Raw genomic sequence first — 64,002 nt, forward strand, 5'->3', positions numbered from 1 at the left:
AGATTCACTCTAATAATATCAGCAATGTCCATGAGCACGTGCGAGCCGCCATACCACGGTCTGGTACACACCTTCTGATGCCATACATGTCATGATAGTTTCGACGATAATGACACCCAAGCCACTCTCGATCGACGAAGTGTGGATACAGTCCGTTTGACTGAGAACGATGCGCGTTTGACATACAATGCCAATTGCGATTGTGTACTTTACACATTAATGAGAATATAGGCAACATGTAGGATTCAATACAATTTCAACACTTAAAATTTACAAATGCAAGCCAGTCGAAATGAATGCTATAAATGGTGTTTTGATCGTTTGACCGTAACACTACGCTGTCATCTAATCTGACAGACCATGTACACAAAAACAGAAATCAGGTAGTTGAAGAGGAAGACATTTTGGACTTGTCATGACAAGGGCATCCTCTGTATATTAACCGATAGTTACTGGTATTTTCATTACACTATAGACCCAGATAACACACATTTTCCCATAGAAATAACATGAGTGTAATATTTGTGTTGAACAAGCCACAATGCAGACATACACTGATTAAAGCCTATACCAAGTTGTAACATCTGCACTATTATAGGGATCGACTTGTCCATAACTCCATTGTGGAAACATATCAGCTTCAAAGATATCAATAAACAAATCGAATTTCTTCTTTGGTGTTGCATTCCACATCATATATAAACCCTGAGAGTGATCAGTGAGTAGACGACAAAATCAGAACGAGAATGATATTACAATGTCAACATGTCTGCACGTAAATAACTTTTGCGCAAATGCGGATACTGAAGTGGTAATATCTGATAGTTCTATAGTAAGGGAAATGTAATGCTGTGTATATGTTTGACGTAACAGTCAGTGTTTCTGCATTCGAGTACTGGGAAATGAGAAGACTGCCCATTTATCTAACCATTTTCTGGATGAGTCTGGTCCTTGGTAGATGCCAAGCGAGGAATCATTTTAAGGTTTGCCCTTACGCGCTATTTGTTGTTGATAGAACGTTTCGGATGAAACATAAGCATAACGAATTGTCATCTGATTTGGGCATCTGTGAACTCGAGGTACATATTGCCGAGATATGACAATGATTACTGGCTCTTGCAGACATTTTTTATAACCATAGAAATATTTTTGTCACTTTATGGTAATATAATTCTCTGTTGAATACGTAGAAACTCCCGTGAGACGACTGAATTAGCACAATTAGACTTTCTTTTGAAGATTATATACTGAACAGCAAAAGAATGCAATGGCTTTTTGTCGGATGTTAAAACAGAAGACATAAACTTGAACGCTTACTTTTATGAGATTTCAATTTCTTTGAAACTTGGGTTTCTTTTGCTGTCCAGTATATTAGCCTCGTTAATGTTGACAACAAGGTGGACTCTGCAGCTGGGACGGTTGATGACGACTGAGCGATACACTCACCTTTTTGAATGTACACTGAATCGTACAACTTTGTTTTCATTGTGGAAACGATTTTGTTACTTCTGTTGAAGAGATATGTGCTCAAGACCTACATTATTTCTGTCTCAAGGGACCAGATATAAATCGCAGATTCTCAAAATGAACATGTTCTATTTGCCAGAATCACAGGATTAAACTGTCCCTGTGTTCATACTCGGGCCGCCATGAGCAGCCACAGAGTTACACTGGCATTATTGCTCCTGTTCCCTCTTACAGACTGTTCCCACCACATATGTGTATATGACGTCCTTCACAGCGTTCCTGCAGATAATGGTGTGTCCTCACAGCCCACACTTCCAGTCTGCACATTCCCTTTCACGACCTGTGCAGATAAAGTTAATCTTCTATACTTGCATGATGCTTGCTCAAGAGTCAAACATAACAATATAGGACTTTGATACACTGTTACGTCGCAGTGTGTGACGGTGCTCCATGTGTAATACACTGAATCTATGGGAATTCCGCGTCGAACATTGGTTACCTATATTATTATGTGGGGGGATTTACAGGACACTAGTTCATGCGTCCTATACGCATAACATTTGACAATAGACTCAACGAAATTTAATAACGCGTCCACAGTTTCATTTCACTATAACAGTATTTATAGTAAGTGTCTGGGGCCGTCCTTTTTCAGTCTAGATTTTCGAAGCTCACTTGGCGCTAAGATAGACGTAAGTGCCACACATTAACATTAACTTAAGACTATCTTAGTGCTGAAAATTGAGATTATGAGTCCCATGGACCCTCAAGTGCAGGACACAAGGTAAATCCCTGGTTAAAAATAATTAGACGTGTGGTATAGATCTGGAAGTACTACAGGGTGCTGATTCCGAAGTCTCCTGCAGACATGCGTACATAAGGAGAGATAGCTATAGCTTATTACCTCACATTACATATCATGGTACCAGCAACTAGGAGGAGACCATTAATACCCGGGATACTTTAGTTACAATGAGATGAATATTACCCTCATTGTCGTCACTGATATTATCACTGCTCTCGTATTATGCTGGTTTTGGTTTTGTATTGCCGTCTTCATACTTCCCCTGTAATACCTGTATAGTGATTTCTAGGTAATTTGTAAACTTCGTCCTTTTCGGATTATAGTAGTCAGTTCTATCACATGCTTTGTTGTTTATTGTTTTCTTTTCGGTCAGCGTTTAATTTCAACTTATTATATATTTCCTCTCAGGAAAAGCTGTGCCCGTGGCAGCTACAACTAACAGCGGCAAAGTCAGCCATTCGGCGTTCTGACATGGCTCCCGGTTATCTCAGCGTCGATGATTTTGGACATCCAAAAGGTTCGGTTTAAAGCCATCGCTATTCATAGATTAAAGCAAATATATACAGAGGGGACTAGGGTCTTCAACAGTCCATGCTTGTCGTAAGAGGCGATCGGGGGATTCATGCACATTCGGTGGTTAAATGGAATGCAACATTTCAGTCGATAAGGAAGTAAGACTCAAACCAGTGTTTAGTGTCATTTCAGTGAGTGGAATGCGTTCCGTAAATATGTCCTTTGTCCAAACGATTGACTCTCAGTCAGTATAAGGGATGATTAAAAAACTCACATAATATTGTTCTGAATAATTACCCAGTCATAGCAACTGGAGTGCTAAAGTTGACGACACAATGACACTGGCAATGATAATCAAGTACTCGGAATTCAGGAGACATTGTGGTGGCGTTGTAAGACAGGAATATAATTGATGGGAAATCATTGCAGCAACTTGGGCGTTATAACCAATTAGGCGTTATATACAGGGACATAACTGTGACTGAAACAGTAGTAACAGCGTTAAAATCCTATTGACACTCAAAATTATGTTGGAGTTTACAGTGACTGCGAACGATGGTATCTTCCTGGATTTTAGGTCAGGCTTTATGTTTTTCATCTGTTATGTTTCAGGGCGAGGAATGGTTGCAAATACTGACATTGGACGAGGCGAATACGTGACGTATTACCATGGAACCCGGGACGTTGTGGAACCAGATACAGATGACAACTCCTACACCTTTCAAATAGCCTATCGCAATACACGGTTCTGGTGAGTGTTCTGGTTTAGAAGCATTGCATGGTGGCATGGATTCCACCCTTCTCCCAGCTGCTATTACAACCCGCCATGATCCCACTCGCTTTGTACTATATACACTGTCTGACGTGGTAACGTTTACAGCCTTGATCCTAGAAGTATAACGTTGCTTTTGCAGAGAAAGAGCCCTGTTCTCTAACAATGGCTCTCAGCCGAAATTCTCAAATGAAACATGAACTTGTGTAAATATAAGTGAGAATTTTTTATTGAACGATACCAGTTGAAATCATCATTGAACTGACTGTGAACACGGTGAACATGTGAGAAGAGAATGGAAGACAATATATCTGAGCTCTGTCAGTGATCTGCCTTCGGCCAGTGATGCAGTCAAATTCTTCTGATGTTAACATAATTGCTCCCCATCCCTTTTCCATACTGCACTGTGCATACATAGAGTGATAGTCACCTCTTATACTTTCTCTTTATCTCATACTCAAAGGGTTGACGCGTCAGCGGAAGATGGTTCCTACGCGAGACTTATCAACGATGAATGGCGACACCCTAATTTAAGGTCAAGGATGATCTTTGTAGACGGGGAGCCACATGTTAGTTTTTTCGCACTGAGACAGATACTGGAGGGAGAAGAAATCCATTTCGATTATGGTGGTAGTGAGGATCTCCTTCCGTGGAGGAATCTGGTACGTACCTGTTGCTCCTAATAACGTTACCTTATTTCAGTCCGCATATATTCAAACTCACGATATGGACTGTCAGCATAATCGGAAGCATTTATTGGGATTGCCTTGCTAATTGTCGCTTATGTCATAAAGATACGGGCTGGAATTGGTCTTCAGCAATCCATGCTTGGGGTAAGAGGCGATCGGGTGGTCAGACTTGCCACTTGGCTGACAGCTTCGTAGGTCGACGCGCATGCTGTTGATCAGTGGATTGTCTGGTCCAGACTCGAGTATTTACAGACCGCCGCCATATAGCTGGGATACTGCTGAGTGCGGCGTAAACCAACAACGAACCAACCATTATACTGAATGAGTTCGGGAACTCCGTGTTCAGTAGTGGCTATTGCTTTCCCATCGGTCTGGTGTGGGGGAGAAACCTGGAGCGGTGTAACACGTGGATAGCTTTTGTGAAAAAGGCTGGTGTGGAGTTCACAAACACAGACGGGATACTGTTTGCATGAGGCTTGAACCCAGGAATACAGTTCCTGTCACACCCAGAGATATGCGAGGCCTTGGAAAGAAGTAGGAACGCAAACAGGGTGTTAAGGGGATTCAACCTAGTGAGTGAGTGAGTTAATATTTCACGTCACATCGGCAGTATTTCAGCCATATCGTGACGGGGATTGAACCAAAGATCAACTGGCATACATACATACATACATACATCCCGTGCCCCCTTGGATTCCATCTGGAATATAGCTAAGTGTGTTGTTAAACAGCAAACTTTGATTATAAACATTACCATCGTCCTTTAGCTGTTACAACTCTTCGGTTTTTTTCCCCAACCGTTTCCTGCCAAAAAACTTAAATTACCCCAACAATACATATCTTAGTGTATCCCGGCTGCCTCGTGTGTATGTAGTTAAATCTAACGCGTCTCCTCAGCGACGACATTGCCATATTGAAGTAATGTTTCGAAGGAATTTCGAAAAAATATCTTGATGGAGTGGCCTACATGAATCTGTCCTCAAAGCAGACTTCCCCGACCACACTATAATCGTGTGTGATATTGTCAACATGAGAAACGAAGCTGTTCAGTGTAAATTTAACAGATTACATACACTTGCTCTTGTAGCAAAATACATGATTTATACCGTTATTCACTGTTTCAGAACACAAGTGACGTCTCGGTGTGACCTTCTCCGTCCAGTCTCAAGGCCAGCTTCCAGCTGAGCTAACGACGAATCTCTCTCACGCTGATAGCCGTCCATCATGGATTCGTGTTATAGACCAGACATTAAGACAATCCAAATGGAGTTTAATTCTTTTCACAACAATATTTTTACATTACATGTTCTTTGTCCTTCCTGCAATGTTGTTCTTCCTACAAACTGGGACGAAATGAACTCACGAGGTACTGTCAAGAGGATACGCTCTACTCTTTGTTTATACTCAAAAGTCATCACAGAGGTATTCAACGTATGATACGAATGCCAGACTATGACACTAGGTTTGAGGAGCTGTAAATATTTAAATCCAAGAACTAAGGAATTAGATCAAATGCCACATTTGTCAAGAAACAGAAGAAGATTAAACTAAAGTTGGGAGAAATAGAAACGACCTTTTTATGAAATTTTCTGTTTTGTGTAGATATGAAACATCAACCCACAGAATCAAAGGTCTCAATAATACACCGAAACAGGCTGTACTTAGTAGAGAACGTTCATATCAGTCGTGCAAATAGTGGAGCTGGTGAATTGAAACGTCAGTCAGCGAAGGGCTTATTCAAGACAGTCTGCCTTCAGAACCCGATGGTTTTAGAAACAGGCCAAGGAAGACAATACTCTATGAAAACAATGTTTCGTTTATTTTGTCAGTGAAAACCATGTCGATCTCAAGACCCTAAACATCTATCGTGCCCAACTATTGTGTATCCTAGAAAGTGGGAACAGGCGTACAGGCGGAAAATACTGATATATGTATATGCATTCCCCATGTTGCACGATGTACTATGAATGCAGGGTATTTTACTAATTGTTGCCACCACTTGTTTTCAGATATTCCGTCATATAATTAACGCCCGTATCTTGGAATCTTGAGTGGATTCTGTCTCAAACTGCTATTGCCGTTATATACCCATCAATGTAGCAATGATCATGTCAACAGTGATTGTTCGCTTTGTAGCGAGCACCTGGTGCCTAAGTAAAGGTTTGACTACTTCAGAACAGCGATATGGTCTGATCGATTCGCTGGTTATTGGTAACATGAGTACATGTTCCCCTAGAAACAGACCTCAGGTAACACAGTACGTGTTGTTTGAAAGACGCAGCTATTGAAACCACATTCAGATGTTACCAACACCGTGTCCCAGAACGCCACATGTCAGCTGTGTATGTTTGTTATGTGCCAGCTTGAGACTTATACTTTATGCAGTCCGTATATCGTGTACTTGTGAACTAAACACTCATGGAAAGGACTGAAGGCATCAATATTTGAAACTCTAGAATGTTTATACATTGTCTTATACCCTACAATAAGTGACGAGTCCTAAGATTCTGGCTTTGAAGGTTGACTACAAGTTCAAGCAGATACTATACAGCTGAACCCGCTTGATCTAAAACCTAACCTTATACAGACATACATTTTTATTCACTAACAGGCCCCTAGCCTAATATTCTATACAGAACAATATACACCTGGTATATAATTTAGTCGTTCAGTGGACCAACCAGTAAAACCAAAACAGATATTCCAAGGATGATCTAGGAATACATTATCATTTATTTAAGATCTGATTGTTGTACTTGGAATACGTCATGGACAATATTGTTTGAGATACAGTGAGTGCTTTGAAAGCAGACTCCAGTCTTGAAATTAGTTCCGTTTCATCGGTGAAATTAACACGTGCAGATGTTACCAATACACTAAATCAATCAATATACAACAGTATATATGTGACTCACAGTCTTCGTGGCTGTGTCACAGAAAGTAGCTACATGGTGTGACAGAGGGAGGGGGTTGCGCGTTGAATCTTTCTCGGGGAAATGCTCCAGGCAGGATTGCGTACGACTGGATTGCAAACGTAAACATTGTTCATATTTTTGAGAATCGGATCCCGAAACCCGCGATCGTCGGATCCTGGCACAGCTAAGGGAAACAAACATCTTTGCAAAGTGACTTTCAATCTTTGTTACTGCTGGTTCATCCGACCCTTGCAGACCACACAAATTGTCAATTGTGGGTTTATGTTCCAATTCGCGTTGCTTCTTAGAAAATTATACACAGCCAAGCTTTGTTGACACGTCCAGTATGTAATATGCAGAGCTGCCTTGACATTTGCATTAACTTATAAAACCCAGTGATGTGTAGTGGATTTTACTGTCTCTTCTATTGGTTAGATTTTAGATCAACACAGACAGACAACACATGTTAGACACGTTCACCATTTGTGATAGGCCATAGCGTAATTTCCGATTTCGATAAATGCTAAATACACATGTCTTTGTGGCTGTTTACAATTTGGATAACTGGTGGAATATAGTCATTAAACTATTTTTACTCACTTACCAATGCTGCTTCACATCACTTCACTTTGGCCTCAGCAGGTATACAGACAAAAGATGTATTTATATACTGAATTACGTACATGACGATAGTCTGTAAATAATCGAATCTGGCCCAGACGATCCAGTGGGTGACATCACGAACATCATTGAACGTAAGTGGAATACGAGTAAGTGAGTGAGTATTGCTTTACGCCACTTCTAGCAATATTCAAGCAATATCACGGAGGGGGCCCCTGAAATGAGCTTCACACATTGCACCCATGGCTGGAGTCGAACCCGGATCTTCGGTGTGACGGGCTAACGCTTTAACCACTTGGCTCCCCCACCGAGCAGACCTGGACCTGTTCTTGCTGCATTCCAAACGTTCAAGGTCAGTGTTTCAGTGCTTTGATGAGTTAAGATTTAAAGACATATCGGCAGTATTTCAGCCACGCCGTGACTACAATCAAGTTATAATTTGAAATGAATTAAGCAGTGTAGAATTAAACCTTTTGGAACAGCATATATACTGAGAAATCGCTGTTCACTGAGCTGACACAAACACGGGTGTATTTTTCCAGCATGTACATGGAAAAAACACTGCAACTAAACCATAAGCGAAAACATGTGTTTTTTCATATGTACGCTGTGAAAGATTGTTAGTTACATTTAGGTAAATGGTAATATAGAAGTTCCTTTCAGTGATTGATAATTGCGATGTCATTATTTCCGATGACAATGGATCAATGTGCACTCGATTTTGATTCTCAAATCGCTTGGGAGTAATTGTGAAAAAGAACGTTCTTGTGTAAAATTAGTTTTGAAAGTACGTGCCTTAGCCGAGTAGAGGAACGGTTGTTAATACCTTTGGTTATTGGACACAGAGACCAGTCAGTATAGTTGTGCACAGGAGGGGGCAGGAGGAGATAATCCTCAGTCGCGACGCACACACGAAGCATTGTTCAGTAAGCATGCTGCCCGGAAATTAGTGTTAATGTCAGAAAAGCACATTCATACTATTCCCGGGAAATTAGTTGTGAATTAGCAAGCCGAAATGTCTCCAGCTAAACCCCGGTGCGCTGAACATTACCCCTGGACTGCTTTAAAACGGCCAGGTCATGCTTCTGTCACACAATGGCAGCACTTGCTTAGTGTTTACCTTCTTCACCGGCGAATGTACATGGAAATAGTAGCGTGTCCTGAAATCAACAGAGAGACAGACACATGTTTATTTACTTCACTTCTCACTTCGGTACCGGCGAATATATTTATAAACATTTTTTAACAACATTCACAGAGTAGAATGTACTGAACCATTCAAAAGATAATAATGAGACAAAGAAATCAACATGTCTTCTAGCGATTATCGCCTCTTGTCAAGACAGTTTCAACAACACAGCAGAATGCCTCAAAGACAAAACATCTAAAAGTGAATGTGCTCTGAAGACATACGCGAGAAGGTAAATGATGATGAGAGCAGAAAAGATCGGCTTCAAATTGCTGATCAAGGCACAATGTATTTCCCCGGCCAAGACAAACATTTATGCTAAACACAAGCAATCATTGCACGGATCAGGGTCAAGCGAATGTTTGTCAACCAAACATGATGTGTCATGTGTTAATGAAAACGAAGAACTTCACCATCCTCGGTATTGCAGAGAATCGATTTCCGATGCCACCTTGAGACACCGTTACTTCCAGCGTCTAGCAGTTATGTATGATTCACAGAATCGATGCCACGGAGAACGTATACCATTGATACTCGCATACCTTTAACATGTTTTCATTTACGTCACAAGGTGTTGAAAAAACACTGCAGAGCTTGGTACAATCGAAGGTTTCCTACGATAGAAAATTTCACCTGACTCTTACACAATTGAACTAATTTGCATCGTTTAATATGTGGCATTTCACGTGCCGTAACCATGTATGTGTTTGAATCATAGGAATACGGGGATCCCAGTCCACAAAGTAATCGCAGTGCTGAGACAATCGTAACTTCCACAAGTTAACATAGACATACGAGAGACGTAGTGCTAAGATTATCGTAACTTCCATAAGTTAACATAGACATACGAGAAACGTAGTGCTAAGATTATCGTAACTTCCACAAGTTAACATAGACATACGAGAGACGTAGTGCTAAGATTATCGTAACTTCCACAAGTTAACATAGACATACGAGAGACGTAGTGCTAAGATTATCGTAACTTCCACAAGTTAACATAGACATACGAGAGACGTAGTGCTAAGATTATCGTAACTTCCACAAGTTAACATAGACATACGAGAGACGTAGTGCTAAGATTATCGTAACTTCCACAAGTTAACATAGACTTACGAGAGACGTAGTGCTAAGATTATCGTAACTTCCATAAGTTAACATAGACTTGAGATAGTCATAGCGGTACGATCGCTATGAGGAACGGGGCCTGTGTTTCTAGCGTGCTGATGTATTTATCACTGACTACACGGGAAACAATACAGTGGAATTGTGTACTTAAATATCATGTAAATGTATCCCTTAGTATTGACTGAACAAACAAACAGAAATAAAGTTGTAAAATATTGAAATGGTTAGTGGTAGCTTTTACACACTCGGAAATATAGGAAAGAGAACATGTTACATGCAACTGTTTTATTATTTGTTTTAAATTTTCCAGTGTAATGAGACAGATGTGTTGGCTGCCCATCTTCTTTAATGGCTATACAATTAGCTAAGGTCACAGTAGATCACGGATGATCAGGAGCTGAAAGGAACATAAGTGTCAGTTGCTCGTTGATGTTGCTATCGACTGCTGTAGCTGTAACACTACTATCTATTGCCCGAATAATTCTCACCACACAGTCCACACACATCGTTTCGGATTTCAAACTTACAACATTGCCTTACATCCGTTCAGAAGAGTGGTCTCTCTCTCACCTCCAGTATAGGAACGTTATACATGAAATCAACACATCGATCTCTGATCTCTTCCTCGTGGTATTGGAATCACTGCCCCCGTTCTTGGACAAGCTGTACGTGCATTATAGATTACAGGTACCTGTGTTACATTCACACACGCGCATACACGCATGTATGCCTCACAGCCACATACGCGCGCACACGCACACACTCACACACACGCGCTCACACACACTCTCTCTCTCTCACACACACACACACACATACATACACACACTCACACACACATACACTCACACTCTCACACACATATATACATACACACACATACACACACACATACACTCACACTCACACATACACTCACACACACACACATACACTCACTCACTCACACACACACACACACATACACTCACACTCACACACACCTCCGAAGCTCCACACGCACAGTTTATCCATTCTTCTTGATAACCAAGTCAGATTATTTTGGGGAGTGTATATATAGATTTCGAATCGGTTTTATCAGTGAGCGCCAGAGGCGGATCAGTTCACAGCAGTACCTCCTGTTCCTTTTGGATTAGGTGTACTCTATGTTGAGTTGCTTTGGCAAGGTTCCATATAGAAGACATACGCCTTCATTGTGAGTGTCGTGAAAACATCTTGAGTATTCTATATCGAGATCTCAACATATTTGTCAAGGGTAGAGATAACAAAATACAAGGCCAATAACGTGTAGAGATTGATCCTTTACATGTCGTTGTGTACTTATACTGACCGCAAACAAAAATTACATTGTTTTACTCGCTTACTTTCAGGCAAAGATGTTGGTTCATGTACAAATCGCATTTTTGATATGAATGTATACTTTAAACAGACGTTGAAGGGAGATATCACTTCAAGATATCAAAGGAAATGATCATTTAAAATTTAGGGTGGTTTACCCAGAAACTGTCACAAACAAGCACAAACAATTAAAAAGCACCATTCATGCTCAAATATTGTTTGATCAAGGACAATCTCGATGGCTTGGGTAAACATATCTAAATGTTTATGGTAGGCATAGGGAAAGCAGTGACGCAAATATGACGCACTAGTGGAGAAAATTATGACAAATTCCTACGTGTAGAAGTGGAGGTTGTTTTGCCAGATGAACCAATGACATGTCGTTGCATGTGCATGTGACCAAAATACGATAACACCGTATAAACTATTTGCTTATGGTTTAGTCGCAGTCGTACAATGCAATGATTACAAAATGGTTTTGGTGCTTGTATTCATTATTGCAGTCACAAATCGTGTATATTTTCATGATGACCAAATGACCGGTAGTATGTTGTATACACGCTTCTCTACCGATGTAGTCAGGATCTGTATGTTCATGATTCTACGAATCACAGGATTACCGCCATGTCCCCCTATTAGCATCCAGGTGTATTCTTCTATAATGAATTGACACTATTCATATTCCATGAGCACTTCACTTCATTATGCCCGTACGAAGCGCACACTTTAAACTGATGTAAGATTACAGTGAATTCTTGTCATGGTTCCCGTCGCGAATGAAGACATGCGTATGGAGTACCGTGTACTCTCATTCTCACGATCTCGCAATACAGTGAGCCAGATATTGTACAGCCGGACAGCCGGAGGTGATTAACGGCGACGCTAGCGCTTAGTGACTCAACGTGGTGTTGTCATATGAAGGACTATAGTCAGGATTATATTTGGATTCGAACACGATCCTAAACTGACAAAGGAACCCAACACGCCATCGTTGGTGTAGGCAGACTTAGAGTTATCTGAGGCACAACTCTATACCCTAAATCACCTTAAAACCTAAATTTCCACTGGAGCGTGACAATATTACTTCGGTTTCCCCATCAGTGTTTAATGGACAAGAAATAAGTATCTCTACTGTAAAAACATTGTTTTTATTACGAATGTACAAACATTTTCTACATATTTATACATATATACACGTATATATACAAACACTAAAATATGGACGAAATCTTCAGTCGCACACCGGACCTGTGCCATCTTCAAAGTCTTCTAGAGAACACACACACCTCTTGCGTTGTTGGATGACTTTTAGCCTCCAGGGGTCCGTACACAGTCGGACCTTTTCCCTGACCGCCGTCCACACGTCCTGGTCCTCCAGACCGTCTGGTGTCCGACTCAGTATCACCGTTTGGATGTTGGAGAAGTCGCACCTTCCACCTTTCCTGACGTTGTAGCAGAACAACACAACGGCATAGTTGATGTAGTCGGTGTCGATCACGTGATGGTAGTAGCCAGCATCGCGGAACACGTTACTTCCGGTTGAAGGGACGCTGATGTTGAAGAGTCGGCGGATGCACTGATCTTCGTTTCTGTGAACTCCTGAAAACAGAGAGTGAGTGAGTGAGTAAGTGAGTGAGTGAGTGGCGTCCCCTCTTACATAGTTTGTCTTGTCCACGTCTTCCTCGCCAGCGCATATTTCACATGAACATCGTCTCTTTCTAAAAGGATGTGAAGTTTTGTTTATGTGTCTATCCCTGTAAGCATGACTCAAGTCTTTTTGACCATGTTGTCTGCTGCTTCAAGTTTTATTAATGAAAATATTATTAATCTAAATTAGTGATAAACCTATGTACAAAACTGTCTTCTTTTAAACAAACGTCTAAATCACATAACGTCACGTCTATTTAGTGTAACTATGACGTCTCAATTTGTTACAGGGTAATAAGTACATCTCAAATTCACACACTGGAACAAACAGGACTCGGTGTCATACTGTGAAATAGTTTCGTCTTAGTTTCACACTTTGGAACAATCTATGTTTCACACTATGGACGTCACAGATTCACACACTGGAACAATTAGGACTCAGTTTCACGCTGTGTAATAGTTAGGTTTTAGTTTCACATCCTGTTAATGTTACGTTTGAGTTCACGGTTAAAATAAACATTCATTTCCGCGAAAAGTGCTAATATCAATACCATCTGATTTCAAAGTCTCAGTTTTATGGTGGGAAACGTAATTTCCCTTTAATTTTATAGTTGGCCAGCCTTTAGACCTTGGTTAGATTTATGGTTTAATGGACAGGAGGGTACAAAACGCTTTCAGAAAGCTGTTCTGTATAAGGACATGTTTGGTATGCTCATCCGTCTTGACTGATAACATGCCAGGCATGGCAGCATGCTTGTAATGTTTTTAAAAACATGCAAAAAGTTTGATATAGGTGACGGCGTGACGAGTGAATACTTGAACCACCAGGCTACGTCACACTCTCCTTAACGAGTGAGTTAGTGAGTTGTGTTTTAGCAATATAACGGCGGGGGACACCGTCCCCTTAACGAGAAACACTAGTGATTGTTATCAAGCCCTGTGTGGGTTATAGGGAACATGAATGACACAGTTGTCATATACATAAGATACATTCCAGCGTGGTGAAAGATACAGCACAGAATGCGAGGATGGTGTTTAGTCTCCTGATATTCCATCACGACCACGACCATTGAATATTGAACCAAAGGTGCCTCAATGGCATGGCAATCGAACGCTGAACCCCTACCTCAACATAAATATTTCTGTCAGCTGTTATTAGTGTGAGTTAGATGAAACGAGATGTATGCGCGTGCATGTATGTGAGAGTTGGTTCATGCACTGTCAGAGACTTCAAAGGCGTATCCGGGAATTTTCAGGGTTGGTCTTTAGTCATTTTTATAGGGGTTTAGGGGTCGGTCCCCTCAACAACCTTCACCCCCACCCCTTTTGCATTCGCCAATGGATTTATGTTCTAATGCAGGTCCCCTGGCAGTTTAACATGGAAAACATAGACACGGTATACTCGGAACTGCTGTATTTCACCAAAATAGTAAAATGTCTCTTACGTGCATAGATTAGTCGTGCCTCGAACATACGCCATAAGATAACCGAAATTATCAGATCAATTTGAACAGTGAGAAAATATATATACACTGTCACACTTACCTACTGCTACCGTCCACGTGCTGGGTGTCCCGGGTTTGTAGATATACATGGACTGCACGTCAAACACATGCACCCACTGCAGACCACTCCAGAAAAAGTGCGTGGCGAACCAGTAACCTTGGAAACGGTACGGATCGAGGTCTGCTTTGTCTTGACGAAAGGCCTCCGTGCAAAGTTTTTGATTCTGGAGACTCATGCCGTGAACAATTAGCTTCAAACACAGAACCAGTTGCAGCTGAAACATTCTCCACATTGAATTGGCCATTCTGCGTTGTCTGCGATGTTAAATGGTTCTCTGTGGTTAATGGCCTTCACCTGTTGTCTGCAGGTTGGTAGAGATAGACCCACACCGTTCAGCGTCGTCCCTCAAACAACTGATCTGAACCACGTTAAGATATTTTGTATCGTTCACTGACAACGACAGTGTCCACACCGGCGGCAACGTGAGTAATAATACGACACAAGCCCCTGTTTGATGCAAACATCTCAAGTTCTAAGCCCACATCGAATCACCACTGAAATTTGTAGACACGTGAACGTATGTTTGGATGCAACTGAACACTGTTGACTCAGATCAATTAAAGGTTAGGGGGAGGACATTTTCGCTCAGCCTTCGAGCAGTGTAAACACGAAAAATCTTGCAGAGACTTCCCGGTCAGATTTTTGTATTTGGTCGAACTATGCTAACTAACAGATTTAACACGATGAGAATGGTGACAAACATGCAACAGGATATATCTTAACACCATAGGTAGAAAAACCGATGATGTTGCATGAAATGAACTTTCAGGATGTCGGTGAATGCGGTAGGTCAGCCAAAGAGAAAACTGTTACTGTCAGTGCTTGCGTACTATTTAATGACCCAGGCTCTTCAAAACTCTCCTGCAAGATGATGATGATGATGATGATGATGATGATGATGATGATGATGATGATGGTGATGATGATGACTAGTGATGTGGGGTTGCAAAGGTCAATCATGGGTTCATCAAACTTGAAGAGGCAAAACATTAACCTCTCAACATATTGGATTAGACAACAGAAAAATTTAAAATTTTGTGGTCACTGTTTGTTTTACTAATGTTTTCAATGATTTGTGGGTCAACCCATTTAAATTCTTTTCAAACACCAGGAGAAAACACACACTGAAAAAAACACGCTTCTTCTTATCGATTCTTCATCTGAAATGTTCATCTGAACATACAAGAGGATCAGACAGTATGTTTTCTTAGAGGAGTTATTGACCATCTCGTAGAAGGTCAGTCCTATACGTGCATAAGGATGAAGGAGGGACAAATCCCAGATATGTCCATACAATGGACAGACTTCGGGCAGAATACAAATGTAGTCTTTGAAATATCTAAGACGATTGCCCGCGAAAGAAGTCAAGGCCACAAGTACGTCTGCTTTGTCGGTTCTTTCTTGTTCTTTGGGGATGCTGATTGCTGATCGTCATGATGAATACCCGGTATTCCGACATTTCCCCAAAATAATCATATATTTCATGATCTCAATGCCCTTGTTCATATTCATGATGGCTCTGTACTGCAGAATTTCAGTCAGCTGTCATATCAAATAGGAATAGACGAACATTTTCAAGAACTGGCTTTCTGAACGACCACTGCATGGTTTAAGAACAAAACGGCTACCTCACACACACTCATAATCATCAATGTGTGAGTTCGCATCACGAAAATATGAAACATAGATTGTGCATTGAATTCAATGGCACTGTCCACGCCTTAGCCAAGCTTGTGGTTTGGACGCAGAGGTTGGTCCGTGGTACTGCCAACAATGTGCAGAGAATGATATAACATATATAACATACATAAGATATAAATTATAATTACCTTGAATATACCCGCGTACAGGACAATCAACCTGATCTTGAATTTTGAAAAAAAAATAATTATATTATTGCCTTGGTAACACACTTCCCCATTCTTGTTTACTTTAACTTGTTAACATAAATATCCAGTTGGTTCCATAAAAATTGAAATTGTTCATAGTTGTAAAGATTATATGTGAGAAGGAGTTTGGAAAAAGTCTGTCAATGTGTCAGTTAATTCGCTGTCTTAGTTTTGTTTGAATTTTGGCGAAAACCCCAAATTGATCTGAGAGTGCGTGTGTACTTTCACTGTCCTTGCAGGCCCGACGCATTGACAGGATTTCGGTGTTTTATGAAGAATTTGAAGAATTTAAATCCGTTCGACATACATATTATATTTTCTTTTATCCCTCACCATCCAATATTATACAGGCAAGGGGTTCTGTTCACTCTCTTTATATATCTGTTTGTAATTATTTCGGCTGTGAACTTTAAGACTGCTCTGAACACGGATGTTATCGCGCAAAGTACGTTATTAGCAATGTCTTTCTTCGCATATGTTGGTTTGATCAAATTCATATTTTAGCTTTTTCATAAACATTACATATTTTTTCGCCTTATTATATTTGTGTTTCGCCCAATCCGAGTTGTGTTCACGGGATATGGGTAAGAGTGGTCTAGGTGTCGGATTTCCCTGTCCTTTTTTCGTATTAATCAATCGTTTATTCAGAGGTAAGGCCTGAGTGTAGTTATTTCAGAGTATAAATATATAGTCATGCGATATATCTTAAACGAGAAATATGTCTATCTACCCCAATCATGGATTCGAACCACGGATCGCCGTGACTGACTGACTGAGTTTGGTTTTACGCCGTTTTGGGCAATATCACGGCGGGGTACACTAGAGATGGGCTTAACACATTGCTTCCACATGGGGATTCGAACCTGGGTCTTCGACGTGACGGACCAACGCTGTCACCACTAGACTATCCACCGCCACCGCCGTGACTGGGTTTCTGAGCTGTCAGCACCATGCCTCGCATACGTCCAAACATGTATTACCTGGGCGACTCTACCAATACAATATTAAAGTGTTGTTCCGCCATGAAATATTCAGGGTTTACTATGTTCACTCAAACTGATTCATGTATCAGTTAATGTGCCCATGTATGGATCATATAGCGACTATATTTTACCAGTATATTTGTGCTGAAGTTGACGTGTGCTGTATTTACGGAGGTTACAAACCGATGAACACATGGTGTAAATCCCAAAACGGACCTCCATAAACACAAACACATATTGAACTCATACGTTATGAATAAACACTATATTATACATAGAGGATACTAAACGACCTTCCGTGTAATATCATTTTTATTAAACGAGTTAATGATTTGGTATCAAACGAGCGAAAGCGAGTTTGATACTAAATCTTTAACGAGTTTAATGAAAATGGTATTTCACGGAAGCGAGTTTAGTATTCTGTTTATTACTCGCCAACATAAATTGACAGAAACTGCGGCGAAATTGCCCACAGTGTGAGGACACTCAGCTTTCAAATCGATCAAGGTCTAGTAAAATCGCGACATCAACATTAGCATTGTGACGTCACAACTTTGAACCATTTGACGTCATACGTCAAGCGGTATTACACTAGTGTAATATTGAAGTTAAAAATATTACACTGCAGTATCTTAAACGGGCGAGTAACCTTTATTACTCGCCCGTTTAAGATACTGCAGTGTAATAATTTCACTTCAGTGTGTGAACTTAACATACCTTTCTGTATTATATAATCGGCAGTTGATAGAATCGAAAACACCTTTGTATATATAATGACATAGTATGTGAATATATCTGTTTGGAACTTAAAATACCTACCTGTACTTTATAATTTACCAACTGAATGAAAAGGAAAACTATGTACATCTTGATATGTATTGCTATAATATATATGTTGTAGAGTGAGGGAAAATGGAGTAAAAATAAATAAAAAAATAATTATGAAATAAATTGTAATAATAAATTCACAGACTGCATATCTAATTATTAGCACATATTGTAGACAACTCGAAATTAGTAATAACGCCATAGTCCAACACAGACTCCGCCTCTTCCGTTATCAGACCACAAGTAAACAGTTGTCGTTCAGTAAGCGTTGCATAATGTTTATTGGTTAATAGAAACAAACTCCAATGGAATTCTTTGCAATTTATTGTAGTACCTGTTGATATCGAAGTTATCCTGCATGCCATTTTAAGTACATATATACATTTCCAATGGTAAGTACCGACCATTCGTCAGTCAGCGTGGAGAGTTTGTGGATATATACATCCCTAAAGTGCATCGGGATGACAGAGCGGGGACTGCAAGGGGCGCCATCTACCGGAACATATAAGACACATCCTGTAGCTGGATATCGAGATAAAAACATCACTTGTATCTCTCTTTCGGCAAATGTCTGTGAAGTGCCATCTCAGGGACATTCCTGAAACACTCACAGAGCGTAGTCGACATGGTGGGTTGTGCTGTGTATCGCATCTCACTGCAACAACTCCGGATAATATTTGCGCATATCGTTTGTTGTTAGGATTGGCATTACCCTGTTAAACACTCGGTGGCGTGACAACTAGGCTGGAGGTTCATGGAATCAATGCAGTTACAGGGAGGTGTGGATCTTCTTGTTAACGACCGATTCCGCCCCCAACAAAAAACACTGATGTCATTTTTCCCTCGAGTACGGAGATCAAAGGTCACAGTGTTCCCCTATATTGGCCACTCTTGTAGAGTCGTAATACGATAGTGATTAGGACACGGTGGTTGTACCCATGTAGGAAATGCTTGTTTGTTTCTTTCTATTGTCTTGTTTTACCACCATCTGTTACAGACATGCTGTTGAGGAAAAATCGAGACTGGACTAGACAAACATGTGACCGACATTAGAGAAAAGACCCATGTCGTCACGGTGTGCTGGACGGCGTGTGACCACCCACTCAATTTAGACTCTTCTTACGAGTTTATGTTGTGGGGGACAATTGTAACCCACGATTCTTTATGAGGATCGCCAAAAGACGAACGAAACCAATCACCACAACGTCTGTTCACAGAAAAACAATAATCCAGTTATTCAAAACTTCAAATGACAAGTACCGGGAATCATGGCGGGAAGAACTCATATAAGTAAAAGACTTCAAAAGCATTCTAGTTTTGTAGATTTTTTTATTTAGTGTTTGTAACACACATGTTCATACTGGACTGCTCCATTATCATAATGTATTTGGTGTAAGTCGATTTAATCAGCGTATCCTGTACAAATGTGATGTAGGGGGTATATTAGTCTGTTCCAACGTCCGTGAGCCACATTACGTGGATTAACAAGATTTAACTGCCTTCCTTGGTACCGATAAAGCTTTCATTCTGGGTATTTACCTGTATTCCTGATCTGTCCGGAATAAACAGTAGCCACCGAAACAGCGTACATGTAGAAAATATATGACAATTCTGCAGATGACGGTGAAAGAGATGGAGTGTTTACAAGATCTACAAAGTTGCGTCACTCAAATCCTCATCACCTTTCATGTCCTTAGTCGTACTACCACACATTATCTCGTTCATTCCTGCAGGTGCAAATATTAAACTTTCTTTCACTCTGCCCAGTCTGTATAACATTTGCTAAGTAAGGGTTGTGGCAATACCACGAGTCGTTCCTAAACACAGGAGAATGTGGAGATCTTGTCAGATACTTCATCAAAGCGTTTTGAGAGATCCTGGGGACCAGTCGAGCCTCATGGTGGTACATCTGAATGTGAGAAACGCCAGTGTAGGTGTGAGCGTGTGTTGTTGCTACTACCGTCATTCCTGTCAGAGTGCCCCTGCATGTTGCATCACTTGATCCACAGGATACAGAGCACGCATGTGCTAACATCGGCGTCTCGCGAACCAGATGACCTTCAACTGTATTTTCACGAGGTCAGAAGACATATACCAGGCGTATTGCTTTTTTAAATCTACAGCACGTTTATCATGAGTGATATTTCGTCTTTTACTTTGTTAACACTTTACAATATGAGTGCGTGATGACATGCTGCCCACAAACACACATAACATACATGCACCTCGGATTATGAATATCAGTATTCTTAGTGTTGCATTTTTTTTTCGTGAAACTCACAGATACATCTGTCATTATATTACAAAAATGATGTTGTCTGTTATGCATGTGTTGATGTATTATCCAAACATGTTCTGGCATAATATACCTGGTCCTTATATACATGGTCCTTATATATAACACACAAAGTTTCAGTTGTATTATAAACAAGCAAAACAAAACCCAAACAAAACAATTTTACACGAGTCATAAAAGGTATATAGGACATTTTCGAAAATAAGACAAGTGTACAGTTTGACCTTTGGGGCTCGTTGATCTTGTCCACATTTGACTTGCTTTGTTGGTTACACTATGGCAATGTGTAATCGGGTTATATCGTCAGGGTAGGTAGTTATTCTAGTCAAGGCCGACAAACGAGAGGACGATAGCATGAGCAATGCGTCAAGCCGTCGGAGTAGGATAAAATGTCGTAAGTGAGCCAGAGCAGACGATGTCATTGTTGATATTATTTGGCGGTTGTCCCTGGCTGCATTCAGCAACAGACCTCTCGAAAATGACCTTTATCTGTTGATACCTGTATATGACACAATGAAGGAAGTCCGGGAATGTACCGAGCGGACCCGAATCATGAGCATGGGTCAGGAGCGTCGCGTCTTAACACGTACATGACGTCACAGACAAGAACAATGTCTATGACGTCATAGAAGCGACCTTTCTAACACGCTGAAGTTGCACCGCAGTCGATAGCTACACGTTGTCGTGCACTGTTGTGTACTTACAGAGCGTCATCAAAGAGACAAAGTAAAGCTTTCAGTGCGAGGGTTTATTAAGGTATGTGGTACCCCTACCCTCCCCAAATTTCTTTACTGCTTTAATTGCAGTGTACATAATTAACATGAATAACGACTATAGTATTATTGTTCACTTATATAATTAATGAAAGATTGACTACTAACTGTGACTCAGTTTCAACAACACGCTTTCGTCTCTGGTACTGGTTTGAAATCATATTCACAGAAGCCATAATGTCACGAAGGACGAAGCAGCCAACAGATCCGAGAAATGATTTACTCAGTCAAGACATCTATGAGCAGAAATGGCCACGTGATCGCTTGCCCGCGAGGAGGAGACAGTGTAAGTTGACATGGGGAAACGCATTTCGTGATTGAATGTAATTGCTGTTATAAACAGGTTTGTGTGATGGATATTAAAATACTTTCCTGTGGAAATTTCGTAAACTGCAACATATAGCTCAAATGGATACAATATAATTTAATCTAGTCTGACACAAGAGAATTTCTTATGGTCTGAACGTATCAAATTGTTTTCTATCCTTAATCATTCTACTTTTCAGATGATCAGTTCCAAGAATTTCAGTCTGATTCAAAAGGCAACCAAGTCAGGTAGGTAACATATTATATACCGTATGTCTGTCTAATAACCTTTACGTGTTCTCCAAAAGTGTGTATGCTATTAGTATATTTCTAACAATTCAACGACAATCGAAATTAAATCCAAACTGATTGCAAGTGCAGTTCGTTTTGTGGAAACTGATAAAGAAAGAAAGAATAATTGTGCACGGTAGTGCAGACTGCAGCGTGCATTTTCCTTGTAGGGTTTTGGAGAGACTGCCTGTGGAATACTACCAACTCAGTAAGACCAGTCGGGACAAGATTCTGACGCATCGCCAGGAAACAATGCGAAGACGGAAGCTTAGTGGACACACTAGCGATAGGGAATGCAATAGGATGGACTGGTTCAGCAAAGTCATAGCCGATCTTACAGAAGACCGGCCGGTCGCACAATACCTGACTGGATATCAAGATCGCCTGAAGGGACACCTGGAAGAACAGAGGCAAACCATAGAGCAGCTGGAGAGGAAGAAAGAGGAAGAACTAAGGAAGGTTCAGCTTGTTCAAAAGAAACACGGTGTTGCCATGCAACAGAAGGCTGTGCCTCCAGCCATCAGCCATCATAGCAAGGAGGCTGTGGTAAAGTCGAAGAGAGCACCTGTAGTCATCCCCTCAGCGGAACCTCCATCAAGAGTCCATCACGTCTACAAAAAGGCCAAGAAACCTGCACCGATCACACTTCCAGTGATTTCCACAGGGTCGGGTATTTCCAGTGGTGAACATGTCTGGGCAATGACGACGCCTGAGGTTGAGATACACCTGAGTGGACAAAGGCTCGCTTGCAAGACGGTTCTCCCTCCCATACACAAAAAGAACTCAAGACAGAGAAAGGCATAAGCGAAGGAATGCTGGGGCTGAGTACTGGATTCTTCTGGGTGTCTAGTGTAGGTCTGTGGAATGCAGGTCTGTTGAGTGCAGGTCTGTTGAATGCTGGTCTGAAGAATGCAGGCCTGTGGAGTGCAGCTGTGCAATAGCCCCTCTGTGTTCTTTAACTGAATGTAAGATGCGGACAGCAACCCTGTCACAGCAACCAACTGAAGCTGCCATTACAGACAATAATTCGTCGCAATTTTATACCCATATTTACATGTAATATAGAGACACTAAAAACATTTGAAAACCAATTTGCGGAATAAAAAGTTAAGTGTACTTTGATGAGAGTTACTTTTCTATGATTATTTATTTGTCCTATTTTAGTTTCATAAACGTTTTCTTGAAACCTTTTGTGAGATCTGTGTGGAATCAAGTTGTTACAACACTGGTGACAGGTGTTAAATGAGCAATCTTTGAAGTAACATTATACTATAAGAATTCAAGCCTTTAATATCACTTAAAGATCACTTTCAAGACACTGGAGTGAAGATCTCACCTTTCAAATGTAAAAGAGTCAACAGTCCTGGATAAAAGTAGTGTCCATTGAGTTTCGCTACTGGAGTATTATCAAAACAGTCTTCCTACCAAAACTTATCTCCATAGGATCTTCAGTGGTGAGAGAGAGATTTCAAAATGAACCTTCCCAAATGGAGACCAAACCACAGAATCATAGCAACCCAATTAGTAACCACAGAATCATAGCATCCTAATTAGTAACCACAGAATCTTCCAAAAAGAGGACCATGCAACAGCATTGATCCCGGTACAGTAACAGCCACAGGATCCTACCAAGTGAATTATGACCTGCTGGAGCTGTGATATAAGTATACACATTCACCAGTCGATGTGACCACCGGATCTGGGTTTCATAAGCCTGAGATCCTGTATCTTTTATCTTAGCATACATACCTTCTATAATATAACATAGGAGGTACAAATGCAACAAGATCTTAGGCTTACGGAGCTTTGTGATACAGGACCTAGGGTCTGTGATCATGAAAGTGATCGTAGCGCTGAAATGATCATAACTCCCATATATTAACACAGACTTACTACTGTCATACTGCTACGATTGCTTAGAGGAATAGGACCCTGAATGTTTGTATGGGCAATTTCCTCCCATACATAATAAACACATTCTGCTGTACATCATACAAAACAAGATTGTACATAATAAATATTTATTTATATGGTAATACTTCCCACATATTCTACAACAAGCCATAATGTGGGCAAACACATACCGATGGCAGGATTAAGAAAATAGTTCGAGTTCCTTAAGCATTACAATATTGCCAAGATGTCATATGCTGAAACATATTCCAGAACCCTGTTTCATATGACGATCCTGAAATGTTCCCCTTTGTAATCATCTAAAACCCTTAGTTGAAGTGGCAGTGGAGGATCAAGCATACCTTGGCAAATGTCAGAACCTAGTTTTGAACTACCAATAATCTTTGTTGATGGTGAAGCTGCACCAAGCATTCTTCCATGTTCCTTGTTGAAAAATCAACACTTCAAATAATACATGACATAAAGCCCTTCTTGCATTCTTCCAGTTCATCTACAGGACATGTGAACACTTTCACATGCCTTACCATTCACACCTTCAGTCCTTACATTTCACTATGCAAGGGATGTCCCATCCTGTTCTGTTGACAGATCTTGTGATGATACGTCTACTCACTTTGGGGATCATTCAGACTCAAAACACTGGCTGCTCCACACTGGCTTGTTTTTTTTGCTCAAAATTCCAGCAATATGATGTAGCCAGTGAAAACCAAGTGGAGCAGACAATCAAGTGATTGACACTGTGAGCAGCAATCCAAACCACTGGGGTATAATGATACTGGGTGGAACAAGTCATCTGTCCTAATCCATGTAGGAGTCTCTTACAAGACCGTATTCTACTTCGACCATCGCAGTAGCAATCAGACCCTTCCTCTATAAGGAGACATCAGTTGATCCGCGTGAGCACAGGTTCAAGTGATGGAGAATGCTCCACTGCCCAGAAGCAGGTTGCGTCGAGTGAAGTGGAGGAGCAGCACTGGTGTGCTCTTTGTCTTGTAGGTAGTTATCAGTAAGTTAGGACTGTCATTGCTGAAACAATGAGAGAAAACAAGTGAGAGACTGTAGGGGCTTTCAATACTACTCTATCGATATGATAGGTTATGACAGATTGGGGCTTCACACATTGTACCAATGAGAAGAATGTGATGAGGCTTTTCAAGAACACTACAGAACTCTTAAATCACTTGGTCACTTGTCACTATCCTGAAACTTAAAACTGGTATACTCACGGCTTAGACAGCACTGCAGCAAGATGTTGGGTTGACAGTAAGTTGGCCTCACTACAGGATGTTCATGCTCACATGCACCACATTAAACTATAATTATCAAGGCCAAAGCCACTAAACATCTGTCAAGGTAATGAGTCCTTGAGGCTCAAATTAATTTGATAACAAGTAAAGTGACTGTGAACATGATTCTTTATGCATGTGATTAGTTTCAAATCTGCCTTGTTTTTAAGGGGGACTAATACAGCTGATAAATAATCTATTACAACTCAAACATATTGCACAGCTAAGACAGAAAGTAAATTCATGTCTATTAAGAAAGTTATGGGTGTGCATATATGTATAGATATTCTCTGCTATAAAACTGGAACAGCTGCAGTAAGACGTACACATGCAATGTGCTTGGAATGTTTGCATCTGAGTCAGAGTCCAGCTCCTCGTAGATCTTCTTGATGTCCCATATTCGTACAGTATTATCCAATCCACCTGAAAATAACATCCTTGTGTTACCATAGTTTAACACATAGAGACTGTACATTCCGAATCTGGCCCGAAACACCAACAGGAGCACCGTAATGGAAAGAGAAAGTGAGCTACATGACTATTGTGATGAAATCAAGTTATAATCTACTCAAACAATACACAAACTAGGTATCTATTCATGAGCTGCCTTTCAAATATGTTAAGCAGGGTGTTGTGTTCATAATCCAAGTGTATATATGTAGCCACTCTTAAGTGAAATACATGTATGTTGATTTCTTACAGATTTGGGGTCATTTTTGTTACTTCTCCAATGTTTATTGATAATCGATCAGTCTCAGACCTGTATCAATTGCCATTGCTAGTACATGTGCCTGTGATAAATGGCAACTAACAGGACCTGGCTTTACAGACTGAAGTACAGGGTACAGTATTTGACAACAAATTCGGCAATGGAAAACAACAGTAGAGGCAGGCAGGGAAGTTCCTGCTACATGAGATTTCCTTCAAAACTAACCTGATGAGAGAACGCCCCCATCCCGGCTGAAGCAGAGACAGTACACAGTGTCCGTGTGGCCCTTCATCTGTGCCAGCATGGTTCCACTAGCCAGCTCCCATAATATCACCACCTGGTCCACACCTACAACACAACGTTTAGAAGGCCAGTTGTAAACAAACACTGAACATGTCCAACCTTCCAGCCAGTCAGTCAACACATACTCCTTGTGTGGGACAATACATGAAAATGTTCTAATATCATTTGTCAGAATGTTGGGCATGGTTGCTTCAGTGTAATGCTTAAAACAAAGTAGTGGGAAGCCATACAACAAGCAAGAACAGACTTGGTAAGAATAAATGTAATTTAGTTAAGCTGTAAGCAGAGAATGCAGAAGTTTACCAAAAAAGACTTTTGTTGTAAGTTTGCCTACCTGATGAAGCCAAAGTACGACCATCTGGGGAGAAAGACAGGCAGTGCACTGCTCCCTGTTAGAAGGAAACAGTAGTGAATGAGTGCATATAGTTTTATGCCACTTTTAACCATATTCCAGCAATATCACTAACTGAACACATTGGGGATTCAAACCCGGGTCTTTGGCATAACAAACAAACGCTTCAACCACTAAGCCTTCCAGTTTGTAAACTAAAACCTTTCACATGATGTAATGTAGTACTGACAGCAACTAACACAGTTAAAGGTGCTGCATGCTCCTATATGTTGAGTCAAGTCTCCATCCAAAAAGAGCATCAAAACAGAAAACATTTTCCAAACTAAATTCTGTGATGCTTTAGCAAGTCAACAGATATAGATAAGAATTTGACCTCCATTAAGCATACCTTATGTCCTGACATGACTCGCACACAGTTTCCATTCTGTACATCCCAGAGTCTCACCATCTTGTCACTGCTGCCTGTGGCAACATAGTTGGAGTTGGGGTGAAACTGGATACTCTGTAATCCCAGGTAGATACGCAAGTGAATGTGTTATCAATAATACATCTATAGCAAGCTGGCATATAAGGTTTGATTGCCAGTAGATGACAATTTTAGACAGCTACTGGGTACTGGGAACCTAACTGTCTCCAGATACTCGAACTGACGCAGTAGAACTTCTGCAGTCACAAATAAAGTGAGTGAGTGAGTGAGTGACTTTACACCACTTGTGTTTTACACCACTTTCAACAATATTCCGGAAATATCATGACAGGGGACAACAGAAATGGTCTTTGCACTCTGAACCTTGATCACAGGTCTTCGGCATGATGAGCAAATGCTTCAACCACATAAAAATGGTTGAACAATCACTTTCATATCATTTAATTTTTTTTCAAAACTTGCGTTTCTTTTTAGTATGTCAGTATGACACCATGACCTTAGTACATCGCCGACTATAAAAACACTCATATTAATTACACATAATCAACAAAGCTGATCTTACATCCACATCAGAAAGGTGGCCTGCAAATACCCTGAGAGGCTGATAGTGATCCGTCGACCAGAGTCTGGCTGTCCGGTCATGTCCACACGACACAAAATAGTGGCCATGGGGGCTGGAAAAAAAGACACCAACATTGTCAGACAAAACACAACGAAAGAAGCATAAAGAATGTGTTATGACTCGGTTCACATTTTGACTTGTAGGATGACATTAGAGCACCTAAATAACAGTGCATAGGTTTGGGGTTTACTTTTTAGTTTTGTTTTCGTGTGTGTGATTGTTGTTCTACTAAGCAATATATCAACTATAACATGTAGTAGTCCAAGTGACCCCCAACTAGTCATCTTTATAACAAGACACGTGCTGTTGATGACCTTCTATCCATGGGGAACACTACGTGCGGTTGGTTTCCAACAGGGTAGCTAATTAAAAAGTCCTGAGTTGTTTGACAGAAGATTTTCAAAACTGTACTTTTCACAATGCAAATTGCTCTACCTTAGGTTTTACCCACAGTAAACATTATAAAATTCACCAGACTTTGTCCATGTATTTGTGGTTAACTACAATATGAGTTGATGTACCTGAACTTCACATCCCACACGGGATAGTTATGGCCCTTGTAACACACCAGGTTGGTCCAGGTCTGTAAGCTCCACAGACGAACTGGAAGTGGTAGGGAAACCGAGTTTGGAATACATAAAACAACAGTGCATCAAGTACAACATGTCACATAGTCATTTCAGAAGGTGGCAACTTCTACTTTGTGACTCGGCAAAGTAGGCAATTGGGATAAGAGTTTGTGCTGAACACAATTTCTAACATAGCTTTCACATGGGTAGTTAGGATGAATGGAATTCAGTCAAATTACAAAAAGTAGTCCAAGAAAAGACTGCAGTAAGAAGCTGATCAGAAACTTATAAAAGTGAAGAGAAGCAGTAGAAATATCAATACAAACTCAATCTGTATAAAAAAATTGAAGCACACAAGCTGTGTGGGTGATTACAGTATTTGTTTGACTGCCATAACTGGCTGCAAGTGCTCGCTAGCATTGTTAGTAGTGGCGGGGTATACTTACTGGTTCCATCAGCAGAGGCAGAGACAAGATTGTGTTTGTCTGGGCTGAAGCTGACCGAGTATACTGGGCCATTGTGACCACAGAGGGTCTTAATCTCTGTTGCTGACCGCTCGTCCATCATACGTTCCAGTACATCATCTGTACAGACACACAGCGTTGTCACACACAACTTTACAGTCCACAGTCAGTTAACCAGAAACCTCTCCACAATGTTAACTTTGGCTATTGAACAAGTGATTGATAAAGCTTAATATTCACTGAACATATTAACCTTCATGCATGTGATTAAACTAACTAAACAAAGATTAAGTCCATTAATATCTTCAGAATACACCAACATCCTCACAAGATGAAGAAAGAATTTCAACAACAAGTGACGATTTCTTACTATTTCGGATATGACAATGGCATTTCTCTAAACCACTCCAAACCAAAATGAAAGATCAAAGTCACTGATATCAACTCTACTTTTAAGGCTAGGACGGAATTAAAAAATTTTCTACCCAGTATCCCACCCTGTATAACCTTACCCTACCCTGATACCTGTTATTTAAATTCCTAACATCAAATTTGTAAATCGGAGGCAAAAACTTCAATATCTTAACCATGCATTACATTCAAAACAGAGATTAAATTGTTAATTATGACTTCAAAGACCATACAACCTTTCAATCAAGATAGAATAACATATCACATGAACATAACCATCCAGGTATTGACCCAGGTATCTGGGTCCAATTACATACCCGTCCTGGGTATCCAAGTTTGCCCACAGGTGAAGTGGGAGAATAACAATCTTGCCATCGTGATTATTTAATTATCATCATTAATTATTACAAGTTGATTCTTGTTCTGAAAGAGTGTTCAATGTCATTAGATATTTCCATGAATGACAAACACATTTAGCCAAGTGACCTAGAATCAATACCAGCACTACCAATGTTTATAAGGTGTCTTCTGAAAACTGTTCATTTACTGTCCACTTACAGGTTGTCCAGCTTGAGCTGATCAAATGAATACTAATGCATTGCCTGACCGTGTCACAACTGGCTAGGTCAGTTATTGTTAAGGGGTGCGCCTTTCTCAGTTAACTGTCAACATGTCCGAACAGCCGAGGCAAGGTTGCCATTTGACATCTAAGTGTCGTGACATCATCAGCAATGTCCAAACTATTTTTAAACAAGAAGATGCAGATGATAGAGAGTGATAGCGAGAGTGAATCTTAATGTGAAATTAACTGACGTCTGTATATTGTAAAGTTAGTAAACCAAACTCGATAACACATGACTGTATAAACAATTCAACTAAAACATGAAATGATTAATTTTTGTTGTTGTTTTCCAGGCTAATTTCTCCAACAATTCCTGTCTGCATGTATCGCACAACACAACACTATTAACATTCTCTTCTCCACTACTTAAGGTAGTTAACTTGACCTGCAGTTTGTGTCACTTAACCTCCCATGTCTTGCATATGTACAGCAGCTCAGGTCAAGTTGAACAAGCTGTATACACTGTCAACCAACATTAAATCACAGGTCAAGTTGAACAAGCTGTATACACTGTCAACCAACATTAAATCACAGGTCAAGTTGAACAAGCTGTATACACTGTCAACCAACATTAAATCACAGGTCAAGTTGAACAAGCTGTATACACTGTCAACCAACATTAAATCACAGGTCAAGCTGAACAAGCTGTATACACTGTCAACCAACATTAAATCACAGGTCAAGCTGAACAAGCTGTATACACTGTCAACCGACATTAAATCACACTGGATGTCATTTTCTCAAACCAAACAGTTTGTAACTAAATCTCAAGAATTCATTCCCAACTTACCAGCCTCCTTGTCTATGATCTCGAGTTCCGTGGGAGATTTGAGAGAGCGGAGTTTGTCTGGAGTTATGGACCACACACGGATGAATGAATCATTGAATCCAACACTGATGAGACTGGAGTCTTCTGACACCTCAATGCATGTCACGCTGCACAACACAAGGATGAACAAGCATACACAAACTGTGCACTGACTGAGGTGAGTGAGTTTAGTTTTACAATGCACTCAGCAGTATTCCAGCTATATAGAGAATCTCACCAAAGTGTCTACTGATATCAATTATACCAACAAAAGTTGATATAATTGATATCAGACACATTCGTGAGATTCTATTTATCATCAAAAACCATTCTTCATCAGTTTCCAATGACAAATGTATATCTCTCAACACTGCACTACCATTAGACTTGCAGTGCAGCGATGTCATAGCATTGTGACATCATCAAGTTCATGATGTCATAGCATTGTGACATCATCAAGTTCATGATGTCACAGCATATGTCAGCGCGCTGTACAAAATCTACAACCAAAACAGTATCTTCTAGGAGATATCGTTTGAATTCACACAAGAGATATATCCTGTGGAACACAGTTTGGGACGATAAATCATGTATATGGCAGCCGTCTGCAAACAACTGAGTCTGGACCAGACAATCCAGTGATCAACAGCAAGAGCACTGATGTGCACAATTAGGATACGGTGACATGTGTCACCCAAGTCTGCAAGAATGACCACCTGATCGCTTCTTATGACAAGTATGGATTACTGAATATAATTCTAACCCGAATCTCCATGGGTCATACACTGACTGTAATCCTTATTACAGTTTCTTATAGGATGAAACTGGACAACAAATCATTAAAGTGTCCTCATTATTGGCCAAAATCTACCTGCAGAGCACTTCCTTTGTAATGGAAGGGGGGTCCATGAAAATCATCAGCTCCCCACAACAATGAAATTACGTCACATTGCATTAAAGGCCATTGCGATGTCATCGGTAACCGTCACACTCAAATTACATCACTTCCTTCTCAGATACAGAATCTGGTTACCAACATGGTTTACAGTCTAAACACTACTTATTATTGTTTACGCACTGAGTATGGTGAAGAAAGTACTAGCTAATTAACAGAATCGTACCAAAATTTCTTTAACTACCACTCGTCAATATGTGTTAAACTTCCAGCAAGCATTAACAGATTTGATATCAAAAGACTTTTAGGTGAATTTCCCTGTATTATTACACTGTTCACAACACAAACATAGTTTGGATCCATTTCTCAGTCTCCATCACTAGCACTAAGTCAGTACATCACTTACCCCTGACAGGAGTTGAGCAGTGTATAGAAACATACTGATGGCATGTGCTCCCGATCTACTTTCACTCTCTTCATGGCTTCTCGGAATGCGTTGATTTTCTCTATCTTATCCATGTCTTTCCTAAAATAAATAACACAAAGTTGTCTTTCTGTCTTCTCCTTTTTCTTCACCTGATCTAAACCAGATGCATACATGCCATGAAAAACGTGTAACAAATAAGCACATGAAACAAAACAATTATTGGGCACTGAACACAAGGTTTATACTCTTTCAGCAAAGAAATGAAAATAGAAAAAGACTGTCCACATCTTACAATTCTGGCAATGGAATTCTAGTGTTGGACGGAGCATTGGGATCATTCTTGGACTTTTTCATCAACAGAGGGTCTTTCTTCGGCTTCTTTTTCTGAAAAATTGAGAATTTCCTTTCAGTCTCATATATTGAATTAGACAAAGAACAGAAATGAAAATCTGAAATAGACTGTAATGTTTAATATCAGTATTTTTGCTATCATAATCAAGATCCAATTTTGGATGTGAACCAGACAGCTTTTTGAGTTGACATGCTAAGCAGCCATAAGACTGTAGTTAATGTCATTGCTAATGAACAAACTGGAATAAGAAGTCCTGAATAATGTTACAACTGTTACACTAATACCATTTCTTCATGGAGGTGAGTGAAAAACAGGTCCATCCTGGACAAGGAGGCATAACTTTTAAGTCATATATGGGTGAATTAAGAAATTATTAGAGCTGATCTGAAATGATGAATCAATTATAACAATGATTAGGCATACTTTCCTTACCACCTAAATTCTAAACTTTTACTGAACAAAAGAAAACCCACAAATAACACAATTAACTGCTTGATGGTGCATCTGTTGGTTGTATGCCAAGGCATGAATTGACAGGATACCTAAAACAATAGACACCCAGCCTCTAACAATTACAATAGGAACCCACTGTAAATTGTATTTCAAAGTTAATGAAACCAGATATGCAGCTCTAAAAGCTTTGCTGAATAGTACCCAGGACATACAAGCCTTGATGCTGATACTGGATCAGATGACCTGTCAGACTTTCAACAAACATGCCCTCATGTCATCAAGTGAAAAGGTATGGTGTCAGGCAGACTATATCTTACTTAGAGAGAGCAGAATTGATGGCAAATCTTGAATCGAAGACCATGGTTAATGAACTCTGCCATAATTGAGGAATCAACGCACTCTGTACATACCGTAGCTGCACCAAAAACTACCCGGTTTAATGTATCAGGTTTCGTGAATTGAATGAAATTTACAAGAAAACAATAGTTATGCAGATTTGTGATATATATGCTAGAAAAATAACAACATGAGAAACAACATGGTTTGAGATGAAAAGAGAAGGTGGTTCTACCATAATGGCTTACCTTTGGCTTGTCCCCCTCCCCCTCAGTATTGTCCTCATCCTCTTCCAGGGGGATGTTGAGATCTGGCTCCTTCAGTAGCCCATAGTAAACCTTAACCTTGTTGGCTGAAGGAAAGGAGGCTAATGATACAGTTATAGCATTAAAATAGTGGTAACATCAAGAAACACAGGCAGCATGATAGTGTTAAGATCTGAAGACAGTGTTAACAAGAGTGTTAAGATCAAAAGATGGTGTTAACATCAAAACAGTGGTAACATCAAGAAGCAGTGTTAACATGATGATGTTAAGATCAAGAGATGGTGTTAACATCATGATACACTGTTAGTGTTAAGATCAAGAGACAGCATTAACATGATAGAGTTAAGATCAAGAGATAGTGCTAACATAATGAGACACATGGCTATGCTAGATTCATCCAACTGCAGTGACAGTGACTAACCTTCCCTGTCCGACTCCCCTAAGAGGCCCCCACTGGATGCATCAATCTGCTGCTTGTTGCGCGGGATCCCATCAAACACTGAAACAAGACACTTCAATCAAACACTGCACAGATAAAAACCTTCAGAGCTGATTTTCAGCACTTCCCTGTGACCTACCACATATTTAAAGCAATAGAGCAATTGTCAGGATGGATGAAAACTTACAACACAGACAACATGAGTTGTCTCCCTTTCAAACAGAGATAAAATACCTGTTTTAAGACTCAAGATCATTACTTTGAGGTAATTAGAATGAGACAGAACAATTTAAATCCTAAATTTTAAATTCTTAATAACTGACAAAGCAAGTAACGTCTAAAGAACTCATGTTCAGTGAATCTTGCCATGAACCTGAAATGTTCATTTAGTAAAGTATTTAGTCACAACACTCGGCAGGTAACTGACCATCTATGAAGAGATGCTCCTGGATGATGTTGAGAAGCCGAGAAAGCTGTTTCTCCTGCAGGTGGCGCTTGAGGTGTGTGTAGGAGTCACGTGACATCCGGATGACAAACTTACTTGATCTGTTTCACAATATGCAACAATAAACAACTTACAACTGAATTTGCATATTTTGCTCACACATAATCATACAGCAACTAACCAAGCAGGACTGTTTCAAGCATTTGGTGTGGACTTGTCTGTAGACAAGCTCTGCATGTTGTCGAAATCACACTAATCAATAATCACTCAAGTGAATGACAAACAGTGATCTATCCAAAACAGTATACCATGTGCATCACCAATAACATTTCCAAGTATGACCAATTCTCTGCATAGCCTCTTACAACCACTGTAGGTTGCTGGGGCTTAATCTAACATGGATACAAACAATAGCAAGTTCTCACATAACCCTGACAATTATAAGACGAACTCAGGAGGTTTGCAACATACTTAAAGTTATCCATCAGCTGGTTGCCAGCCATGTGCTCCTTTTTGTAAACAGTGGACAGCTTCATCAGATCCTCCCTGTAATACTCCTCCTGGTCCAGAGAGAACTTGCCAAAGAAGTTCTTTGCTGGATTACAAACAAAATCTGATTAGGTTAAGACACTTGTACAGATAATGCATTTGTTTGTATACTAGCAGCTGCTCTGTAGGAATGTGGGATTCAAATTTTAGTTCATTAAAACGCTCCTCACAGCATGGCTTGCAGCAATGATAAATGTTCCTTATCAATGTGAGAATCAAAAGTCAATAATTGCACGGTAAATCAACATATACTGCCGAGTGAATATGTGAAGGATAACGTGTCAGTTTTGTCACAGATACAACACTGCTTCAAGTAGTATTTCATAAAAATAAATTAGCTTTCCCACCCAAACCCTCCAGTTTGTTATGTCAAAGTTCAGTACTCTTTTCATCTCAAAACTAAACAATCTACCTAGTAGGACATACAAGAATTGCTGTGTAAAGGTTACTTCCATATCAGAGTATCGTACAACAAGCATGGCTACTGAAGATCAATATTCTAACCCAGACCTGTACACGTCCACAAACAGAGATAATGGTAAGACAGTTCTGTGGAAAGAAAGTAATCACGCACAATATCAATTATTTTGATGTTTCACGATCAGATGTCAAGAGCTGTATTTAAACTAAGGGACATAACCACAAACCTACCCAACTGTTCATGGTCATTGTAGACAAGCTCCAGATACATGTGCACAAATACTGGATACAAGATGGTTGCTAGCTCCACCTGAAAATAGAAACATATCCCTGGAGATCATGGACATGGTAGATAATGGTGCCAGGGTATTCATCACACAAGAAACATACTGGATACTTGGTACAGTAAATCACAACAGTCCTTCTACTGAGACTGAGATGACACAGATGTAACCAGGAAACTAACATTATTACCTTATGGACATCAAGACAGGAATCAATGAAGGCTTTGATGTCAGTGTACAGATCTTCATAGATGCTTGGATCGTCATCGCTGAAACAAGTCACACACAGCAATGAATGTAATATCAGTATACAGACCTTCAAAGTTTGTTATCATTCCATCATCATCACTGAAACAAGTAGCACACATTATGTACAACAGATATTACTAAGCCCTATAGATGTTTACAGTTACTTTCAGCAGCAGCAGCAGCAGCATGTATATGTTAAGACATAAAACTGATCTCTTGTAGCATGTTGACATGTTTCAAGAGACAATCAACTAAAGATCTGACATGAACGTGTAAAACAAAGAACTTACCTCTTGTAAGCTGCTAAAGCATGAGAGACTTCTGAGGCAGTGGGCCCACTGTCTTCTGTCTTAAACTCTTCATCACTGACTTTAGCTTCTTTCTTCAGCAAAGTTTCAGTTTCCTAGAACAAAACAAATCAATCATCAGGTCCATATCTCTGGTATGATCAACCTTAGCACATACTGTCAGCATGGCCTAATCAGGAATTTGCTACCTTTGAAGAATACTTCTTTCAGTTGCTTAGTACAAGTTGAGGAGATGAATAATAAAGACTAATGTCAAGAGACTGACAACGACATTGGAATCTATGTTGAAATATTATCCATGCAGAATTAAGAGGTTGATTATCTATATAAAATAGCCCTCATTCTCTGGGGAATATATAGAAAATGATGCTGTTTAGCAAGTCCAGTGGCACACAGAAACATGACTGATTTGTCTGACAAGTGACATGACATTCCTAAGCTCATAGCACCTTAAGCAGTAGTGTACTAGATAATCTATTACTTACACTATATGCAAGTGAAGTTATTTACATATTATTATGAAGTACTCTTTGCATGAGTGAGTTTACTTTTGACCTGCTTGCAGCAATAATGTAATTTTCTGAATAAAATTGATATTTTATACGTATCCTGACTCATGCATAATTGCGCATCTCCTCCTTCCTGGCGAAGGTAGTGGAATACCTGAAATCCCTAGAAGTACCCTTCTAAAAGAAGTGGACATAAATACACTCACGCACCGGTAGCCTCCCTTTTCCCGCTAAATTGGTCACATGACTAACTTGAGTGACTTGTCACTCTCCAAATAGAAGCGCCTGACACAAGAATTATTGGAATTCAGCGTGCCTCAGAGGGGCGGTTGGGAGGGCTTTCGTCATGAGTCAGGATAAGTATAAACTATCAATTTTATAAAGAAAAATACATATATTCCCTTATCCTGACTCATGCTTAATTGCTTACAGAATCCGACGGAAACGGTGGTGGGACAGGCCATGCTGGATTCTGCTGGCTGTCAAAATTACATCCAATATTGCCCCCCTTAACGGGAACTTGTAACAGCAATAATTCGGTCCTGTTCTTCCAATATTCATCTGTAAATTCCAGGGGGATCACGTCCAGTCAAACTTGTCTTCTGAAGAAGGAACGTTGACTGGAACGTGATGATATCTAAAATAACTAGCATCCTGCTAGTATCTGATGCAACTGAATGTCAAGATATTCTAATCAAGACTAGTTGCGACCCTTCTACATGTACTAGTATCTTCATTACAAGTAATTACTTATGCTAGTCTGTTCCAGATTTGCGCATGGACTCTCAACCAATATTCTCAACAGAGCATCTGGTCTCTTCCAAAAGCAGCCCTCCATTATAGTTGATAGGGAGCAATTTCCACGTAGTATTGGGAACCAATGTCTCGTTGGCCAGTAAGGCGCGATCAAAATCAGTTGTAACAACTTCATCTGTTTGATTTTCTCGATGACTTTTGGTAGCAGCACTGGAGGGGGAAACGCAAACACGTTTAATCCTTCCCATGGGATGCTCAGAGCGTCTGTTGCCAAGGTTAACGGATCTGGTACCGGCAACACGAACATTGTTGTCTGTTTGTTGAACCTTGTTGCAAATAAGTCTATTTGCAGGGATCCAAATGTTTGGCTGATTGGTTGAAACGCTTCCCGATAAAGCATCCACTCTGTTGGTGATGGATGAAGATGCCGAGATAAGGCATCTACCATGATGTTGCAAGCTCCTGGTATGTGACATGCTTATAATTGGAGATTCAGACTGTCGACCATGTCGAAAATTAAATACATCAGGTGTAGTAGAGATGGAGATCTTGTTGACCTTTGTTTGGTTATCTAGAAGGCCATTGTTGAATTGTCTGTGTGGATCGTCAGTAGCTTGTTTCTCAGTGTTGAGAATTCCCCAATTCTTCCAGTAGAGTTGAAGACGTCCACCCACTTGAGACAGTTGTACGGGAACGGGTGGGGGTAGAAGACTCCCATCGTTCCGAACCTGATCTTTAATGTTTACCTCCTCGGCCTGAGAGCACCTATTTCTTCACCTACTTGTCTCCATGGGTATTAAACTTGTTATCTCTTCCTGTCTGGACTCTGGAGAACTTGGACTTGTTAGTGTAGTGTTGACTTGACTGCTTGAGCACCATTGTTGAGGTGTCGATGGACTTGATCATCATGACTTCTCTAGAGTCTTGGGCGACATGTCCTTGCTACCTCTTCAATCTTCCCATCAAATATTGCAGGCGCTGACCAAGGGCTTGATATAAGGGCCTTGTGAAGTTCTCACTCCATGATAAGGCAGACAAGAGACCTTGTTGACGAAGTAGATTCAGTCCTGCAGTTGTTGAGGCAAGGTGTTTGGACAAAAACTGCTGATCCTTCTTCTGTGTGACGAGTGCTGACAGGATCATTCACTCTTCCTCGTTGGCAGGATTGCTGAACTTTGTGATGTCTCGTTGATAGCTCTAGATTGAGCTAGTACAAAGAAGGTGTGTCTCGTAGTGGTGTCCAGCTGAGCAAGCCACTTGTCTTGTAGGATCTGTTGTGGGCAGTACTGGTGATCTAGTATGCTTTGTCTACATATGGTGCTCCGTTGAAGGGCTCCATATGGTGAAGAGGGAAATGACGAGCGTTGAATGGTGGCATATATTGTTGTTGAAACTTGGTTGCTGACTTGAATGCCATAGATAACGTCTCAGGAATCGTAGATATCGGATTTATCAGCGGAAACTTTAACGTGTTGATGTCCTCATTCTTCATCCTATAAGTGTTGGCTTCGTTGGAGTCCTTGGATGGCGAGACTATGTCCAGACCATTCGTGATGCACGATGTGACTTCAGAGTCCGAGAAGAGAGCTTCCTCCGGGGATGATGATCGTGAGTGTGACGCATTCGATGAACGTCGACAATCCCTCTTATGTGAGTCCAAGTCTGAAGGGGATGACGAGTGCTGACGGCGCCTTCGACGAACTTTGGAGACTAATGAAGATCTTCTGCCTTGACAAGTAGACCTGTGAGTGCACTCACCTGAGCAAGCGTTCTCACTCACACGAGCGTAGTCGCTCACACGACGTGGGTGGATCTCTCTCCGCACTGCAACGGGATGACAAGGACGACAGTGACGATTTTCTTGACCAGATACGTGCATAAGCCTCCTGTTCATCCTCTGGTGTGAGTGTTGAGTGTTCACAAGGAACAGCAGTCGACATAGTTGAAGACTGCAGTCTTCGCTCTTCTTCAAAACACCACTCCATCAAGCTCATCAATGCATGGTGAACTGCTGCATAAAGGCACCTGCGTTGAACGGCTGCATTGAGTGTAGTGACAGCTGACTCGTAGAGTTGTCTGCTGCAATGACCGAGGCTGCTAACAAAGTCTGCATTGGCTGACGACCCTCGTAAGGGTTCCGGAGCGGTGATGATGCAGTCGGGGCCAATCTAGGTGATGATGAAAGTTGTCTATGTCGGTTGACATTCTGCTTGTTATATAGGATCAATGGTGGCTCGTTGTAGATGTCGGTCCTGTAGAGGGACAATCTCTTCACTGAAGGATTTCTTCGTTGAAGTATGTTGATTCTGCAATGACTTTGATGAAGAAGACTTTCGTCTTCGACAGCGACAATCTAGACTTCTTAGAGTGTTATGGCCCCGTCTCTTTTGAAGTTCTCTTCTGTGGTCCAGGGGACGACTCACTGGACCCTAGCCATATCCTGGAAATACGCCTGACAGGTCACTGGAATGAATCTCAGCAGAAACTCATAAACGGTTACCCGAATATAAATCGCCCGATTTAGACATGGCTAATGCAAGCCGACGTTGCCTGTAACTCGCACGTCTGTGAACAGACTGAATATATAAAGTAAATTCTGAATCAGATAAATTTCTGCAAAACGAATAGTAGAAGAACATATGGGCTTACACGCCATACAAACTAAGTGCGGGTCAACCGCTCTACACTGCAAACACGATTTCATCAACTGTGGCGAAGTTTCAGTTGATGAAATATGTGCTAAATAAAGACACAATAATCACAAATTTAACAAATTATGATGCATATACATAAGCCAAATACCGCATACAACATTAATTTAGTTAAAGGACCAAAATAATTGGAACGCTTATCGCCGTATCCGGGACCCCAGGTGCCTTTGGCCATCCTCGGCAGGCGATGAGGAGAGAGTGACAAGCATGGTTAGTCATGTGACCAATTTGGCAAGAAAAGGGAGGTTACTGGTGGGTGAGTGTATTCACGTACGCTTCTTTTAGAAGGGAACTTCAAGGGATTTCAGGTATTCCACTTCCTTCGCCAGGAAGGAGGAGATGCGCAATTACGCATGAGTCAGGATAAGGAAAAATTTCCAACTATATGGCGGTAGAACCAGACAATCCAGTGAATAACAGCATGGGCATCGATCTATACAGTTGGGATATAATGACATGTCAACCAAGTCATAAGCCTGACCAGCCAATCCTGTTAGTCACCTCTTACAACAAGCATCGGTTACTGAAGATCAATTCTGACAGTATCTTCACGGGTACTTTGCATAATGACAAGTATCACATGTAAAACAAGATGTGTTTCACAAAGTGGCAATAACAGCAGCATCAGGTCTATGACTATAGTCACTCTATTTAGGGTATCAGTCATGACAATAATAACTGTGATTACTGTCTAATATTGCTATATCACTGACACAACCTAAACACATGACAACATGGGAGAAGGTGAAATACTTTAAGTTGCAAGTAGGTGTAGTTACAGCAGAATGTGAAACTGTAACTTAAATGCAATGGGGAACCCTTGAATACAAATATAATGACATCGTATCCCTCATCTACACATACTGTACATTTTTTGTGTGCATGCTTCACGCTCAAATAGCTATATGATTATGAATAAGTTCAACCTAAAACTGCCTCCAGTTCACAACATATCACTCCAATAATGACGAAATGGGAAGCCTGTATCTTTTCTTTATTGGCACCCTGCTTTCGATTTATTGGTGCCTTACTACTGACCCAGTCCAATACCGAATCCAAACAGTAATAGTAATACCCCTATTACTGAAACACAGAAGCAAAAACTCACAATGCTTTCGTCCATTAATTACATGTCAAATGTCACTCTAGCACTGTATTTAAACAGTTCATGTCTTGATGTCTTTTGGGGTCAGTGGTGTTGTAAAATACAGTGCGTACAAGCTGTACTGTAGCTGTCATCATGTTTGTTTTTCTTTTAAATAAATTATTTCAAATAAAATATTTTGAAAAGGATATGATTTTCTTTTTTTCTTTAATTTAAAGATTTAAAATTATCACCATATTATTCACTCACCTCAATGACATGTACTTTTGGTCAAGTCTAACTGGACACTGGCCTAGGTGCTTATCATTAACACCCACTGAAATGACCTTAGCAGACAATCTTTTATGATTCAATCCCCATGAATTCGTTTTTGAAACCCTTCAGAGTGTACCAGCTGCTTTTTCACTTTTTTTGTAACAATACAGAGGTTTGAAAATTCACCTACTTTTTGAGCATGGTGTTCTTCTCCACTTCGTAAACAAAAGTTTATCCCTTTCAAATAAAAAAAAAAGGGTTTTACACAATTTCTCCAGCATGTCATCCCTACACGGGCCCGCCTCCCACAACACATCCTGTTCCTGTTGTGTGATGACGTAAGCACGCCTTCTATGCATACCAATACCAGTCTCCCCCCAATGATTTCATTTCAGAGACTAGAATGATCTAAAACCTGTAAAAGAGATACTGGTAACTTGCTTAACCTCTCGACCACTTTGGCACATGAATATTTGCATCAAAATAAGAATCTCATGAATTGTGATGCTGTTGCTTTGGTTCCTTACTTCTGCAATCCAGCAGCAGCCAGTTCTAGACATCAGCGTCAAATGACTCGATTATGTATTTATGCAATAATCGTAACTGTCTAATCCTGCAAGTGGCAAAGAGCCGGATGGATATTTTTAGTCACCAATTATTCCTGTGTTGGAATAACAAGTGATTCTGAGTGAGTGGCAGCCATCACACATAAAGTAACTGCATGGTTGGTGAGAAAACTAATTTAATCTTAGTTCAGTATGGGTATGTACCTGTACCTGTACATGTATTTAGTAAATGAGTAACAATACAATGACCAGCGTTCTCAATCGTAATTGGCTTGAGCAGATTAATAGACAGATAAAGCTTTCTCAGTATGTGCACAGAAATTTAGCACAGTTCTAGTCATGGATAATAAGGTCAGCTTTACAATCCAGCAAGTGTAGGTTTAGACAGCTTCCACTGTTTGACTGAATTTACATTGGGCCACAGCCCAGACAATCAAGTGATCAACAGGATGAGCACTGATCTGAGCAATTGGGAACAGATGACGTGTCAACCAAGCCAGAGAGTCTGACCAACTAACCCCGTTAGTTGCCTCTTGCGACAAGCATAGTTGTCTGTTGTGGCAAGCATGGGTTGCTGAATAGATGAGCCAGGGAAAGAGGCTTAAGTGTGAGCAAGACTACCAATACAGTGGGTGCTTTAGTTGCTCATCTGACCTTGCCTTGCTTGCTGCGCCTTGTAATCTGCACTCAGGAAATAAGGGATACTACTCCAGTTGGTTGTAACTACCCGAATGCAACTCAATCAAACGAACGAAGATGCAAGTGACTTCTGTCAAACGAGAACCAGTTAGAACTGAGTTCAGTAAACTGTGCACTCTTGCCGAAGACAGTAGTCTTCGGACGATAAAGTGAAGCAAGTAGTCTAGTGACGAGTACTCAGTAGTGATGCGAGGGGGCCTGACGATCATGATGGCAACGAAAGTCACAAGACGGGAACAACTAAATGAGTCAGGTAGGGCGTGACAGTTAACGACGATTAACCTGCTAGATGTCAATCTTCAAATGCGAGTAAGTACGGATCAATCGCGGAAATGTTAGTTTACCCTTTTTGTCAACACTAAAAATGTCAGACTGGTTGTTTTCAGCAAACTAGCGGATGCAACTTGCTCTTACGAAGGCATAACGGTAAACAGAGCATCCGAAAATAAACTGTATTTAAAGGATAATATATACCTTTAGATTATGTTTCTTAAGAAATTGCAACACTGCAAGCAACGTCTGCTTTTCAGATATATCAACTTTAGCGTCCTCCATACTTGGCGGGTCCGCCATATTGGCAAGCACTCTTCTACATCCGGTGGGTACGGAGTAAATAGAAACGTGTGTATTTCTTGTTTGACAACGAATCAGACTTGTCATTTCCGAATATTAATCTTACTTATTTTTTACAATTAATGTTATTATTTTATATTTTGTTAATTTATAAAGAATATTGGATTTTAGATATGCTATTTTCTAAACGCACAGTAATATGTGCATACAATCCTGAGTTACGAAATGAGACATGGCATGGGGAGTGCTCGCCAAGTACAAATATCATGCGTCAAAAGTATTGCACCTAGGGCAAAAGCAACACACGCGTGTTTATATGTTTTCTTTTTAGTTATTTTTATAGAGTGAGTTTAGTTTTACGTCGCACTCGGAAATATTCTAGCTTTAAGGCGGTCTGTAAATAATCGAGTCTGGACCAGAAAATCAAGTGATCAACAGCATGAGCGTCAATCTGTGCGACTGGGAACCGACGACATGTGTCAAGTCAGTGAGCCAGGCCACCCGATCCCGTTAGTCGCCTCTTACGACAAGCAGAGTCGCCTTTTATGACAAACATGGGATGCTGAAGGCCTATTCTACCCCGGATTTTCACGGGTCAGTTTCTTTTATATAGTTACTTTGATAAATATAGAGGAAATCAAGGAAAACACTGGCATCATGATGCATACTGTCATTAAAGGGTCTCAACACGATGTATTTAATCATATAGTGTTATAGTGAGGGAGTTACGTCTGGACCAGGCAATCCCGTGATCAACAGCATGGAAACCGATGACATGTGCCAACGATGGCAGTGATCCTGACCACCAGTTCCTGTTAGTCGCCTCTTATGCGTATAGTGTTATAGATAAGATACGTAGCGTTCACAAACGAACAGCGTTCATGTTAGTGAACGCTATATGTATCTTAAGTAATAGTTTTAAGGCACCGTTACTGACAGTATATACCTTGATGCCAGAATTTGGCGAAAGAGGCACCTGTGGAGGAAAGATGAAAAACTTAAAAATCATATGAAATAATTCAACTAGTATCACCAGTTTTAAGATGCGTTGTTAGTCACAATCTGCTGTGCGATGTCAATAAACTGTCATAGAGTAGGCAAGAAGCAGTAAACTTCTTTGATTGGCATTCTAGATACTGGGTACATGAAGGGTGAGAAATATATTATATATACAGCCTCTTTATTCTGTATGGGCAACGTTTCTTCACTTGCTCGACATTCGACATTAGAAGCTACCTCGAAACGTAGCAGAATGAAGAAATTGAATATCCATAAATGTAGTCCTCATCCTTCAAGAAGCAGTAAAATAACACATGAAAATATGATTCCGTAACATTACTGACGAAGTGCCGTTTTCGCCTGTACTTTAGCTTCCCCTCGACGTAAACACATGGAAACATTAGGAAATCTATAAGACGGGTGCATTTATGTCATCATCATGTTTTATCTTGCTGCGTCCTTTATCAGTTTCATTGTCTATAGCATATAATAGTAGTTGTGACGAATGCAGTATATATCTCGCACGCCGAGAAAATCCGCTACGTCACTTCCTCTTTCCTTAGCAGCATCTGAGAAGGTAGCATGTCTTGTGGAGATTTCGTCTACCAATCCGTATATTATCTTGTCAATCTTGCATTAATTTGTTATGACATGTGAATAAAGTCAATAATTTATGTCTTTTCAGACTTCTCTTCCACGATGAGAGCCAAGGTAATTTATTTTCAATCATTTGAGATGACTGAAGTTCTTTTAGAAATTTGTCAACACGAGGTTAGAATCGCAGTTGTCACAAGCGGTCTGCCTTAACACAGTACAGTGTGAACTGGTTTTGGTTAGGTAATTAAGATCACGAATCAATCACTCTCTTGCATTGCTTTCTGAACAATGCAGTAGGCCCCATGCAGTATTCCCGGAACAGTTTGTAGAGCGTTAGACAAATGGTCAGACTGCGACTCCACATGTCGTTAAATGCCTCCCCAATCCATAGAGTTTTGCGATCAAACATCCAGTTTCTATCAGTTGTAATCTACATTTTGAGGAAAATGTGATTTTTGGCGTAGTTTCGCAGAGGAACAGGCTGCTGCACTTAGCTGTACTGTCTTAGCAAAGAAATATTGCAGATAACTTCGTAAATGACGACCAAAGGTGTTTGATGAAAGCACCGATACTGTGGTAAATTTTGTTTCATAGTGCATCAAGCACAACCCAGGGAGTGTAGAAGATCTGTGATGGTATCTCCTCGTTATGATTTCTAATGAAATCAAACCGAATTGCTGAGATCTTTGTACTTGCAAACAGGGAAGTAGGTGAAACAGTATCTTAGATCAGGCTAAAACGTCACCATAGCAGAACGGCCCCTGGCGAAAACGGCACCATTTGCACATAATGGCACCTCGCCTTGGCGAAAACGGCTACAAATGTTATGGCGAAAACAGCACCAAGTGAACATTTCTTAGTTTTACTTTTGTGAAATTAAAAAAAATATATATAAGGTATACATGATGAAATTCAAACCTTACCTTAGGGGTAAGTATGATCAACTGAGCATAAAAGCCGAGACTTAGAAGTGGAGAAGGATGAGGTGGGTCACTGACAAAGTAATTAATGAAACACTCACCATCCACCGACAAAGAGATAATTGGATTGCAGTATGGTTAGATAATGAATGTGTCTACTCTTCCGACAGTGATTTGAAAGTACGTCCTATACCCAAGCGGCTTGCAGTATGTTTAGGTAATAAATGTGTCTGCTCTGCCAACAGTGATTGAAACCATTTGCTCAACTGGAATCACTCAATCTCGATGTCCAAATTTAACTCATTCGTGTGAAGCGTGTAAATCTGAGGGAAAAGGTCCCTAGCTCATTTTCATCTTCAGTGTTTTAACTTGTACCGACGCTTATCCCTGCATGTAGCTTGGTGTGGAGTTCTTGATGCAGCCTCTTTGTAATGGATGACCCAGTAGTATGAGGTGATACATAGGAAGTGTTCATGGGGCTCTGAAAGTGTTCGTATTAGGTTGAGACGATATTTGTCAATATTTCAATGAGCTGTATGTATCCTAGTAAGATATTGTACATAATGATTAATCATTCAGAAATATCTTGAAATGAGACATTTGGGGGCTTATAAGGTATTAAATTCAGTGCCTTTTCTTGCATTTGAATCTATGGAATGAAATGACATCAATGATGGCAATTCAGCGGAATGATTATCTGTGATTTCAATGCTAAACTGAGATGTCATGTCTACAAATCTGTTTGCTAGTAAATTAGTATGGTTTCCATAGGACGGTCTTAGTTGGGTGTTTTATGTTTCTCACTTCCAATTGCAGTGGAGAAAGAAGCGCATGCGAAGGCTCAAGCGTAAAAGGAGAAAGATGAGGGCAAGGTATGGACTTCGTGTTTTGACTGACACATTTTGAAGAGAATGGGGTCTTATATGGATTTCTGGATAAGAGGTCCCTGTGTAACCACATTTTCGTATACGTTTTGAGACATCATGAATTAGTCTGTTTTAGCTTTGTGCTATATCTTTGCTTGGAATTCTTCACTAAATCAACTGCTATTTTGTCAAAACAGTTGATAAGCTGCAATCACATAGCTGGGATGCAGCCATTGTCAAGACTTGTTTAATTCAGCAAATGAACCTCTCTAAGGGCCCATTACTACAGTCACGTTGGTGAGAACTGTCCACATTTAGAAAGCTGTATGACGATGCCCTTATGGCTAGAAGTGTTCCCATTGCTTGATATTCGTTAAAACTAACACATGTTGATCAAAATTGTTACTTTCTTGAACTTAAATCTGCCCACAAGCAACATGTGGGTCATGATTGCACTCCAAACCGTCTAAACTACCCATCAAAAGTTTGCTCACTAGTGTAAATGTAGACACCTTTCTCAGTATAAATTAGATTTTGCAAAAATATTTGATACTGTCTAATAGTACTGTTTACATGAACATACCTATTTTATAACAAGTTTGTAATGTTGAAAAGATAGTCTTGAGTTCAGTAAAAAGTGAAAATTGGTGAATTAACAAGACTTTACACCAAAATGCAGTTGATCACTTGCACCATATTTGCACAACTTGATGCATGATCCTCATGCATTTCATCTGCATAAGGTTTGCAGTTGGTTCACCCAAGTTAGGTAACCAATTTATCTTCCATGTTACCTTGTCATTTTGTATATGATTTTAGCGAGTCTTAAACTTTTGATGGGTAGTATATTTAACTGGGATGGAAGAACTTTGTGTACGCAAACCCAAGTATTGACAGAGGGTGTCGGAAATTGCATAGTTTGTCACTGAAATTTATCCATTGTTTCAACCACTCAGTATTGGATTTCTTATCAATGTTTCAGATCAAAGTAGATGCCCACATCCTGCCCTGATGACTGTACAGACTTGCGTCGGTATCCCATCCAGCATCAACCTTCATTCATGGCAAGTTGCACCACTGAGTTCCAGACTAGCACCACCAGACTATCATATCAGCTTCTGTCTCCACCTTGAATGGAGCAGGGCAGCAAGAGAGGACAAGAAGAAGAGAATAAGAGGAAGAAGATTATGTTAAAGCGTGGACATTCTCCAGGTTTTGCATCTTGGTGTTGTGGCGTGTGCAGATATTGCACAGGTCCAGCACTGGCTCCTGTCCTGCAAGTGACTAACATTACCCCAGCAACAGCAGCAGTAGCAACAGCAACAACACGTCTCTGTAGGTACGGGGCCAGAGAATGAGATAGTCAGTAGGAGATGGGCTCTGAAGGAGCATGGATTGATTGTGCTTGTGTAGGACAGTATCATCAGTCCCAGGTGTAAGAGCATAGGGGTGACTCCCCAGGTTCTGCATAGGCCCCAGTTGCCAAGGAGACACTTAAGCTTGTAGGCCAGGGGCTTGGTGGATGGAGGGGTACACCATGATGATGATGATGATGATGATGATGATGAATGTCAGTGCGTGTTGGTTGTGTGACTGGCAGGCACGACACACCCCCTCTGTTCACTGTTTGGAACTCTGTTGTGTGAATGTTATTCATCACTGTAGCAAGTGTGTATGGTTGCATCAGGGAAAAATAAACAATGTACAGATCCCAACTAAAATAAATGTTAAATCTGTGCAGTTTCTCTCGTTCTGTTTACTTAACTGACCAATTTTCTCAAGGTACACAGGTTTTAGAGCAAGATAACAAGGTATTGTCGGGGAGGGGGTTGTTTAGGTTATTTTTTTCCATTTAAGATGAAAATGCCCATTTCCACAGTCCAAAGAAAGGTTTGTACGTGAAAAATAGGTCTTTATATCCACCGCAATGGGGGTATTGTGCAATGTGCTTCAGAAGTCAAAGATCAGCCATTTAGTTAACCTGGTCGAAATTAGGATGAGTTCATGCACTGTCCTGTCTGACTCAACAGCAATGGATGAACACCTGAACACCCTGTACTTAGACTTGACTGAAAGCTTCAATGCTTGGCTCTCCATCTAAGTTTTCTTTTTATTGTGTCGGAGACACACGTACAGATTTGGATATTTTAGGCTTCACAGATTGACAAGCTTAAGGTTGCAAAATACATTGCACTCATCATTGAATCAACACAAATAGAGCGCTTGTCTGTTTACAATACGGCTTAAAAATATTCACTGAAGTGCATATTCAACCGGCACACACACACACCTTTTCTCGGTGTTTACTTTGCTCTTTCATTAACACATTGGTGTTTGAAACATTTAATAGGCGTTACGGTTTTTTGTTAAGCTGGTAAAGTGCCGACAACCTTTCGGTGTAAGTGAAGACTCCCTACTTGTTTAGTTACTCCACTAAATAGCTAACTTATTTCTTCACTGCTCATTTATGAGGCAATCATACTCCAGGAAGCCTGTTCAGCAATAGCAGCACATAAACTCATCTTTTGGGAAAATGTATTTGACACTTCCGTTACGGTATGCTCAGCAGTTTGCCGATTTTTGCCGATTTGTGCATATCTGTGTATCCTCGTCTAGTTTCGAGGTCAAGAACAGCACGAGTGTGAATGGGTTTATGTCGCTTTTGAGGAATGCCAGCAATGTCTGGTGTATGGAATCTGCGTGTAAAAAGTCGTAGTGGTCAGCGCATGAACATGAACCACGATCCAGCATGCTGGTGATGAAAGGCAGTGTGGTGGTAAAGTATCCTCTGAGTGTAGTGTTTTGTGTCGACCATGTACGCACACATCAGTGTCCTGCTATCTAGTCATACTAGCTGTGCCTGATAGTTACCGCAGAGTAATTCGCTAGCCCGAAGTTACAATGTGGACACGCGTTAGATCATGAAGCTGCTAATACAATGAACACTGGAGAAATGTACTGGCCCGACTAGGATTTTACTATCCGTTGGCTGGCGAGTTGGTGGCTATTTCGCACAGTTTGTGCACCTGCCTTTCTTAAAAAAGCTGTGTCTGCCCCTGTCTGAGCGTGTCCTCGAAAACAGTGGACCATAATCAGTCCCATAACCTTCAAGGATGGTTATATCTCTGTTGGCTTCACACCGCGATCTTCAATGCAGCTATGTCTCAACGACCTGTGTCCCGTAGAATCTGGTCAGGCAGTGAGCGAGTGAGTTAAGCTTTTCGCCGCACTCAGCAATATTCCAGCTATATGGCGGCGGTCTGTAAATGATCTAGTCTGGACCAGACAGTCAAGTGATCAACAACATGAGCATCGATCTGCGCAATTGAGAACCGATGACATGTTTCAACCAAGTCAGCAAGCCTGACCATCCGATCCCGTTGGTCGCCTCTTACGACAAGCATAGTCGTCTTTTATGGCAAGCATGGGTTGCTGAGGGCCTATTCTACCCCGGGACGGTCAGGCAGTGGTTGACCGCTGTGTTGCACGTAAGTGATTAATGCCACGTATTGTTGTGGCCAATCCTCAAGATCATGGGCAGGTTGGAGACTGGGAACCAAAGGATGGACGTCACTTGAACTCGGGGAATCAGAGAGAATGTTTTCACGCCGGAAAACGATCTTGCGTCAGGGGAGTAGTATAGGGAATGACAGTTCTAAAACACTTTCAAGAAAAGTCTCTACAAAGCCTTATTTACTAAATAAGGCTTTGGTTGGGCCCTTAGATCTTGCTACTATTACCCCTACTACTTAACGTGTGTTGGAGGTAACACTGTGCCGTACGGTACGATCAATAATTCTTCTCTTACAAATCCCCTACCCGGCCCATCCCTCAAGTAGTACAAGTTAGGTTCGTCGGCTTTCATATCCACTTTATCTATGTTGTAAGTTTTGACTGACCATATAGGATCGGTGGCCCGCTTACGGCTATCACCCTCGTGTTCCCCTGGCTGGTATAGATACCTCACTAGGGCCCTATCTGGTATCTGTTTCTCCTTCCCACACAATGGAGCGGCCGACTCTGCAACTATTGATTTTAGTTTGATAGCGTCTGCCGGTTTCTTACCGGTGAGACGGGTGACTTCATGGTTGATTGCCGACACCACCTTGGGTAACCTCGTGACCCATTCAGTCGATCGTTTTCCAGCGGTGGCCATCTCCCTAGCATACTGATGGCCGAACAAGCGCTCAGCCAAAGTCCTATTAAATCTCTCAACTATGGCTTGGCTGCGATGGGCTCCGGCCGTGCCACGCCTGACCTTTGTATCGTGTTTGGCTAGCAGTTGTGACACGGCACCCATGAACTCCCGTCCGGGTCAACTTGCAGCTCTGTTGGCCACGTCAGCGGACTGCGTTTGTATATGCGTTCGAATCCTCTGGCTACCTGAGCCGAATCTTTCGTGGTCAAGGGTTCGGCTTCCTTGTAACGACTGGCTACGTCCACTACGGTTAAGGTATACTTGTACCTCTTGTCGTGGGGTAGGAACAGTAGGTCTGCCTGGTGAACGCTATTAGGTATGTTAATACCGAACCTCCTTCTAGGCACGTAGCGTGGTGCCGGCAAATAGATCTGCCACAGGGCTTGTTTTTCAAGCCACGCTTTGGCTTCCTCCGGGGGTACTCGCGCTATTTTAGCTAGCTTATCTACTGCGCTAGCTCCTTTCCAGTACCCACGCGGGCTGTAGTAAATAGCCTCAAATTTTTTCATGTCCATACGCGTATGTGTTTATCCCATCAATAGCTATCCAACGTTTCGTGTCCATAGGCGACAGGGACGTCTTGTTTATAGTCAGTCCGTATATCTTATGTCCATCACTTCTAAGTGTGTTCATTTTATGCCTAAAGGTACGGGTCTTGAACAGGGCTTCCTTGAATCTGGCGTGTTTGATGTGTTGTTTCACCACATACTTCTTAACCCCCTTAGCCTTCCGGATCTCACTATTGTCGGCTTTCAGTATGGAGTACATCTTAGGTCTCAAACCTATGTACTCGGCTATGGGCGTGCCAGCACACTCGTCCTTCATCTTACCTAGGACCTTTTTATTTACCGTACTGTGTATGGCATGGGTCTTAGGGTAGTCGCTGGTGTCGTATAAATCGAGGTGTTTTTTCATGTCCTCGTACACGTCCTCGGTTCGAATCTCCATCAGCAGGGAATCCGTGTCAGTGTACAGCACTTCACACCTGTCACCGTACTGTTTCTTGAGCTCGTTGTAGTAAAAGTCGTACATCAGGTGTTTGGATAAATCGAGGATGCTCATCCCCACGTAAACAGGCCGGTTGAATTTTATGTGGCTTTTCTTCATGTGTAGGGCAACCAGGTTGTCTGTGAATATCTTACTACGGTTGAATGCCGGACTGGCTATCAATCTCCTGAGCTTGTCTTCCTCACTCGACCGAACCAGCTTCACGGTCACACGTTTCCTCAGGTTCTCCATAGTCTTACCAAACACCGAGTTGTTCATGAGCTTGTAGAGATTTTTCTCAAAATCACTGGTGGCTTTTTTTCGTAGGTCTGTGTTCATTCTGATGTAGGGCTCCATCCATGGGCTCTGGTCGAACATGAGCACCCTGTGTATTTTGGTCAGCCTCATACCCAACGACAGGTACAGCTGTAGGTTGCGATAGTGAACGATGTATTTGGTCTTATTCATTAAGTTAGGCACGAGTTTTTCAACGTCTGTCACACGCCCACCTGACAAGTTATGTTGGTACTCAGACATCCAGTCTGGGTTAACCCTCATACGTTCGGGGGCCAGGGGGTAGCTGTTGTGCGATGTGTGTAATTCCTTGGTATACTCTAAGTCAACCTCGAGGATATAACCTTTGTTCGAATCTGGTGCAACCCCCATAACATCAACGTGGGGTACCCATTCGAATCCCCCTGTAGGTAGATACTGGCTCATGGCCCAACCGTACAGGTTGTTTGCGTCGAGGTAGAGAATGTGATTGGTTGGTTTGTTAGGATCGTAACCTTTCACGTATTGATTATTTGCTTTCGCGTATCGTTTGGATGCCATGGAAATCCCACCTCGCAAGCCTTTCTCAATGAATAGGTGCATGTCGTAATCTGTGAGTAATTCCAAATTAACTCCGGTCTTTTTAAGCAAGGCGTCCCACGACAGACCTGGGCTGGTGTAATACCATGCGGGGTCGAGTTTATACTGCTTGAAACACGTCCGCCTAAACGTCTCAAACACGTCGGCTAACAGCAGTACATCTGTCCTCAAGTACAGGTCGTGATAATCACCCAGGTTCTTACAACCCAGTTTATTCCATACGTTAGTCGCGTGCGAGTAATCATCTCGTGAGACGGACGCCTCATTCAGCTTGCTATAAAAGCAGTCAATAGGTGGTAGTCTGGTCTCGGTGAACTTGACCCAACTATCCATGTACTCATAGGGGTACACACCCTTCCTCATAAGCAGGGGTCTAGTCTCGGCGTCTGTGTATCGATCGGTGATAGGGAAGGTATTGTTGGCCTTGACTAGACTGTCGAGTGACGACAGGAGGAACTGAAACGAGTCAATGAACCCAAGTCCGTTTAAGCTGAAGGAGATGTATCTCTCCATGTTGTTGGGGATGCACGTTATATTACCATCGATTTTCGCGATGGCCTGCATGATCAAGTGTGAGTCGTACCCTCTCAAGTTGTGAAAGACAACGGGGATGTTTATTGTCTTAGGGTTGATTTTAAGCTTGAGGTTGCACGCGTTGTGAGCGGCGCCTCTATACTTACCAGTTATGTGGCAGTGATCTCTCACCGAATCACCGTTAAGTGGTGAGTCACACACGTGACAGTTAGTGCTACGCTTGTGAGCTAACTTGTCGTCTTGGGTCAGACGCATGGGAGCGATTTTATACAATGCATTCCTAATAATTTTTTCTTCCTCCTGCAAACACTTTAGAAACCTTTCAGCCGCGTCAGGGCCCCTATACACTACCGGAGCTTTCGTTTCCCCGTCACAACGGACGACAATGTATCCAAACCCACAGGCTTTATGCTCGTGTGTTTTGTGGGTGAAGCTACCACTGGGGGGTGTGGGGGAATCCCCCACCACCAAGGCTTCGAAGTCGGCGTATATGATATAAGGCACAGACATTTGGTTCTTGTGGTTACTGAATTTTAGGATATTATCACCTTCCTTAGGCATGTCGACTCGTATAGCCGTCTGCCCCACACCTTGGCAATCCTCCCGGTGGGATTCTAATAAATCAGCTCGACTGAAACCGTGTAGGCATCGTACACAAAAGTGTTTTTCCCCATCGTGTTTCGACTGGTCGTGCAACAACCGGCTGAGATGTTTTATCCACGTGTAGTGATACTTGTCACCTCGTTGGATCATGAATATATTGATAACTTGACGATCCTTCACCGGGCTGACCCTGTGTACTATTGTTTTGTTACCTTCGTGTCCAAAGACATTTATAGCCAGATTATTCTGTTTTTCTACTTTAGTGATCTGGGATATGGGGGTGGGTTCATCTATACCATCCCAGTTGAGCCCATCATCCTGAGGATAATTAGAAGGCCTGTTCGGATTAGTGTCAGCTGGAAATAAGGCTGACCTGATAGCTAACCTCAGGCAATCGTTTCCTCTATTCTTAACGTTTACTATGGCATGTTTGTTCCTATAGTAGGGAGGCAAGGCTAGGTATGACCCGCCTCTGAACGGCACGTAGTTAGCTATGTCTAGATAGACATTATCGATTTTATCTACAGCCCACCCGGACCCCAAGTGTGTGTAGCGTTCTAGGTATTCTCGTATCTGCTGAAAACTGGTATCGATTGATGCGTCAATGGTCTCTGTATGTGTGACGACCTCTTGTTGACCTCGGAAGTAAGGCTGAACATACTCAGTGGCCCCTGTGGGGCCCCCAACCTGCTTATCGAGCGACATTTTCACTGTGATCTGAAACTTGATACTTCCTAGGTTATTTAGTTCCTGGTTGACCTTATCAGCTATCAGAGGCTTGATATCTGTAATGTCTATGTTTCTATCAACGTGCATGCGCCAACCTCTCAAATAGTTGCCTACAGCGCGCTCAGTGCGCACGAACTGTAGGTCAATAGCTCTATTCTGTCGTAATAATTCTACAAGCTGTGGTTTTCTCATACGGGAATACCCGCCTAAACCCAAATCCTGTGCCTCGGCTTTCAGTTGTTTTACAGTGGGACGTGCTACGGGGGCATGTGATAACAATGCGGTTAACCCGGCTCTCCCCAGGTTTGAATAACCCGTGTATCCAAGCTGTTTTGCTTGAGCTTTTAATTGTTTTACTGTAGGAGGGGCTTCTAAACCTAATAATCTCAACAATGCTGACTTCCGCATTCGAGAATACCCGATCACACCTCTCTGTTTTGCGACCCGCTTCAGCTCGCGCACAGTAGTCATAGTGTTTACACCTAAGAGAACCAATGTCTAATTGGTTCACAGTAAAGGGAGGTAACCCTTAAGTGGCTGTTTCACGCATTGGAGTCTATCTTGAGCAGTCGCCTACGTTCTTTTATGTAGCCCTTTTTATTCTCGTAGATGAGTTGATGTCTGACTACGTTCGCTCCGTGAGCTTTACATAGACAGTAGTGTCCTTTAACCCCGATACCACACACAGAACACGTGTAGTTAGGACTTCCCATATGGAAACAACAGAACCCCTGATTCCTGCATTTCCTACCACAGGCCTCGGTCTTCCCCATAAGTATGTATTCGCATCGGTATGGAGCGGGTCTCATGTTTACTTATATAGGTATTTTAATTTAATTGCTTAGCAACCAACGCAGTAGCTGCTATACCCAACACTATGAAGCCCAGTTCACGATTCATTTGTCCCTTGGATGGTGTGTAGTACTGAGCGAGTGTGGGTTTATTGAGCGGTTCCAATCGTTTACCAGTTAGTAGATAGTATTCTTTCATTGCTTCATCGACATCGATGAATGTTTGAACGGCATGGTTTTCACGCTGGAGTTGTTTGTTAATAAAATCGATCCTCTGGAGGCGTTTTTTAGCGTACTCGGCCTGTGCCTTTTGTAAGTTCTCAGTAGCTAGATCGTGCCGCTTCCTTTCTTCCTGTATTTCAGCCGCGTGATCATCTCGTAGTTTCGAGAAGAGGAAATTACTCCCGGAAAATGCCAGGGCATTCACTAACGCCCCACCGACCATCATAGCTATCGTGGCCATCCCTATATTTATTTCATTATATTATCAGGTATTATCCCTTGTTTTACTAGGATGTCTTTTGTGGCCATCGCCATACCAAGGTTCATTATGAGCATACCCATATCCTGCAGGTTGAAATCTAGCTTGATAGTTGGTTGTTTAAGCACCATTTTAGTCAACCGAGCGTACCCTACTGCTAGACTGGCGACCACTGTGGCGTGGTATGCGTCGTTGACGAACGTTTTCCCCTCAGACATTATGTATATATAAAAATATTTTAAATTATAACATGATATGCGGGTCGACAGTGGGGCCTGCTGGCGGCGTGGGGGTACCCCCCACACCCCCAGAGTTTCCCTCACTGTGGGAGGGTACCCCCACGTATAACCATGTTATAACCACGGCAGCAGTTACGCCTACAGCCAACAACAGTCGGGGGTTGGTCACTTTATGTTGGTTACACCACCGTTTTTTACCGGCAGCTACTCTCTTAGGATTCTTCTGCCTGGTTACTGTGGGGGGTACCCCCACTGAAGGGGTTTCCACCGTCACCTCGGGACTCACTGTTGGGGGAGGGGTCTCCTCCATCACTGTTGGGGGTACCTCCACTGGGGTTTCCTGTGCAGCATCCATCTATACTATTATTATTATTCTTTCTCTCAAATTGACAATGTTTTGCCGTGATAATCGCCGCCGTCACTGGAGCCAACAACATACCATATTTGTGGTACAGCCCGCAGCTGATAGAACTCACGGCGTGTTCGATAAAAGGGTCTTTCTCGAGGTCCTCCCACAGGTAAAGTCGGCGCTCTGGTGGAATGGGAAGGAAGTGTGATACAATACCGGTGTATATCTGGGTCATAGCCGATCCTATTGTCTTCGTCATTTCTGCTCCGAGCCGGGACTCGTATCTAGCGTACAGCTTATCGATTTCTTCGGCTGACATTTTGTGAATTATATCCGGAGTGTAGTCTCCAAAGTAATCTTTGGCTTTGCCACCAACAGCCAACGCCACCAGTTTCTCTCGCTTATCATCAGTGGGGCCTGCCGGCGGCGTGGGGGAGACCCCCAACTGTTCGAGCAATTCCTCACACTCCATCTTATAATATAACAAGTAAGATTTAGTTTTAACTATATAATACCCGATGCAGACAAAACACAGAGAAATGAAGGTTAAGTTGCACGCGACAAACACTTCAAATATCATAGCTATATATGCTTAGCTTTAGCTTAGCTTTGCTTAGCTTTGCTTAGCTTTGCTTAGCTTTAGCACACCCTATATGCTACTGGTTGGTCGGTTTTTAGAACGAGCTTAGCGTGTTTAGTTTCAGCGAGCTGTTTCTTCACCCGTTCCCGTTCTAATTTACTCATCACATCGTTCTCTCTCAAACACTCCTCGAACGAATCCCTGTCCTTGCAGTGAAATAAGGCCACCCATCGCGTCTGCTCCCTGAGGTCTTTCAACACCGAGTTGAACTTCTGCGTTAGCACCCAGACGCTGTGATTTGCATGCCGGCCGGAGAAGGCCAGGTACGATAGCATGTCTCTCTTTTTTGTTATCTCGCGATTAGCGCTGCAGTCGTCCAGTATGAACAGCGTCGGTTCCCCTTTAAATTTCTCGTGAAGAGCTTTCAACCAGTCCTGCAGGCGTGTTCCAGGGTCGATTTTGTGTACGTCCGGGTCCGTCATCACCCAAGGTCGCGCGTACGTTTTATTCATGCTCAGAGTAGGGCACATGATAACGATGTTATCGAACACATCCTTGTAGTAACCCTCCAACATATCCAAGACGAAAACGGTCTTCCCACAGCCAGTCTGCCCGCACACTATGGCGCAGTGTGGGTCAGTGGGTAGTTGTGGGTACCCCTGGGGGGTGTGGGGGTCTCCCCCACTAGTAGATGGCTTGCACGAATCTACCATTGTCTATATTAAGTTGCGCGTCCATAATAACGTACAGATATAATTTCAACTTACCAGCGGGTTGAGCCTTCTTAGTAATCTGGATGGTTATCCCTTCGCTGCCGTTATCTATACGGCGCCCGCTACCGTGCAGTTTATCATCATCCGTGGATCGCATGTCCAACCACAGGGCATACTTGGTGGTCAGGTATTCACCGATCTGCACGGAGCCGAGGTCCAGGTCCTTTGTTATATAATGTTGGGTCCCCCCAACTGTCACTGGTAGCTTTTTTATCTCATCCCACTGCTGGTGTGGTCTCATACCATGACTGAACAGCTGGTTGGGCACGCCCTCGATGGTCACTTCCACCTTTTCAATCTCGGGGTTGAAAAACTTCTCACTGTCCCTCCGGAATGGCTCGTAATCCTCCACTGGGACGACCAGGATACCTTTCATCGATCGCGCCGGCACGTTCAGGTTGATATTCCACACAGTGTCGCTCTTATCTCGCACGACTGATCTATGCCTCAGTACGCGATCGTACAGGATAGCCATCTTCCCAGAGTACTGGCTTCGAACCTGCCTGGCCAGCTCCGGGCTAGTGACCATGTCGAACTCCAGAGAGATGTTGTCTATGACATAACTGGCCTCATCACCGTTCGGCGTACGCACTACTTTGCTATAGTCGTTAAACGTGAGCTCGTATTCGAGCCTATCACCCAGCGCGGCCTGGTAAAACCGAGCGTGACCCGTGAGCAACTCGAAGTCGAGCGGCACGCAGAATCGATTCCCGTATGCTCGAGCGATGGCCTTTTCACCGTCCGATAGCTTGTCTAGCTGGTCTTGCATGAAGGCATACCCTATGCGCGACCGGGTTGATTTGCTGATACCCTGGTATACATCATTGACTCGTTCTCCCTCGCTTTTCCAGAGATCCCCGTAGCAGTGAAACACGTCGCTGTCGTCGATACTCAGCACCTCGTTACCGCTGATCTTGACGGTCGTTTTCTTGATGATAGCTCGACCCACGTTCCGCACTAGCTCGCGTTTGTCGTTGTCGGAGGTCAACGTGATATTGAACGCCAGTCGAACAGTGCCTGGTACAATGAGGTCATTCTCACCAAGGTTTGGAAATCTAACCAGCAGAGTTTGATTCTGGTCTATCTTGCTGGGATTGTTGGTGATGGTCACCGACTGGCGCACGGCTCTGGCTCCTAATGGCTCTCTCAATCTTCTGAAAGGATCTAATTTTCTGCCGTACATTGTTATATAAATGAAATATATTTTTAATACTAATGGATGAAGACATAGATATGACGGAGATGCCGGGCGCTAGTGCCCAGGCATCTGATGAGCAGGAGACCTCATTTACTAGTTCACCATTGAACCAAGAACTTTTGGAAACAACGGTAAATGATTATTACGAAAGTTTAAGAAGAGATAAAAACTACGTTGAACCACAGGGTCGATACCATAAGAATTTTTTTATTGATACAAAGGGTGTTCTACGCCTTAAGTCTGACCCAGGGGTTGACCTCTTTAACAAGAGCAATAAAAAACCACTGGCCTTGAAAACTCTAGCCAGCCGCCATGGTGTCGAATTTATCCGTAAAAATCTAAACATGCATGATTACGGTGGTGCAATACCTAAGGCCGTTAAAGAAGATCTGCAAGCTACCAGATCCCACCTCACCACTAGAGATGAAATGACACCACAGCGTGCTACAGAAGCCTCGGACAGCATAGAAAAACTGTTGAGCACCTACTGGGACAAACCGTTACCGGGGTTTGACTTTCCGGTAAGGGAACTGCACGGCTTAGACGAAGCCGTGAAACGCGTGCGTGGAGAACTCGTGAACAACATGGGGAAACTGAACGAAATCGACGAGCACATCGCTAAGGAAAAAACCAAACTCACCGAAGCTAAAAACGATGATATGAAGCGTCGTATCAATGAACGACTACGTGGTTTAGAAGACGAGAGACGTACACGATTGGAAGCCGCTTCCTCGAATCGTGAACAGCTTCGATCCCAGATCAGTCGCATTCGGGAAACAATCGATAGAATACTGAACGAGGATACAACTTTAGCCAACAGGATTCGGATATTGTTCCGGGAGCAAGGGATCACCATCGCCAGCATTCTGACTGCATTGGGTTTCATCATATCAACCCTGGTGGTGTCACTGACAGGGGGTACTGTGGGACCTGCAGGCGGCGGCGGAACTCCCACACCTGCCGGTGGTGGTATTAAAGACTGGATAAAAAAACTCGGTGAAGGCCTAGCTAAACTGGCTGGTAAAGCCGCCGAAGCCCTTCCCGGCATCCTGGGTAGTATCGTCTCGTGGTTGTTGGGCGCTCTGGCTAAAACTGCCATGTGGCTCAGTCAAAACATGTGGGCAGCCATCGTCGCCGTGGTGGGTCTGGTGTACGTAGCGGCTAAGAAATCTTTAACCAAATAAGTCCCAAAGCTACCCCACCAACCACCAGGGCCGTTTTACTATCAATATGCTGCTGATAGGAGGCCTGAATATGGGGGGCCACCTCCTGTGGTGTTGGTTGAACTTTAGGCTCCGGGGGCGGCGCAACTATACCCGTTTCACGTGGTGGGATGTGTGGGATATAGGGGGTGTTAATATCGGGGTTGATACCCAACTTTTGATCCGCCGTGGCTATGACTATTTTGTTGTTATAACCCACCACTTTTTTTACTCTCAGTTGCATATCACTCGGGGCCATGTACAGCCCCACGCCGAACACGTAATTGACTTTCGATCTGGCGTATTCTAACACGTTTTGGTAACGGTCGATGGCCCGCGGGAGATCAACTGGAGAATTGATAGCATCCTCAACGTTGGAAACGAACTGTTTCTGAGCGTCGTAAGCAGTTCCCTTACCGAGGATGTTGGAACGCGTCATCGACTGCGCACCCAACAGCGCCCACACGTACGTTCGAATCGAGTCGTTCAAGCGTATTGTACCAGCACGAGTGAATTCTTTCGATGTTTTTGAGATCATTTTAGTCCAGGCTGTGGCTGCATCAGGATTGGTTTGCTTTATACAGCTGACATGGATCTGTTCATTCGTTGTGGGACCTGTAAATGTATGACGGTGTGGGTTGTATGAACCATCTTTAGAACCGGCATAATATGTTCCGGACCTGTAGAAGTACACGAGAACTATACCGAGACCATGGTTCACACCAGGAAGGCGAAAGTCTTTATTCGTTGGAATCTCAAACTCTCCACAAACACGTTCATAAGCGCGTTTATCATAGGGGTTATTCGTCATACTCCACGCTTTATCTTGGGGAAGAGGAGCACTTATTTCCTTCAATATTCGTCTCGTTTGATAATAAATATGAAACAAAATAACCGCCTTACTCAGTTCGTCTATACCGTAGTCTGGTGTCACACCCGACCCTGTCGTCGCACACCACACAGCAAAGTTTAGTTGGTTCTGCCAAAACTGCATTGGGTTTTGATTCCAGTTTACCACCGCCTGCGCGTTATTAACGGACACGACATAGTTTTCAAAGATATTAATAAAGGTTGTTTTAAACCCCGTACTACCTTCCACCACGATTTTCAAGTGTGCTAAATCCATATTATAATATATAATTTATATATTATAATATGTACATAACACTTCCAGGAATAACGAGCGGTGAGGCCGTTCAGCTGACGCACGCGATCGATAACACGTCAGGCCAACTCGAAGTCGCACTCTGCGATATCACCTACCTACCGCAATGGACTAACATCAACGCCAGCAACAATAAGCTGTTCGTCAGTGGAACTCGCAGTCAGATAACTGACGGCTACTACAGCGTGTGCTCTCTAAACGACGAGGTCTTCAAACCCCTGGGAGCCGAACTCAAGATGAACGACTCAAACGGCACAGTGGTGTTAATCAACAACGGAAGAACCTCCTTGAGGCTCGGCCGACCATTAGCGAGGATACTCGGTATGTCTCCTGACGAGATAAAACCAACAACAACCGTCACAGGCACGAAGTTACCCGACCTAGTACCGTACCGAGAGCTGTACATTCATCTCGGTCAGGTGAGCACAACGTACAACATTCAAGGAGGTCACCCTTCCACTATACTGAGAGCAGTGCCGGTGAAAACTGAGAAATACAACGACGGTGGAACCGAGTCGTTTTCACCACGGCAGTATAAGAGATTAACCCAGGGCAACATACCTGAGCTGACAATATCGGTGTTAGATATAAATCATAATCCTGTAAATATAGGATACCTCAGCTTAACGCTTCATGTAAAATGACCAGCGCACAAGGGCCCGGAGTGAAAAAATGCGTCAATATCGGGATCTCCGACCTCGGAGACACACGCGGTTTCGACGCTCCCGGAGTAGATGGTAAATCGTACGCCTTGCAACTGAAAAACATTTACAAACGCGTTGAAGTCTCCGGTGGAACCCTAAGTGATATAGTAGATACCACAAGAGCAAAAATCAACACTAAGTACGCCCTTGTCAACACCGGTAATAATAATTGGATAATATACCCATCGTTCGGGGGTAAACTGTTCGACTTAGACGATGTTGAAAGCACTACCGTCGCCCGAAACAAACCATATATGCTCGTCTTCACCGAAGATGACAAGTGGGTGTTGTTACCCGATAACGACGACTGGTTTCTCAATATTAGACTCGTCTCTCCCTACGTGTTCACGGATAACAAAGACAACCACCTAAACAAAGTTGTGAACAATGGAACCCTGCTCGTGGCTTACGTCCCAACTCAGAGACGTAGCGTAGTCGTCAGCCCAGTCAACACTATAGCAGCCCACATGCTATCGAGTAAACCGACCATACAAAACGTGAAATTGCAGTTGGTGTCTGAATTCGAAGGTGTGGTCACTATACTAGAGGATCTACCGGCAAACTCAACACTGATCATCAAAGTCTACTTAGGGGAACCATCGGGGAATGATGTCGAGATCGTGAAGGGGATCAAACTCGGGTGGGGTAAACAACATCAGTATCAAGTTTGCAATGTTTACGTGCAGGTGGGTGTCGGCTCCAAGACCAGTCTGCAGGGGGTCAACGTGATCGTGGAAAACAAGATATCACTAACCAAGAACTTCCTGCCTAACAACATATACTTCATGGGTATGAAGTTCACCCCTGAATTATTATCAGAAAACCAGTTGGAAATTATATCGTAATAGTATAATAATGACCAGTCATCGTCCCAACACTACACTTAACGACCTAGGAGATACGGAGGGATTCGATCAGCCTGGTGAGGAAGATGAATTATATATCCTGCACTTCAAAGACAACGTGTACAGACGGGTGCCGTTACCAGATTTAAAAGAACCTAAATGGCTGATCAACTTAACATTCACCTCACCTTATATCACATTAAATAATGGGGTTGTCTCTAAGATTAAGAACAACGGTATCTGGGCCGGGGATTTCATTCCGGAGAGGGCATTAGTACACATAGCATCTACTGGTTACGAAAAAAAGGGGTTAAGTGCTTATCCAAACAATAAATTAACATTTAGCAGTAATCTTGATAGAATATCCTCCCCTTTCACCCTCATCATAGAAGTCTTCTTTACGTCTTTATTCCATGGAACCTCCCCAATAGTACACCAAATTTTACCCGGGGTGTCAATACGCTGGTCTTACATAGACCAATATTGTCGTATTGTTATACAACGGGATACCACGGGTCCTATAAACCACTTAATAAGCCTCCGTGGGGTTTCTATTACAACAGGAAATTCTATTAGCCTCTCACCTATTGCCCTGACTAGTAGTCTAGAACTTGTAGACTTCAAATTCATTGATAGACTTTTAACTGAAACCCAATTAAAATATCTTTCAAAATATACATTATAGGATGGGTCTGTACCCAGTCGTAGAGGAAGTAGCGAAGACGCTGGAAACCGTAGATGGGTTCCGCTTGAGGCAGTTATGTGATGTGAAACGTCAACTAGAACAAGACCGTGACACGCGGAAAGCACTATGTAAAAAGTATAATAGAGCTTTCAATATCGTGGACGGGGCTGACACTACCCTTATGGCAACCAGCATGGGACTAGGGGCGGCAGGCGTTGGGTTGTTAGCTACCATCGTGGCTGCACCTATAGTGCTAGGTATTGAAATAACGGCAGGGGTGGCAGGGTTGGCAGGGTTGGCGCTTAAGTTAGTATCACGCAGACTGCATCGTAAGGCATTGAAACACGACGAGATCAGGGTTCTGGCCGAAGCAAAGCTCAACACAGTGAGTGAGCGTATTTCCACGGCACTCTCTGATAGTAAGATCTCAGAAGAGGAGTTTCGTTCAATCCTCTCTGAACTCACAAAATATAACGGAATGAAACAAGATATTCGGTCCAAGTCACGTAAGTCTGCTATCAGTGAGGACGAGAAAAAAAAGTACATAGAACAGGGGATACAAAAAGCCCAGCAAGCCTTTATTACGA

General features: G+C 42.0%; 4 protein-coding genes and 1 long non-coding RNA gene across 5 annotated transcripts; 3 read left to right on the forward strand and 2 right to left on the reverse strand.

Moving 5' to 3' along the window:
* The first annotated feature begins 902 nt into the window (after nt 1-902).
* LOC137297829 (N-lysine methyltransferase KMT5A-A-like) lies at nt 903-5,394 on the forward strand. Its single transcript, XM_067829786.1, has 5 exons — nt 903-983; nt 2,681-2,789; nt 3,398-3,536; nt 4,021-4,219; nt 5,371-5,394. The coding sequence occupies exons 1-5, from the start codon at nt 903-905 to the stop codon at nt 5,392-5,394; spliced, it is 552 nt and encodes a 183-aa protein (XP_067685887.1).
* A 7,271-nt stretch (nt 5,395-12,665) lies between these two features.
* Nucleotides 12,666-14,891, reverse strand: LOC137298315 (uncharacterized). The gene is made up of 2 exons (XM_067830519.1): nt 14,627-14,891; nt 12,666-13,033 (listed from the first exon to the last, which is right to left on the reverse strand). Exons 1-2 carry the CDS (start codon nt 14,889-14,891, stop codon nt 12,666-12,668), a joined length of 633 nt encoding a protein of 210 aa, XP_067686620.1.
* Nucleotides 14,892-21,593: 6,702 nt separating this feature from the next.
* On the forward strand, nt 21,594-22,817 carry LOC137297830 (uncharacterized). The gene is made up of 3 exons (XM_067829787.1): nt 21,594-21,702; nt 21,923-21,971; nt 22,184-22,817. Exons 1-3 carry the CDS (start codon nt 21,594-21,596, stop codon nt 22,815-22,817), a joined length of 792 nt encoding a protein of 263 aa, XP_067685888.1.
* Nucleotides 22,818-24,017: 1,200 nt separating this feature from the next.
* Nucleotides 24,018-43,136, reverse strand: LOC137299206 (transcription initiation factor TFIID subunit 5-like). Its single transcript, XM_067831794.1, has 19 exons — nt 42,999-43,136; nt 35,906-36,018; nt 35,557-35,635; nt 35,314-35,392; nt 34,585-34,708; nt 34,096-34,214; nt 33,651-33,728; nt 33,212-33,315; nt 32,115-32,206; nt 31,802-31,921; nt 30,483-30,628; nt 28,642-28,779; nt 28,148-28,229; nt 27,567-27,678; nt 26,966-27,079; nt 26,560-26,614; nt 26,148-26,270; nt 25,540-25,636; nt 24,018-24,953 (listed from the first exon to the last, which is right to left on the reverse strand). The coding sequence occupies exons 1-19, from the start codon at nt 43,095-43,097 to the stop codon at nt 24,836-24,838; spliced, it is 1,992 nt and encodes a 663-aa protein (XP_067687895.1). The 5' UTR covers nt 43,098-43,136; the 3' UTR covers nt 24,018-24,835.
* Nucleotides 43,137-44,568: 1,432 nt separating this feature from the next.
* LOC137298119 (uncharacterized) lies at nt 44,569-48,219 on the forward strand. The gene is made up of 4 exons (XR_010957718.1): nt 44,569-44,673; nt 44,782-44,807; nt 46,430-46,485; nt 47,462-48,219. It is a non-coding gene; the product is annotated as an uncharacterized lncRNA (long non-coding RNA).
* Nucleotides 48,220-64,002: the final 15,783 nt, after the last annotated feature.

The sequence above is a fragment of the Haliotis asinina genome, chromosome 10 (genome assembly GCF_037392515.1).
Source record: "Haliotis asinina isolate JCU_RB_2024 chromosome 10, JCU_Hal_asi_v2, whole genome shotgun sequence".
NCBI classification, from domain to species: domain Eukaryota; kingdom Metazoa; phylum Mollusca; class Gastropoda; order Lepetellida; family Haliotidae; genus Haliotis; species Haliotis asinina.

Bases quoted from the DNA above. Each gene is read 5' to 3' on its own strand.
- LOC137298315 (XM_067830519.1), bottom strand. From the start codon at position 14,891: ATGGCCAATTCAATGTGGAGAATGTTTCAGCTGCAACTGGTTCTGTGT. The intron at 13,034-14,626 runs GTAAGTGTGACA...CTCTGTTTTCAG, and splicing joins CACGTGGACGGTAGCAGTAG to GAGTTCACAGAAACGAAGAT.
- LOC137297829 (XM_067829786.1), top strand. From the start codon at position 903: ATGAGAAGACTGCCCATTTATCTAACCATTTTCTGGATGAGTCTGGTC. The intron at 984-2,680 runs GTTTGCCCTTAC...ATTTCCTCTCAG, and splicing joins AAGCGAGGAATCATTTTAAG to GAAAAGCTGTGCCCGTGGCA. The intron at 3,537-4,020 runs GTGAGTGTTCTG...TCATACTCAAAG, and splicing joins TATCGCAATACACGGTTCTG to GGTTGACGCGTCAGCGGAAG.
- LOC137297830 (XM_067829787.1), top strand. From the start codon at position 21,594: ATGTCACGAAGGACGAAGCAGCCAACAGATCCGAGAAATGATTTACTC. The intron at 21,703-21,922 runs GTAAGTTGACAT...TCTACTTTTCAG, and splicing joins GCCCGCGAGGAGGAGACAGT to ATGATCAGTTCCAAGAATTT. The intron at 21,972-22,183 runs GTAGGTAACATA...TTTTCCTTGTAG, and splicing joins TCAAAAGGCAACCAAGTCAG to GGTTTTGGAGAGACTGCCTG.
- LOC137299206 (XM_067831794.1), bottom strand. From the start codon at position 43,097: ATGGCGGACCCGCCAAGTATGGAGGACGCTAAAGTTGATATATCTGAA. The intron at 26,615-26,965 runs GTATGCTTAATG...TCCTTCTAACAG, and splicing joins GAGTCATGTCAGGACATAAG to GGAGCAGTGCACTGCCTGTC. The intron at 24,954-25,539 runs GTACGTCTTACT...TCATTGTTTCAG, and splicing joins ATTCCAAGCACATTGCATGT to CAATGACAGTCCTAACTTAC.